General features: G+C 37.6%; 1 protein-coding gene across 1 annotated transcript; it reads right to left on the reverse strand.

Moving 5' to 3' along the window:
• Positions 1–35,289: 35,289 nt before the first annotated feature.
• Positions 35,290–42,388, reverse strand: LOC145615480 (peamaclein). Its single transcript, XM_081670555.1, has 2 exons — positions 42,225–42,388; positions 35,290–35,617 (listed from the first exon to the last, which is right to left on the reverse strand). Exons 1-2 carry the CDS (start codon positions 42,301–42,303, stop codon positions 35,433–35,435), a joined length of 264 nt encoding a protein of 87 aa, XP_081526681.1. The 5' UTR covers positions 42,304–42,388; the 3' UTR covers positions 35,290–35,432.
• Between the last annotated feature and the right edge of the window lie 29,701 nt (positions 42,389–72,089).

Below are 72,089 nucleotides of genomic sequence, written 5' to 3' on the forward strand. Positions count from 1 at the left end.
ATATATTATTTTTGTGCCTCATATTTTTTATCCAAATTATATATGGTTGGATAGATCTTGAAATTATCTTTCCAATGATATATTATAATATTAATTCCGAGCTATAACGAAAAAGATATGAAAGATATACGAAACTATATCCAAAACTGTCACCCTTCCACTATTTCGGCCATATCTTTTTATCTACAAAGGATTTTAATCTGATTCTAATTGCATTAGAAAGTAGACTTCAAGAGCTTTCCAACGACATATTATATGACTTATTTGGACTTCTAGATAAAAAGATATGATAAAAACAAAATTTGCAAAAACTGTCTTGTCGCGAAATCACAAGCCTGTCGCCTCGCGACAAGATAAATTTCTGGCGACAGGTCTAGTTTTCTGGCGATAGGGTGGAGTTTTATTCCTTATCAAATTCTATGATTTTTCGGACTATTTTCCTATAAATAGGGTCCTCGACCTCTGTTTTTATTCAATCAATTCTCATCTACAATCAACTCTCATCAAGAATTACTTAATTCTTACTCTCTCTCTCTCTTTCTAAACCAACCTTTTATAAAAAACAATATTCCGCATTCGCAAGACTTAGAATTACTTAGCCAAGTTCGAAGTTGCCTTCGCCCTAGACGTGCAAGGTTTGATATTTTCTGAGGGTTTGGTCCAAGTCTAGTCAGAACTTTATTTAATTTGATTTCAATTTAATTATTTAATTGTTCTTTATTATTTTCGTTGAAGTTTACTAACTTGTGTGTTTTGTTATTAGAAAGAGGTACGAGGCTTCAAAGTAAGTAGATTAGCTTACTCCCTATTATTTTCACAATGTAGAAAGCATGTTTATTATTGATTAATTCCTAGTATCATGTTAGGATGTTTTTTATGCTTTCTAGTGTCATGTTAGGATGTTTTTATTGCTTTCTAGTTTCATTCTTAGGGTGTCTTTACTCTCTCTAATATCATGTTAGTACCATGTTAGGTTTAAAGCTTTGATCTTTATTGTTTAGTGACATGCTAGGGATTGTTATTAATTTTGTTAGTATCATGCCTAGGATCTTGCTATTATTAAGCTTTATTATTAACATGATGATTATTATTATTATTATGATTATTATTATTAATATTGTCTATTATTATGTTGCTTGATATATTTTATTGTTATTGCTTGATCACACCTTTTATGCTTGTTAAAGGAAATTTGTACTTGAAATCACGCTTAATAAGATAATTAATAATTTGGTTTAGTCTAATGTGATTTTAACTCAAGTGATCGCCAACAATAGTTTTATTTATGCATTAATATTCAACCAACATAGATAAACAGGGTAGGTTTAACATAATGTTTGTATGTTATTCGAAAAGCGTGCATGAATACGAGCAGAACAAAGTAGAGGCCTATTTTATAGGGCGGGTCCTTTCTTTTGTAGATTGGATTCGTACCCTCATCCCCGAACCCTATTTGGTTCAAAACCTTATGGAGTTGATGGTCCTTTTGGATTGTCTTTTGGGTTTACAAGTTCCTAAAACTTGTTGGCGACTCTTTTGTTCTCTTTTCCTTCCCTTTGGAACGCCACCATACTTAAGTGTATGATCACAGCGGGGTTCAAGTTTGGGATCATAATGCTTGAAATATTCCCTACAGTTTTTGGCGACTCCACTGGAGAGGATTTCTATTTATATTCCTGAAATTTATTTTTGGCAATTATTTAGAATGAGCTGATGAGACTCGAAAAATTCTAAGTATTTCATGTGCGTAATTTGATTAACATTATTGTCATATGCATAAAAAGGTTCTCATTGGATAGACCAATGAGTCAAAAACATAGGATTTTTACACGTAGGAAATTTGAGAAATATCTTTCATGACTATAATCGAAAAAACGCTACGAAATCTGGAAAATTCTAAGAACACAGATACTTGCCAAGGCATGTAGGAACTAGCGTCTAGAAAACATGGCTTGTTGCCTGTAAAGAGCTTCTGTCGCCTGGCGACAGTTCTGTCGCTTGGCGACAGAGGTTCTTTTGCGGCGACAGTCCCTATAGTCTGGCGCCAAGTTCTTCCAATACCGAGCCAGGGATCTGCCTTCTTGTTTTGACCATTTCTAGTACTGTTGGCTCGATTCTACTTATTGATTGAGTCCTTTTCTCACTTTTCTGAACCCATATGTGTTCTACATATGGACATAACCCTCTGGGGGTTCCTGCTTCACCTGCCCAATTGAATATCCACTATGTGTGCAACAACGGGTACGTGCAAAGTTTGTGAATCCACCAAACCATGGAGTCGAGTTCGATTTCATCACGAACTCGCGGGGTCCCGTCCATTCGCACCAACCCTCACGGTAGGCTCGTGTGCAATGCATATGGACTCATAACCATGGACCTTTTTGACTTAACCCATATCCTTGAACTTTAGAGAATTAGAGCCATGGTTAGGTTGCAAACTCATTGCATCATTTTGTGACTATATGAACTACTTGTGCATCCTTGTTTGTGCATACTATATATGTGTTAACCGTTTGGTTTGACTTGTGTTTGTAAATAAGTTTTAATAAACTAACCAATGACTAAAGGACTTTGTTTAATTAATTAATTAATTAATTTGAACTAATTTGAACTAATAAAATTCCCTTAAGTCGAGTCATAGTTCCTTTAAGTCAACCCGGATTTTTATTCCCGTATACGGCACATGCGTCAACTTGTTTTGGTCATAGACGGAGTTCTAGGAAGAACCACGAGTCGTACAACTTATGGATCTGTATCCCTGGGTTTTATCTTTAATTAGGAGTTGGTTTCGTCCCAATCAGAGTCACAGATCAAAATTTATGACTAAAATACCACAGCATGTCCAGTTTAATGCACATACGTGAAGTCTTAACTTAGTCTTTACTTGAGTCTAGTCACATAGTCTAGCCACATGGTCATGACACAAGTCTTAACATGTCACCCACACTCATTAGTCTTAGTACACACTTCGTATATGTCACCATGACCATGTCTTAGGTTCATGCATGAGTCGTTTTTCCGTCATTTAAGTTGGGGGTCCATTTTATTCCTAATTCTTCCATATTTCTCCATCTCCATCATCTTCCCACTCACTACATTCTTTCCCCATGCATATCATACTTATCACTCTTCCATAATCTTTTCCCATCTATTGCATTTGAATAAAGCTTGAGTAAAAATAATTGGTATAAAACTTATCCCTAATTTCCCTTTCTACAATACTTGGTCAAGGAGAGAAGGGCGTTTAATCAAGGACAACACTTTTGTTCAAGTCTTACTTTTTGACAAACCAATCGGTAGGAAAAGGAAAGCTAAGAAGATAATGGCCAGTCAAGAAGAGCTTAATGTAGTCAAGGGAGAGGTAGCCAACTTGGCTGAGATGCTAAAAAACTTAACTCTGCAAATGAATGACCCTGCGAGACAACAACAAATGGACATAATCCAGGAAAGCTTGGGCAAGCTGTCCAACGACTTTAGATTCCAAAAGATTAGCTCACAAGGGGTCTCGGTGGATAAGGACCTTCTCCCACAGAAGTTCAATGCCAACGACATCCCGAAATTCAAACCTATGGACAACCCTTATTTTTATTTAAGAGCTTTTGAAACCATAATGAATATTAAGGGAATAGACAAGAAAGCCTTTCATTCTGTATTTCCTTTGTCTTTAGAAGTTGTGTGTCAACAATGGTACTTTTCTCTGGACAAAGAGAAGATCTCCAATTGGGAAGAAATAAAAAATGCTTTCATCGATAGATATAAATGTAACATTCAAGTTGAAACTGACCATAGACAGCTTGAGATGCTAAGACAAAAAGAAAATGAAAGTTTCACTTCCTTTTTCAACAAGTGGAGGGAAACTTCCGCTAATATGATTAAGGTCCCCACTGAGAAGGAGTCTGTGAGGTTGTTTATCAAGAATTTACAAGAAAAGTATTCAAAGCATTTGAGATATCAACACAACTTGAACAAGGCAGTCTATGACATAGGCATTGAGATTAAAGATGACCTTGCAAAACAAAAAGCTACTAACAATAGTAACCACAGTGGCTGGAAAGGAAAGAAGAACGACAATCCTTCTTCTTCTGAAAACACCCACTCTAGTAACAATGTTAGTACCTTTGACCTCAATGAAGTTTTAGCTATGAATAACCAAGAATCTAAGAAAGAATTAAGGAAAGAATTCACTCCTATGGGGATGAGCTATGATGTTGCCTTCGATCGACTCCATACTAAGGAGCTCATTACTCCCATTGGACCTATTCAAGATCCCGCACCTGAAAAAAGATTGCCTAGTTGGAATCCAGATGCACATTGTAAGTACCATCAAGGTAGGGGTCATACTACTGAGAGCTGTTGGAAGCTAAAGGAGGCCATCCAATATCTGATCGACAATAACAAGCTTCCTATACCTCCAGTCGGCAAGAAGACCGAGTGATGATAAAGCACAAGACAAGAGGCGAGCTCCAACGACAAGATTTCGTGACCTCTTTTTTCTATTTCTTTTTTTTATTTCTTTCCCCAATAAAGTCTAGCATAGACACCTTTCATTTTCCCCTAGTTTTTACTTTGTAGGACTTTCATTTACTTTTTTCCTTTTAATAAAATGAGCATTTTATTTTCTTGCATATGATCATTGCATTGCATTGCAAAAAAAAAAAAAAAAAAAAAAACCGCCGAATTAAGCACATGGTATACCAATGATTTGAGGCACCCTTTGTAGCCATGTCATATCATCTTCACCCTTCAAATATATAATCCTTTTTTGATAAACCACTTTGAGCCTCGTCTAACGATAGACCTTTCTTTCTTCAACGCACATTTACTTAACCTTGGGATGGGATGGTGTGTAACTTATGCAAGTTTTAAATATGAAAGCTTGAATGATCTCAAAATAAAAAATAATACAAAAAAATAAATAAAAGTGTACAAAAGGGCAAGTGTTCCAATGTCTATGATATGAAAATATCTTTGATAAGAACATGTCTCAGATTGCGTCTCTTATCGAGTGCTCGGTACCATGCCTGAGAAACATGAATGCCAAGTGAGTGATAGACCGCATGATCGGGATTGCCCACACTTATAAAAATATAAAAATGCAAAAGCAAAAGAGAGCAAAAAATAAACGAAAAAGAGAAAGAAAGCTCAAAAATGAGAAACCTCAACCATAAAAATACAAAGATTCAAAAGCAAGGTTGCACATCTTGGGGGCTTATCTAGGGTCTTGAGCCTTTATCCCCTTCTTCTCTAACCTATAGCCTAACCACGTTACAACCCTTAAAAGACCTTTTTGAGGTATACACACACTTGTGCGAGGTTCGGCTAGAGCTACGTTTGGCCTGATTCCTAACGGATACGTAGGCAACCTCATATTGATGTGCGGCCATAATGCAATCATTTTCACATTCACACACTTACACCATGATCATATCAAGGGATTTCCAATGCTCATCCCTATTCACTTAGAGCTAGACTTGGGGGCTTGATCCTTACATCATTAGCCTACCTAGCCTAAAAGTCATCATTATTTGACTCTTATCAAATAATACTTTTCCATACACTTAGCCTTTGCAGCTTAACCTTAGTGTCACTTTCACACACATCACGGATACATGACCAAATAGACTTCCAATTAGGAACCTTTTGCCATGAAATCTTAACATAACGTTGAAGCATGCTTTGTCATATCACACATCACTCATCACTTATAATCATCATTGCATCAAGAAGTATCAAGTACTTAGCATCCGCGCCTAAGTTACCTTAATACTTTCATAATCGAGTCAACTAAGATAGTTTAGGAGGAATTAATCCTTGCACCTTGAGGGATAGTATCAAATGCATATACTTGATTAAGCTCATTCAACATGCACCATTAAACACTTTGATTCTTTATCACGTCTTTCTTTTTCGGGAGAAAGTCGGTACCCTCCACAAAAATGACGGAAAATTTTTGCTTTTTTTGCACATCACACACAAGTCATGTCGTGACATATCACATCGAGTGGAGTCTAGCACATGCGTCAAACGCTTTGAGTCGAGTCATGTCGAATCAATGAGTCAAGCAACACTAAGCCTTAGGTTAACCCTAAGATAATAAAAGATTAGCAAAGTCCTATAGTCCAAAATATAGATGCAGGTACATTCCAGCGAGCAAGAATATTCCCGAATTTTTTCGAAAAAAACCGCGAATATAGATATATGAGATTCTTCCAAGGTAAGAGAAGTTTGAGCAAAATTATGAAGAGCTTTAATTTCCAAAAGATTTGAGCAGATTTGGTCGTAAGGAAATGACCAAATTGAAAGTTCGGAGCGAACCGAGCAATGAACAGCAGCAGCAGCGGTAGAAATGAAAAAGAAATCTGTCGCCAAACGACAAGGTTTGTCGCCTGGCGACAGAACGATATCGCGGCGACAGAAGGTTTTGGCTTGCGCTGGTGCGGCGATAGGTCACGTGGCTTCATGATGTTGTCATATAGACCTGGCTCAGCAATTTTGGGTTCCTTGGTACGCCAGTTAGCCCCTCTAAGCAAAATTGACATGATTTAGTCAGCTTGATTGCGATTTCAATAAGTGATCGACCTAACAAAAGATCGTCTCACTTAGCTTAAAGCGCCTAAGTATTGGCTCATCGCAAGCACCAAAGTAACGGTTCACAACGATTTCCTAGGATGGAAGAAGATTTGAAGATTCGAGATGACGAAGCCTTCAACAGGGGGCTTTAAGATTAAAAAGAGTCTATTACTTGGATTTAAGAAGGACGGTTTGAGATGAAGCGACATTCAATAGCTTTCACTATGATTGGGGAGGTTATTATTTGAGAAGAACTATTCAAGATGAAGCGGTCTTTGATAGCTTTCGCTAAGATTGTGAAGGTTATCACTTGATTTGAGAAGATAGCACGAGATGAGCAATCTTCGACAACGCCCGCTAAGATTGTGGAAGTTTTCACCAAGATTTGAGAAGATAGCACGAGATGGGCGATCTTCGACGACATTCACTAAGATTGTGGAAGTTGTCACCTATATTTGAGAAGAGCGGTTCGTGATGAGGCTGTCTTCGACAACATTCGCTAAGATTGTGGAGGTTGTCACCTAGATTTGAGAAGAGCAGTTCGTGATGAGGCGGTCTTCGACAATGCCCGCTAAGATTGTGGAAGTTGTCACCTATATTTGAGAAGAGTGGTTCGTGATGAGGCGGTCTTCGACGACATTCGCTAAGATTGTGAAAGTTGTCACCATGATTGAAGGAAAAGCTCGAGATGTAGCAGCAATGATAGACAGCGTTCCCTAGGATGTGGAGAGTTGTCACAAACCTTGGAGATGACGACGCAATGTTACCTTCAAAGATGGCGTTCTCTAGCTTGAAGAACGTCGTCAAGATAAAATGCAACAACAGAATGGTTACTTTCAGAGACGTGTGCTCGACGGTGCAAGATACGCGTTTCTTAACTCTTTTATCTGTTTTTTAATTAATGATTAGTTTGCAGGTATCGGTGTTATAAGAATGATTTGGAATCGCGGAACGTTCTGAATCATTCTCTGTCCCTATCGCTAATTTGACTTTTGTTTTCGAAACATAAGCTTCTCCAAACTCAGTCAAAGTGGGGGCTTCTGTAGCCACCCATTTGTGTCTCCCCAAAACCAACCCCAGTGATGAATGCCTTTCACGTCGAACCATAATCGAATGAGGTGAAAGTGTGAAAAGTCTAGTGTTGCGGTTAGTTTTTATTAAAAATCCTTCTTTCTGTTTTCGAAAACCCACTCTATTTTATGAAAACGTCCAATCCAGTTTAGTTTGGTCCATGATAAGGGTCCAATAATAGTGTAGTTCGATGGGGCTTGAAAAGACCTTTCCAATGATATATTATAAGCCCAATTCCGATGAATAATGAGGAAGTTATGGCCAAAATACTAAACTGGGCCCAAACCGGATTTTACCTACGACCCAATTATCATGAGGAGGGTCCAAAGGTTTAATCCTATTCCTAAACTAATTAGGATTGATTAGAATCTTCTATAAGTTTCTAAAATATCTTAATTATCCTTTTTTGAAAAGATAAGATCATGGAATTTGATTTAAATATAAATTTTCCTTTTTTAGAACTTTCTTAATTCTATTTAAATTTCAACATGTTCAAAGATAGTCAGATATTATTTTTGTGCCTCATATTTTTTATCCAAATTTTATATGTTTGGATAGATCTTGAAATTATCTTTCCAATGATATATTATAATATTAATTCCCAGCTATAACGAAAAAGATATGAAAGATATACGAAACTCTATCCAAAACTGTCACCCTTCCACTATTTCGGCCATATCTTTTTATCTACAAAGGATTTTAATCTGACTCTAATTGCATTAGAAAGTAGACTTCAAGAGCTTTCCAACGAAATATTATATGACTTATTTAGACTTCTAGATAAAAAGATATGATAAAAACAAAATTTGCAAAAACTGTCATGTCGCGAAATCACAAGCCTGTCGCCTCGCGACAAGATAAATTTCTGGCGACAGGTCTAGTTTTCTGGCGATAGGGTGGAGTTTTATTCCTTATCAAATTCTATGATTTTTCGGACTATTTTCCTATAAATAGGGTCCTCGACCTCTGTTTTTATTCAATCAATTCTCATCTACAATCAACTCTCATCAAGAATTACTTAATTCTTACTCTCTCTCTCTCTTTCTAAACCAACCTTTTATAAAACACAATATTCCGCATTCGCAAGACTTAGAATTACTTAGCCAAGTTCGAAGTTGCCTTCGCCCTAGACGTGCAAGGTTTGATATTTTCTGAGGGTTTGGTCCAAGTCTAGTCAAAACTTTATTTAATTTGATTTCAATTTAATTATTTAATTGTTCTTTATTATTTTCGTTAAAGTTTACTAACTTGTGTGTTTTGTTATTAGAAAGAGGTACGAGGCTTCAAAGTAAGTAAATTAGCTTACTCCCTATTATTTTCACAATGTAGAAAGCATGTTTATTATTGATTAATTCCTAGTATCATGTTAGGATGTTTTTTATGCTTTCTAGTGTCATGTTAGGATGTTTTTATTGCTTTCTAGTTTCATTCTTAGGGTGCCTTTACTCTTTCTAATATCATGTTAGTACCATGTTAGGTTTAAAGCTTTGATCTTTATTGTTTAGTGACATGCTAGGGATTGTTATTAATTTTGTTAGTATCATGCCTAGGATCTTGCTATTATTAAGCTTTATTATTAACATGATGATTATTATTATTATTATGATTATTATTATTTAATGTTGTCTATTATTATGTTGCTTGATATATTTTATTGTTATTGCTTGATCACACCTTTTATGCTTGTTAAAGGGAATTTGTACTTGAAATCACGCTTAATAAGATAATTAATAATTTGGTTTAGGCTAATGTGATTTTAACTCAAGTGATCGCCAACAATAGTTTTATTTGTGCATTAATATTCAACCAACATAGATAAACAGGGTAGGTTTAACATAATGTTTGTATGTTATTCGAAAAGCGTGCATGAATACGAGCAGAACAAAGTAGAGGCCTATTTTATAGGGCGGGTCCTTTCTTATGTAGATTGGATTCGTACCCTCATCCCCGAACCTTATTTGGTTCAAGACCTTATGGAGTTGATGGTCCTTTTGGATTGTCTTTTGGGTTTACAAGTTCCTAAAACTTGTTGGCGACTCTTTTGCTCTCTTTTCCTTCCCTTTGGAACGCCACCATACTTAAATGTATGATCACAGTGGGGTTCAAGTTTGGGATCATAATGCTTGAAATATTCCCTACAGGGGTATATCTTGACATAGACTTTATTCATAGCGCCTTAGAATACTGGGATTCTAATACTCATTGCTGTAGATTAGGCTATGATGAAATATGCCCTTTACTGGAAGAATTTGGTGCCAGTTTAGGCTTCCCTTCATTAAATCTTGAGGTAATGCCTAGGGTGAGTGATATCTTGATCTTAGGGGTAAAGATCTGAAAAACATAGTGCATGGTAATAATGTTGATTTAAAAGAATTTGCATGTTTTTATTTTGATAAACTCCGCTCCGAATCTTTACATGTTTATAGAAGAAGAGCTTTCCTCTTTTGCATGCTTAGCCAATATCTTCTTACTAATGGTAAAAATAATGAGGGCCAAGCAATTATAATATCTATATTAGAACAAATTGAATCTGGAAGAAATCCAATGCCATTAATTGTTGGAGAGACTATGCTTAGTCTTGATGAATTAAAAAGGAATCCAAAAGCACCTCTTCGAGGCTCTCCAATTTTATTACAGGCAGAAAAATAACATTCTTAATTACAAAAATTAAAAACTTATTTTTGTATATCAATACTAATTATGTGCATTGAATTTTTACAGATGTGGCTTATGGAGAGTCTAGAAATTATTAGTCCTCCTGATAACATTGACAAGTATACTCCCAACTGCTTTGTTCGGCGAAAGAAGCATTTCTCCTTGAAGATGGGTCGCCGTGAGTGGGGCAAAGTTTTTGCCTCTTGTGATTACTCTATTAAGTGGGTTGTTCCCTGGTGGAAGCTCGAAAAGATGATTGGTTGTAATACTTAACCTTTTTGTCGTTTTCCTAGCTTGTAAAAAATGACTTTTTATTATCCTTGTAGAGTAAAGAGACAATATGGGATTGTGCAAACTATTCCTACAGGAGATCTTCGTCGTCCTTATGAATTCCCTGTTTCACAAGAAGTTGAAAGATTTGTCAAGTATTGGTGTGCTAGGACCTTATGGGAGGTGATTACCCAAAAGGTTCCACCTTTTTTTTGTCCAACAATATGAAGCAATGGTTAGAGGGGAGATCTCAAAAGGACCAAATCAAGGTAGAGAAGACCAATGTGAAGACTCGTCTTGGTGACAAGAAAATTCCTGCTAAAGAACGCCTAGGTGAAAAGATTGAGTTTAAGACTCCTATGATGCCTAAGAAAAAGAGTGGTAGTAAAGATAAAGGAAAAAGAAAAGTTGACCCTACAGAAAATAAGATTTTGGTAGAGAAGAAGCACGGAGTTCTAGCCGAGGGAGAGACTAGCCATACTAAAATAGAATGTAGATCCTCTAATGGATGTCTCTTAGCAAAAGTGATGGATGAAGAAGAAGACTCAGACAAGAATTGGAAAAGAATTAAGAAAGAAAAGAAAGACTAGAGCATTGCTTTTCTTATGATTTATTAGACAATTTAAGTTGTTAACTTAATTTTAATTTCTTTAAGCTTTATTCAAATTCCATAAATATTGTAATTTTTATTTATTAATGCAATTTCAGCTTTTTAATTAAATTAACTTTACATTTGTTTTATTAAAGCAATGAAAACAACTTAAAATATTTTTTCCGAAAAAATTTCTTCGAGTACGGAAGTCGAAAAATTTCCATAATGCATCAAATTTGTCTAATAACCGCAGAAAGCTGGCGCTGCTCTTTCGAGTCTGTCGCCAGTGTTTTCGCCTGTCGCCTGGCGACAAACCTGACGTTTGGCGACAGGGTCTAATTTATGGCGACAAACTTGTTTTGTTGTGCTTATGCCTTTGTTGATGCTGGGACGAAAAAATTTCTTTATAATTAAAGTGGCCGCACCCTTTAAAGGGTTGCCTACGTATCCTTTCCTAAGGAATGAGGCCAAACGTAGCTCTCTTGAGTAACCTACTCGAGTAATTATGGGTAGTACTTCTTAAGTTGGTCAAGATTTGTCATGTTTGAAAATTCATTGCCATCCATGTCAGTTAATTTAGCCGCGCCTCCTGACAAGATTGTTTTGACAATGTATGGTCCGGACCAATTGGGCCTAAATTTGCCTCTTAGATCCAAAACATATTTCTTTAGTGCTTTTAGTACCAAGCCTCCAACCTCAATGTTTCTTGTCTTAACCCTTTTGTTGATGAAGTGTTTAGCCATAGGAGTTTGGTAGCATTGGGTATGATGTAGAGCTTCTAGTCGCTTTTTATCGAGTAGAATTAACTCTTCATACCGTGCTCTAGTCCATTCGACTTCATCGAGTTTAATTTCTAACGCAATGCGTAGATAAGGTATTTCTAGTTCCACAGGTTGTACGGCATCCATTCCATAGACTAGGGTTAAATGGCGTATTTCCTGTTGATGTTCGATTAGACGTGCGATAACCCCAAAGTGCAAAATGGAGTTTGTCAGGCCAATCCTTGTAATTTTCTGTCATTTTCTCGATGATAGTTTTTAAATTTTTATTAGCTGCCTCAACTGCTCCATTAGCTTGAGGTCTATAAGGGGAAGAATGGTGATGTTGGATACCATACTTTTGTAGCAATTCTTCACATTCGGCTTGAAAGTTAGTTCCATTGTCACTTATAATCTGATGTGGGACTTCATATCGACAAATTATGTTCCGTTTGATAAAGAGTGCTACATGCTTTGCACTGAGTTTAGCATATGATTGTGCTTCAACCCATTTTGTGAAATAATCAATTGCGACCATGATGTATTCGTGACCTCCTAATCTAGGAGGTGTGATTTTTCTGATTATATCAATTCCCCATGTTGAGAATGGCCATGGTGATGTGTATGTGTAAAGAAGAGATGGAGGAATATGCTGCAAATTTGCACAAATCTGGATTTGGGGCATTTTTTTACATATTGATGACAATCCCTATTTATGGTAGTCCAATAGTATCCTTCTTGCATTATCTTTTGGACTAGAATTTTACCGTTAACATGTGTTCCACATATTCCTTCATGGAATATTCTCATAGCCTTTTAAGCATCCTTTTTGCCTACACATAAGAGAGCTCGACCTTTAGGTACCCTTTTGTGTAACTCATTGTCTATGAGTACGTATTGGGAAGCCAAAAGTCTTAAAGCTCATTTTTCTCTTTTGTCAGCATGAGGAGGATATTCTCCTTTGGTGACATAATTGAGTATATCAGTATACCATGGTTCTTTTTCTTCTTCTTCTTCTTCTTCTTGAACTGTTTCATCATCCTCTATAGCTTGAATGTACGCTGGCTTGTGTCTTTTTTTTATAGTTAGAGGCATTTGCTCAATTTACTTAGGAATTCTAACCATTAAGGCTAGTCTTGCCAAGGCATCAACAAATTGGTTTTCTTCTCGAGGTAGATAGGTGTATTCTACCTTTTCCAGTTGATCAGTGAGAGTTTCCAAGTAAGTTTGGTAAGGAGCTAAGCTTTCGCTCCTAACTTTCTATCTCTTGGAGATTTGGTTGATGATCAAAGAGGAATCTCCGAATATTCGAAGTTTCATTACACCTAATGCTAAAGCTGTTTCGAGGCCTACCACGTATGCTTCGTATTTAACAGCGTTCTTGGTAACGTCGAAGTTTAGCTTTATTGAAATTGGAACATGTTCCTCTTTAGGTGATACTAATAGGACTCCTACGCAACATCCCTTTTGGTTTGAGGCTCCATCAAAGTATAGAGTCCAAGTATCATGTTCCGTGACCATCAAGTCTTCATCTGGAAATTCATTGTCATGTATTGGTGTCGGATCTTCTATTGGAAAGTCCGCTAAGAAGTCTGAGACCAAATATCCTTTAATATCCTTTTGAGGCATGAATCTTATATCAAACTGAGCTAGATTAACTATCCATCTTGAAATGCGTCCGTTAAGTGTAGATTTCTCGAAAAAGTATATGAGAGGATCCATTCATGACACGACAAAGACCGTGTGATCGAGCATGTAGTGTTTTAATTTGGTTGTGGCCCACACCAATACGAGGCAAAATTTCTCAAGTGGTGTATAGCGTGTTTCATATTCGAGCATCTTCTTGCTTAAATAGTAGATGGCGTTTTCTTTTCCTTCTACCTCTTGTGCGAGAATAGCTCCCATTGTTTCTTTGGTGACTGTTAAGTACAACCTTAGAGGGATTCTTGGAAGTGCTGGGGCTAATACGGGAAGATTGGCGAGATAGGCTTTGATCTTCTCAAAGGATTTTTGACACTCGTCGTCCCATATTATTGGTGCATTTTTCTTGAGCTTCTTAAATATTGGTTCACATATTGTTGTTAGCTTAGATATGAACCTACCTATATATTGCAACCGGCCAATAAACCCTCGAATTTGCTTCTCAGTTTTGGGCGGTGGCATTAACATGATTGCCTTGATCATGGTTGGGTCTATCTCTATTCCTCTAGAGCATATGACATATCCCAAGAGTTTGCCAGAGGTTACTCCAAAAGCGCATTTGGATGGATTCAACCTCATGTTGTATTTTCTTAGCCTCTCGAATAATTTTCTTAAGGCCACTTGGTGTCCTGGACTGTCCTTGGATTTCACAATCATGTCATCTACATATACTTCAACTTCTTTGTGCATCATGTCATGAAGTAGGGCAGTTGTTGCTCGTTGGTAAGTAGCACCCGCGTTTTTCAACCCGAATGGTATTACCGTGTAACAGTAAGTACCCCAAGGTGTTATAAATGTTGTTTTCTCCATGTCTTCTTCGGCCATGAGAATCTGGTTGTACCCAGCGTATCCATCCATAAAAGAGAGAAGTGCGTGATTCGCTGTATTATCTACCAAAATATCGATGTGTGGTAAAGGGAAGTCGTCCTTTGGACTTGCCGTATTTAGATCTCGATAGTCGACACATATTCCAACCCTACCATCCTTTTTCAGAACTGGGACCACATTTGCTACCCATTTGGGGTATTTGGATACCCTGATAAAAGCTGTAGTTATCTGTTTTTGTACTTCTTCTTTTATTTTAAGAGCTACGTCGGGTTTCATTCGACGTAACTTTTGTTTTACAGGTTTAATTCCTGGGATTAGTGGTATAGTGTATTAAGCTATTTCTCTATTAATGCCTGGCATATCTTCATATGAACACGCAAATACATTAATAAATTCTTTAAGTAGATTAATTAAATCGGTTCTTTCGTCTTTGTTTAGCGTGAGTCCGATTTTAACTTCTCTTTTAGTGGCTTCTTTTGAGATATCAACAGTTTTAGTATCCTCAGTTATTGGTGTCTTATTTTCAAGTGTTTCCATTGCTTTAATAATTTCTTTGTCATTTTCATCGTTCGTTAAGGAATGCTCGTCATCTTGAGTTATAGAAAAACACGAGGAGTAAGGGGAAGGTGACATATTATTAAACTCAGAAATCATTAAATCAAACAATGAAATGTCCGTTGGGACTTGATTGCTAACTATCCTAGGAATAGATGCTGAAATAGAAGAACTAGAGGGAGATGCTACAACTAAAGATTTAGAGGACTCGATAGGGGAACGCTCTGACTCAGACTCTGACTCGGACGATTCTTCGAATATTGGCCCTTGTCCTGTAGTTATATTGATCTTCTTTCTGTTTGCAGTAGTCACCTTCACTGTCTTGCGCCATCCTCGCACTAAATCTTCCGCTGGAGTGATGAGCTTCGAAGGATCAAAGTTCTCACTTTATAGGACCGTTTCAATGAGTGAAGCGTTATCTTCTACATATCTTGGCTCATTCTTTTCTCGCCCAAAGAGAAGTCTCATAACATTAAAGTCAAAGCATGGGGGTGCTTTCCCCTTATAGGTAGGAGTTGGGATCTCATCTAGAAAGCAACAATCCAGAAATATCTCGAACCCAGGTTGTCTTATGCCGTTTACAACAAAGGGTTCTGGAAATTCGTAGCATGGATAATCCTCTCCCTCTCTTATAAATAGTGCATTTAAGGTAAGAAAGTATTGATCCATTGGAATTACTTCCTTTTGCGTGTGAGCGTTCCTACGTGCCCTTGATTTTTTTTTGCCTCACTTTAGATCTTCGATTGTCGGTTCGAAACAAAGTCCGAAAGTATCTAATTTAGGGAGGCCAGGTAGTCTCATCTGTTTTGCTATCTCTTTCTTCTTTCCTAGAGTCATTCCAGGGAAGTGTCCTTGTTTTCTCAAGATAGCATTGGTTACCATGTTTGAGTGGAGGTCGTAGCGAAGAGGGGTCCTTTCATCTTCTTCTATCAAGGAGACCTCTTCATTAAAGCCCCACAAATATTCAACATTCTCATCATGCTCCACATTGATTAGTGGATTTTCTATCGTTTTGATCCTCATAGGTGAAGCATCGATTGTAATCGGTATTCCTCCAACTATGGCTTTTACTTGTTGATGAAGAGATGAAGGGACGGCCTTTAGGTCATGAAGCCAAGGGCGTCCCAATAGTAAGTTGAATGATGCCTTAATATGCTCCACTTTAAATGTAGGGAATATTTCAAGAATCATAACCCCAAGCTTGAACCCCACTGTGATCATACACTTAAGCATGGTGGCGTCCGAAGGGAAAGAAAAGAGAGCAAAAGAGTCGCTAAAAAGTTTTAGGAACTTGTAAACCATTCACGAGGTTAAGGTTACACCCTTAACAATCCATGAGATCGTCAACTCCATAAGATCTTGAACCAAATAGGGTTCGGGGATGAGGGTACGAATCCAATCTATAAAAGAAAGGACCCGCCCTATAAAATAGGCCTCTACTTTATTCTACTCGTATTCATGTGTGCTTTTTGACTAACATGCAAACATTAGGTTAACCCTAAACCTGTTTAATATATGTTGGTTGAATATTAATGCACAAATAAAACTATTATTGGCCATCACTTGAATTAAAATCATATTAGCCTAAATAAAATTATTATTTATCTTATTAAGCATGATTTCAAGTACAAATTCCCTTTAAACATATAAAAGGCGTGACCAAGCAATAACAATAAATATAAATCAAGCAACATAATAATAATAATCATAATAATCAAAATATTGTTAATAATAAAGCTTAAATATAATAGCAAGATCCTAGGCATGATACTAACAAGATTAATAACCAATCCTAGCATGTTACTAAACAATAAAGATCAAAGCTTTAAACCCAACATGGTACTAACATGCTATTCAAAAGCATAAAAGGCACCCTAAACATGATACTAGAAAACATTAAAAACATCCTAACATGATACTAGGAATTAAACAATATAAGCATGCTTTCTTCATTAAAATAGGGAGTAAGCTAATTACTTACTTTGAAACCTCGTACCTCTTTCTAATAACAAAATACATGCGTTAGTAAACTCAATGAAAATAATAAATCAAAGAATTAAATTAAATAATTGAAAGAACGAGTTAAAAAGGTTAGACTGGATTTGGGACCAAACCCTCAGGAAAGTATAAACCTTTCACGTCTAGGGCGAAGGCAACTTCGAACTTGGCTAGGTGTATGATGAGTGGCATTTATGCCACGATTTAGTGCTCATTTTACGGGTTTTCCCTCCCATTTGTAGCTTGTTTGCCCCCTTTTTCTCACCTTTTTATTCTCTTTTCTTTATTTGCCTTTCTCCTTGTTTTCTTTGTTTTCGTTTTGTAGGAATCAAGGCATTGGAAGAAGAGCAATTCACCCTCAAAATCCCCTGTGTGCGGGCGCGCAGCACTGTGAGAACCCGTGCAGGATTGCTTCAAGAACAGAACAGAAACAGAAGATTTTTTGCGCCTTGTGCGCGCTTTGTGTGCGGGCGCGCGCCTTTGAACTGTGCGGGCGCGCGCCTTTGAACTGTGCGGGCGCGCGGCCCTGGGAGAACCCGCACGAGATAGCAGCAGAAGCAAAGCCAAAACAGGGAGTTGTGCGCGCCTCTTGTGCGACATGTGTGCGGGAGCACACTCTTCACGCGCGAGCGCGCAGTATGCTGGGAGAAGGCGCGCATCCATGGGTCTAATTCCCCCAGTACCCACAGATCTGCGGGCGCACAAGATCTGAGAGGGCGCACGCAAAACATCTGCGCGGGCGCGCAGTGTATATGCGCGGGCGCGCACCGCTGAGTTTCAGTTTTTTTTATTTCGAATTTTTGTATCTTTTAGGGGACCTATATATATAGGTCGTAGGGTGGATTAGTCGATCATCTAGCCTTATCTTAGAAACAATTAAACCCTAATCTTAGAGAGAGAAAGTGTAGTATTACTCAAGTTATCTTCATGTATGCAACTTTGGTTCAACTTTCATTTCAATCCATCAAGAAACTTTGCAAGTTTTAATCTTTCTACTATTGCCTACTTAGTAATCTCTAATCCTTTCTCTTAGCTTTGTTTATTTGCATTCTAGTTGTTTATTTCTATCTATTTTGTGGATTAATATATTTTAGTATTTTCATTGTTTTTGATCATGTGTGCTTTCATGTTTATTTTGTTTTCATTTAGTTTTGTTATCATGTCTAATCCCCCTTTTCTAGGCTAGTTTCTTAGCTAGGGGAAGGTGGGGGGTGTAAAATATGTATTGAATGATGGATGAATGATGATTAGTGGATTGATTACATGCCTTAAATCAATGAAAGATATGATTTTTATTGACTTGAGATTATTGTAGCACTTTATTTAATTGCCTTCTAGTTTAAATGCATGAAAATGATTTTAACTAGATTTAGATCACCTCTATTTTAATGATTGCATGAGAATGAGTTGTTAAAATGGAGTTCCATGTATTGTGCCTCTTTATTCTTGGGTTAGTTTGTTCTTAATGGGATGCATGAAAATGATCCTAATTAGCTTAGACCACTTTCATTGGTTTGCCTAAACTATTGCATGAAAATGAAGTGTTTAGGTAGGATTTTATATTCTTTGGCATGTTAATCATGATGCTTATTATTGTTCTCCTTCATTTTAATCATATTTGAAACCCCCTAATCCTTAGCGTTGTTTTATCTTGATTTAATCACTCTTTTTACTTGTTTATTTATAGTTCTAGTGTCTACATTCCAATTTCCAACAAAATATACCCCTTTCTTACTCTTGCATGGTGATTTTGATATTAAATGAGAAAGCTTCCTCAGTGGATTGACCCTTGCTTGCCACTAACTAGTTTAGTGTAAAGTCTAGGTTTTATAAATAATTAATTTGATTAGGGTTAATAGTTTAACGACCTATCCTAGCCCGATTAGTGTATCAAAATCTTGTGTATGCGGAATTGTGTTTGTAAAAGCTAGTTTACAAAGAGAGAGAAAGAAAGCATGTATTGCTCAAGAGAGAATAGAGAGAATTAGGTGATTGTGAATGACAGTTGATGAGAGTTGATGATTGTGAATTATAGTTGATGATAGTTGATTGTAGATGTAGATGATTAAATAACGGAGATTCGGGACCTTATTTTTAATAAAAAATAGTCCGGAAAAGTATAGAATTTGATAAGGAATAAAACTACAAGCTGTCGCCGCAAAACCACTCTGTCCTTGGCGACATAGTCTGTCGCGTGGCGACAAGGCTTGTCGCGTAGCGACAGGACTGTCGTTTGGCGACATCCTGGTTTTCACGCGCTTTCCACGCAGAATCCAATTTTTAACGAAATCGATCTATTGATTCCGTGCAAAAGCTAAAATCGAATTTTAAATAATATTTTATTCCAAATGAAACTTATCAAAATGTAATTATTAATTCTAGCTCTATTAGGATATAAAAGAACTTCATCTTCTAGAGAATTCTAGAAGACTATAATTAATCCTAGTAATTTTAGGAATAATAATTAACATTGGGCCCTCCTCTAGATCATTGGGCCGCATGTAAAGATCAAACCAGGCCCAGTTTAGTATTTTATCCATAACTTCCTCATTATTCATCGGAATCGGGCTTATAATATATCGTTGGAAAGCTCTTTTCGAGCCCCATCCAACTAGACTATTATTGGACCCTTGTCACGGACCAAACTAAACTGGATTGGATATTTTCATAAAAGAGTGTTGTTTTCAAAAACAGAAAGAAAGAATTTAAATAAAAACTAACCGCAACACCTGACTTTTCACACTTTCACTTCATTTGATTATGGTTCGACGCGAAAGGTATTCATCATTGGGTTTGGTTTTGGGGAGGCACAAATGGGTGTCTAAACCTAGCAATTTGATCTAATTCTAAATTAAATTAATTATCACATGTAATAGTTATACGACACTTCTCGCCAAAAGTGTTGGTAGGTTGGAGGACCACCTTAACCTTCCCCATGTACCGATCAGTTGCCTAAGCTGGCGGCCTGGCCTTGGGTTATAAGGCATGCCTTGTTGGCAGCCTTGGTGCCCAAGGCTAGATCCTAACCAGCAAGCCTTGATATATATCTGGGCACACTAGCAAACACTAGTCAGGCCATTGCTTGCGGCGGCCCAGCGATGCTAACATCGCTTCCCAAGCAACCTTATAATAGTCCATCCAACATTCCACACGCAATCCTAGCAGTTTGCAGGTTCTTATGGGGCTGATAGGACTGCTACTTGGCATGTGCCTTGTGGCATGGCCTAGCAACCCGGTCCTCAGCTAAGCCTTGCCCAATGCACATGGTGCGGCAAGGCCTCCTTCCTAGCACGATGTGTCGCTTTACGATTTCTACTTTTATCCAATTCCTTGGATCGTCTTAACGTTCAAAACTCGATTTTGACGATCTAAGCTTTAAATCCGACGTTTGAGTTTGAAATATGTTTGAGTTTGAAATATATTTATCGACGTATTAGTGTCTTGCGCTTTATCCATCGCCGTAGTTTGGTTACATGAGTGGGTGTGACCCGTTGAGTTCAGTCAAGAGCAAAGTTTGAGATTAATTACATTAACCTCACTTATTAGAAGCGTCCTCTAGCTAGGCATTCCAATCACTTGACTTCACTGAATAATTAGCTTCCTAATTCTGAAGCTGCTATCAAAATAATACACTTGTTCGAAGGACACCATTTATTTCATGTATAACATATATCATATGTTTTTAAAAACAAAAAAAAAACAAAAAATAGAATACCATTGTTTAGGGGATTTTTTACCCTAGACAGCTGGACCAGTGAGGGGCTTCCACGTGTCAGAGGCTGGCAGGTCACCTCTGACCTATCCCCAGCTTACATGTGGCCTCCCAGATATGTCTTCAGAATTGCGGCATTCAGAGGCCCAATTCCCTAAAAAACCGCATTATTGCGGCGCAGCCCACCTGCCCTAGGTCAGATGACCTAAGGGAGGGCACTCTTCCCCATGACCCTATAAATAGGGAGATATTCCCCCATTTTGGGGGCATTCACAATCATTTATTACACCCTATTTTCTCTCACATCAGAGAACTCCTGAGCTTGGAATCCAAGCAGATCCCCACCTTAAATTCCGCACTTTTTACTCTCCTTCAAGTTACTAACTTGAGCGTTGGAGGCAGAGCACCACCCAACCGGTGTCTCCGTTAATTTTGTAGGTACAGAGCCAGCAGGACCAGTCTTCGAGCTATAACTCTCCCAAGGGACAAAAACACCCAAAACATTTGGCGCCGTCTGTGGAGAGAGTACCTCAAGATGGGTCAAGATTCTGTACCAATTTCTAACTCTACTTCTCTGCGTCCGGTTACTCAGGCGGGTAACCAAGAGGACATACAACCGGTTATACAACCGGCAGGCTTCGAAATTCCTCAACCGCAGCCTCAGCCTCAGCTAGAGATATTTACTGAGGAGGAGAAAGAAGAGGACAATGATGTGGAGACCTACATAACCAAAACGGCTCCCTCATCTCTAAATCCATTCGTTCTAGGGATCAACTGGAGCGAAATCAAGACCAGGCGGGTCCAAGCAGGCGGCCCCCTGGGAGGTCAGACGGGGAAACCCGGAAGACCAGAGGAGAAGCTCCGGTCACCCGGAATGAGCTCATGAAATTCATGAACTCCTTCAACGGTGAAATCAAGGAGATGATCAACAACAAGGCTGGCTCTAGCAAGAGTCCGCCGGCGAAAAAGACTCCCAATGATGGGAAGAAGAAGAAGCCGGTCAAGGACAGGCAGCCAACTCCTCATCCAAAGGAGAAGGCAGCCGCAAAACTAGACTGGACCAAGATTCTAATGCCCCAGAGGCAGCCCCGGCAACCCCAGCCGGAGGCCAACAAGGCGTCTGCCTTTGATGCTAGACATGTCATCAATCGAAGGAGACAGCAACAGTCTGAGTCCGCTTCTACCTCAAGCTTTCCAGACAGCTTTAAGGAAGCTTCTACAAGGAATTCTATGTCCTTGCGTGAGAGTCGGACATGCGGTAAATCCGTCAACACCGAACCTCAACTCATGATAGGGTCTATGTCATATGCACCTCAGGCGCAGTATGGGCAATATGGCCTCCAATTTATGCAGCCACCCCCATTCGGAGGTCAGGCGGCATACAGTAATGTCCAGCCACTGGACTGGCAGCTACGGCTGATGAGGCTAGGCGAACAGCCGTCTGCCTTTGCAGCAAATATAACCGAGGCGGCCTAGCCGGCCAAGGTTAAGAATGGGTTGGTTTGTGCCTATGATGGTACCACCAACCCGGAAGACCACCTGATGGCATATACCAACCTAATGTGCTTACAAGGTTGGGATGATGCCACCTGGTGTCGTTGTTTCCCGGCTACATTGAAGGGCATTGCCCAGCAATGGTTTGGCAACTTGCCAGCCGGATCTATTGATTGCTTCAAGAAGCTAGCCTTCTTGTTTGCCACCAACTTCTTAATGAACATCCCTGCTAAGAAAACAAGTCTAGACTTAAGCACCATTAAGCAGGGAGAGAGAGAAGGGCTACGCTCATATGTCAGGCGGTTCAACCTGGTCAGAATTCAGATCCAGGGGCTGTTTGACGAGGTAGCATTTACAGACTTCTTCAAGGGTCTGAGAGACGGGTCGACCTTTAAGTTCGACCTTGTCAAAAAAGGGGCATTTACGCTACAGGCGGCCCTGAGGGAGGCGGAAAGCTATATCCAAGCAACCGACCTCTACACGCCTGGTAGCCAGTCGAACTCCAAGAACTTCGACAAGCAAAAAGAGAGCCGGTCAACTCAGCCGGCAAAGAAAAAAGAAGAGAGCAAGAAAAGAAAAGAAGTCTGGGCGGTCAGTGATTCAGAGCAGCCGTCCTAGAAAAAGAAAAAAGAGTTTAAACCGTACGTACCCCGGTACGAGTTTAACAAAGACTGCAACTCCATCCTCATGGAGGTAAAGGATCGGCTGTCTATTGAGAAGCCAAATCCAATGAAAAGTTCCGTCCAGTCACGAAACAAGAGCAAGTACTGCCAGTTCCATGAGGAATTTGGCCATGACACCAACGACTGCTTCAGCCTTCAACGGGCGTTGGACCGTCTGGCTGACAAAGGGATGTTAAAGTCCTATATTTCTAAGTCCCCAGCCGGGGCAAAAAAGAAAAATAAGGGTCAGTCCTCCAAGACTACCCCCCAGCCTACTAGTAGTTCGGATACTGACAAGGATCCGGTCTACACTATAGCAGGAGGATTCTCTTGTGGTGGCCCTACCATCCGGGACACCAAAAGCCATCTTCGAAAGATGGATAAGGATGATGATGAGAAGGCGTCTGCCAGCTCAACCTTTCCGGATGTCCTCATTAATGAGAAGGACAGGGGCAGCGTTCGCCGTCCGCATGACGACCCGGTCGTCATTGAATGTAAGGTCGCCAACCAATTAGTTGGACGCATCCTTATTGACACCGGCAGCTCGTCGGACATCATCAGCCTTCGATGCTTGTAGAAGCTGAAATACAACACCAGTAGCATGCATTCGGTCACCAACCCCTTGGTTGGTTTTGGGGGTGGGATGGTCTACCCAGCCGGAAGAATTGACTTACCCATCCGGCTAGGAGAAAAGGGCCAGGGACGACATATTGTCGTCAGATTCTTGGTCGTTGAAGAGTTGACCGCGGATTCTTGGTGTTAGGGTTTGGTGAGTCCGACTCACCGTGGAAACAACCCCACCCGAGGAACCACTCGCATTAATTAAAATCATAAAGCATAAATAAATAATCACAAAGAAAAGATAATGAATCTTACCCTCGAAGCGAGCTTCGCCCAAAACCCGGGGCTCTTACTTGAAAGCTACGAGCACGTCAAGCGCCGCGCCTCCGACGGTATCCACCCACAAAAAGGCGAACACAACTTTAAGGTCTACTACCTTGGGGTTAGCAAGGTCCGACCAAAACCCGAGTGTATGTGAGTTTAAGAGTTTTTCCAAAAATTATGGAATGCTCTTTTTAACTCCCACTCAAGCACTTTACTCCAAATCCTAAGGTTGGTATTTATAAAGGATAGTATGAGTGGGAATTTCTATCCCATCAATGTGGGATCATGAAATTCCACAAATTAATTTAAAGCGAAATTAAATTAAAATTGCAAACTAATAATAAATCTACAAGTGGCATTACCATGTGAGATGGGTTGGTGAGGACCACATGGAGAGTAGGGGACCATACTTGCTCCCCACTCAATACTCTCCTTGTGCCACATGTCCTCACTCACTTACTCCCATTTTCCATACTTCCCCTTAACCCACGGCCCTATGGCCCAAGACAAGCATCGAGCCAAGCCCGAGCCCAGCCCGTACCCAGCCCGCACCCAGCCCGCACCTAGCTGCTGTTGTGGCGCGGTGGGGCTGCGGCTGTGGCGCGGTGCAGCTACTGTTGTGCCTAGCCGTGGCTGGCCGTGGCTGCTAGCACGGTGCGCTAGCTTGCACAAGTCAGCCATGGCTCGGCTTGGTGCTTGCTAGCCACCTTTGCTAGGACATTTTGCCCCTAGCATTCGGATGCTCGGGGCATTCCGATGCTAGGGGTATTTTTGGGAATATGGTCGATTTATTATTATTTTGCGCGTCTCGTCTTTTATTATTTTGACTCGACTTCTGACGATCGGTTTCGACGCACTAAGCTCGAATTACCGACGTCTAAATATTTAACACTCGGGCGACGAATTAATTTCTTACGAATTAATTCATCGAGTTGGTTCGTATATTTTGCTTGGGTGTGACCCGAAGGGTTCAGTCAAGATTAAGCTGTAATATTATATTAATATTACTGATCGGAAGTGGCCTCCACCCAGGCATTCCGATCACTTGACCTTACTGAATATATTAGCTTTCTAATAATTCTGAACCCGCTATCAGAATAATACAATTGTTCAAAGGACACCATTCCTTTCACTTGGGAGGCCAACCCTCAACGAAGCCAAGGCGGTGATCATCCCGTCTCTTATGCTCATCAAGTATGAGAGAGATGATGGCTCTGTTGGTTCCCTGAACGGGGATCAGAAGACGGCCTGGGAGTGCTATCTCTCAGCCGTCAAAGATACTGTGGCCGCAGACGGCCAAGGGAAGGAACCAATAGACCTTGACAATGTCAAGGATGCCTGTTCACCCCCACCAACAGCCGGAAAAAAGAGAAAAGCTGCAGAGCTGGTGGAGGTGAAAAAAAGAAAAGAAATAGCAATCACTGACCGGTGAACGGTCAGAGGAGCTCCGTCCCCCACCGGCTAGTGAAAGTATTGATCTTGTTGTGGACGACAGCGATCCAATGCGAACTGTTAAGGTTGGGACGGTTGCTAATGCTGTTCTGGGTGCAGACTTGCACCTTCTCCTGAAGGAATTCAAAGATGTGTTTGCCTTTGAAGTGGAAGAGATGCCAGGCATCAGCCCGAATCTCGTTGTCCACAAACTCGCCGTAGATCCAAAAATGAAGCCCTTCCGGCAAAAGAAAAGGAATCACGGTGAGGAGAGAAGTCAGGCGGCAGCTGCCGAAGTAAAAAAGCTACTGGATGCCAGGTTCGTTCGGCCTTGTAATTTCCCCGACTGGGTGGCAAACGTTGTGCTTGTAAAGAAGCCGAATGGTACCTTGGCGGTTGTGTGTAGACTACACAGACCTCAACAAGGCATGCCCAAAGGATAGTTATCCACTTCCAAAAATTGACAACTTGGTTGATTCAACAGCCGGTCATGCCTTGATGAGTTTCATGGATGCCTATTCCGGCTTCCATCAGATACCCCTGTGGAAAAAAGATCAAGAAAAGACGGCCTTCGTCACTGATCAGGGGTTATTATGTTATACTGTGATGCCGTTTGGCTTGAAGAATGCGCCGGCTACGTTCCAACGGATGATTAATACAGTCTTCATTAATCAAATTGGGAGGAACGTAGAGGCATATATTGATGACATGATAGTCAAATCCAAGCAGCAGGCGGATCACCTTGCTGATCTCCGAGAAACCTTCACCACACTCAGGCGGCATAAGGTTATGTTAAATCCTAAGAAATGCGTCTTTGGTGTTGAGTCTGGGAAGTTTCTCGAATTCCTGATTGATCAAAGGGGGATAGAGGCTAACCCTGAGAAGATACAGCCGGTAATTGACATAAAGTCATCCCGCACTGTTAAGGAAGTACAGAGACTCACCGGTTGCCTGGCCGCCTTGGGGAGACTCCTCAGCCGGTCTGGTGACAAATGCCTTTACTTCTTCCAAGCAATCAAGAAGAAGACTAGATTTGAATGGGGGGATGCTGAGGCGGCCTTCCAGAAATTGAAAGAACACTTACACTCTTTTCCAAGGCTTGTCAGTCCTTTGCCTAGAGAAAAGTTGTACATGTACTTAGCCGTCTCAGACCATGCCCTCGGTGCTGTTCTCCTTGCTGAACGAGACAGTACTCAGCTCCCGGTATATTTCATTATCCATGTGTTAGAAAATGCTGAACTCCGGTACCCCATGGTGGAAAAATTTGGTCTTGCTTTATATACGGCTTTCAAAAAGCTGAAGCAATACTTTTTGGCACATCCGGTTGTAATTTACACCGACTAGCCTCTCAAGCGGCCAATGTCTACTCTGGAGTCATCCGGAAGAATGTTAAAGTGGGCTATTGAAATGCAAAGTCTTGAAATCACTTACGAACCAAGGAAAGCAGTGAAAGGTCAGGCGTTCGCCGACTTCATTGTTGAAATGACTCGTTCGGTTCCTTCGGATAATATTTATCAGGTTTGGAAGGTGTATGTAGATGGGAGCTCTATAAAGAACGGCTGTGGTGCAGGCCTTGTTTGTGAATCTCCAGAAGGAGATAAGTATGAGTATGCACTACGGTTCAAGTATCAGGCCTCAAATAACAAGGCAGAGTATGAAGCCCTGCTAGCCGGAATCCGCATGTGTAAGGCGGTAGGGGCAACAAAGATTGACGCCCATTCTGATTCTCAGTTGGTTGTTAGCCAGTATGAGGGCACTTATGAAGCAACTCATCCGGCTATGATCAAATATCTTCAGGCTGTCAAAGATGAGGCTGGGACACTTGAGGAATTCCGATTGAATCAAGTGCCCCGGTCAGATAACCACCCGGCGGATGCATTGTCAAAATTGGCATCTTCCGCCTGCCATGATACGCCTTGGTCAGTCTTTTAGGAAGTTCTCGAAAAAAGAAGTATTTATGAAGAGCCCATTGGAATTCTGGATCGAAGTTCTACTTGGAAGGATGGCATCCGGGCGTATCTTGCAGACGGTACGCTCCCTGATTCACCTCAGGAGGTAGCCGTCATGAAAAAGAGAGCAGCTAACTTTGAGTTGAGAAACGGAGAACTCTTCAAGGCTGGATTTCTCAAGCCCTTGTTGAAGTGTGTTACCCCAGAGAAGGGGAAAGAAGTTCTCGAAGAGCTGCATGCGGGATTCTGTGCCTCCCATATAGGCGGCAAGTCCCTAGCCGTCAGAGCCAGGCGGCACTATATTTGGCCTACCCTTGAGGCAGATGCCAAAGAGTTTGTGAAGAACTGTGATAAATGCCAAAGGTTTGGCAAGCTAATACATCGCCCGGCTACTGATCTGACGGCAATCCACAGCCCAGTCCCGTTTGCTAAATGGGGCATGGACATTTTGGGTCCTTATACGCCTGCACCAGACGGAAAACGCTATATCTTGGTGGCTTTGGACTATTTCACCAAATGGGTGGAGGCGGAGGCAGTTAAGAATATCAAGACAAAGGATGTCATCTCTTTCATCTAGAAGAACATCATCACCCGGTTTGGGGTACCTATGTCTATGGTATTTGACAACGGCCCTCAGTTTGAAATGCCTCAGCTCAAGACTTGGTTGGGAGATCAAGGTATCTCAAGTTACTTTGCCGCAGTCGGCCGGCCTCAAGCAAACGGTCAGGTTGAGGCATTCAACAAACTCATCTCATACGGCATCAAAAAGAAAATTGAAAGAGCCGGTGGTTTATGGGCTGAAGAGTTAATTCATGTCCTATGGGCCATCCGGACAATTGCCAAGGGGTCAACCGGAGAAACCCCATTTCTCATGGTATACGGAGCGGAAGCCGTTTTTCCCATTGAACACTATGAGCCTACGCTCAGAGTGATGCTCTATGATGAAGAGGCAAATTGGGAGGCCATGCGGCTGGCATTGGACTCCCTCCCGGAATGCAGGGGCAATGCTGCCCTGCGACATGAGATATACCGTCTGAAAATGACAAGAGCCTACAACAAAAGAGTACACAAACGTCTTTTGAAAGTTGACGATTTTTTGTTACGAAAAATGGAGGCAACCGGTAGGGCCAATGAGCTTGGAAAGCTAACTCCTAATTGGGAAGGCCCCTACCGGATTTATGAAGAAGTTAGGGATGGCACGTACTGCCTGGAAACCCCAGACGGTAGACGCCTGCCTAGAACTTGGAATGTAGATAACCTGAAAAAGTACTACTTCTAAGTAGTGTAAAGTTTTTTGTAACAAGAAGTGTTAATGAGAAATGCTTTTGTTTCAATTATTGTCTTTTTCCGTCTGGGTTTACCCATACAAGTATTGTAAAGTTTAGTACCAAATTTAATATGTGAATAACTTGAGGCCAATGGCCAGATAAAAAACTAAGTTTAATACTTAGTGTTTAAAATTAAAATTCCATAGTAACACGAGGCCAATGGCCAGATCCTTAAGCTAGGCACAAAACCGCCTAGTGGCTATGCAGCCGGTCTCCAACTAGACCAGAGGCCAATGGCCAGATGGTTGTCTTTTTTTTTTTTTACAAATTCGTCTATCCCATCATGGATGTAGGCGTCCGGCGACACCCCTCCGGGTGCAATCGTCGCAGAGAACAGCCTACCTGCTCGTTCTATGTACCCATGCAGGCGGTTAAGATTGAACGGCTAAATTAGCCAACTCATAGCCGTCTGACTTAAATCTTTCCTAAGAATTTTTTGACTGTGGAACTCCGGATGTTCCAAGACATCAGCCGGAGTACTGTCATGAGCTTTTACTTAGGATTTTTTCACCTTTAAGTTGCGCACTCCCCCTATTGGGGCAAAGCTCTTTTGCGTAATGGCTATAATGGAATACCTAGGCGGTTTAATACCGACTGGGGCAGAGGTTGTATGCTTGCTATTTGACCGGCTGTGTACTTGGTTTGGGGCAATCACCATTGTGATTGATTGCCTTACAAACATCTCATACTCTTTTAAGTATGAGAATTTTCCAAGGCAATCAATCCTTTTTATGAGATTAAACCAACCACACAGCCGTCCAGGGGCAAGGACAGCTGGATTTGTACCTGCCGCATGCTTCTTATAAGTTAGGCAAAATCACAAGTATATATAGAGTATATATGCAAAAGCGAAAAAATTGAAAAAATTGAAAATTGTGCAAGTATAAGAAAAACCGACTAAGTCGGTATACTTCATAGATAGAAATTGGCTTAGAGGCCAAAATAATTGTTAACCGGAATTACATCCGGTGAAGAAATCATTGTTACCCGACCCCACGGTCGGTAAAAGATACACTGATTACTCGGCACACAGGCCGGAAAGGCAAAAGAAAAATAAAAAGAAATGTTGGTTGGTTGGCATACTGCCGCTGAATCCAAGAGGTTATTTACACTTGGGGAGTTTGCTGCTCCGGCTGCTTCTGCTCCGGCTGGCCTTGCATCGGGGGGAGGTTCTCTTCAGTGTTCACAGCCTCATTAGGCTGGTTCCCTTGACCCTCTTCCTGCTCCCCTGCCTGCTCTGCTTCATCATCAGAGACCTCATATCCCTACTCTTCAGCCCAGACCTTGAAGCGAGGCGGCGCTTCCTCTCCCAGAACTTAGGCATCATAGGCCACTGTGCCGTAATCATACCTCAACTTGTAATACTCAAAGTCCACTATTGGGTAGAGGAGGTTCCAAGCCATCCTCAGGCGGGCCTCAGTATCTTTTTCATTTTCAGTGACCAGCCGGTTCTGCTTCTTGGCGATTTCATCCCGATGCTGGTTCTTCAGGTTGACAATCTCCACCCCCAACCGGGTAACATCAGCCCGGAGTTGGGCATTTTCTTTGTCAGCATCTTCCAACGCCTTGAGATCAGATTCAGCATTCTTCAATTTTAGCTCAAGGTCGTTGGCCCGGTTGTTCGCAGCCTCATTAGCAGTCGTCAGAGTCTGAACCAGCTCCTCCTGTTTCAACTCCACTGCTTTAATTGCAAGATCAGACATATAATATGCATGTTCAGCAGAGTTGAGATTTTGAATTGCCCTTCTTTTGGCGTCAATTACCTCTTCCTGTTTCCGCCTGAAGGGAACCTGGAGCCCGTCCACTCTCAGCATAACCTAGATGAGTCAGCCGGGAAAGTTAGTACTCAATGCAATCAAATAAAAACACAAGTCTAGAAGTTAAAACAACTTACCTCCGCCTGTTGGCCCATTATCCGGTCAAAGTCCACTACCTGCAGATCAGGTACTGAATTTTTCTCTGTCCGGGTGAGGGTCCTCACCATCCGCTTGGCAAAAGCCGGGAAGTCAGGTGCCCTGGAGATAACATCTACACCAAAAGAAGTACTTGGTGAGACGGAAGCAGCATATGCAGCATTCATCCGTCCCCAACTACTCACTGAGCTTCCGGATGGGTCTACCTTAGTCTTGACTCTCATGAAGTCAAGTGGGTAAGGAATTTCAATGGTAGCCTTACCTTGAGTTCGGGGCTGTAGAGTTAAACCCTCCCCAGCCGCTGCAGTGCCGGCTGCAGCATTGAGTGGCACGCCACTCTTCGATGCCTCCTCTGAGGCATCCGGCATTTTGTCCCCCGTCTGCTTTGAGCTCTCGCTCAAAGTCTTCACTTTGGAAGGGGACTTGCCACCAGTCGTAGGATGATCTGGTTTGGCATATGAGGTTGTCTGGGAAGGGGTCCTTCTGGGGATCTTGGCAGCCGGAGTTTTATGAAGCTCCTCTCCAGTTCTTTTGATATGTTTGGAGAAAGAGCGAGGAATGATTTTGCCAGTGCCCTGCAAAGAGAAAAGTAAAACTTTAGCAGCCGACAAAAGTACTTAAAGAAAATTTATTGAAAAACTTTGGACGCTTTCTCTTCCATCAGCCTTTCTTCGCATCCTTTTCTTCTAAGGACGCTTTCTCTGCCATCAGCTTTTCTTTGCGCAGCTGGGCAGCAGGTTTAGCCAGCGTCTTTTCCGGGTCCACCATCTTTTTAGCTTCGGCTGGAAAAGTCAGACAGAACATCAGTCAAAGAAACATTAACAATTATTGAAAGCAAAGCAGATTCTTCAAGTATAGGGGATCTACCCTGAGGAAACATGGTGTCCACAGGCGGACAAGAACCTCTCATCCTTGAAAAAGTCCGGATGGGGGATCCAGTTTTTTGGTAAAATAATTTGAGTCCCATCCTCCATGGGCTCAGTCGTGGTTTTGAATAAACAAGGATCCATTATTTGCCGGCGGGCTCGTGCAGAAAGCTCCGGGAGGGCGCATTTTCTGCCAAGGAGAGCCGGCTCTTTATTATACCGGCGTAGTGTCCGGTTGTTGTCAAGGGAGGGGGAGGGGGAGGAAATCAAATAAAACCTTTCCCTGCACCCGGACCATTTGGACACCTTGTCCAAAGTTATCTGATATTGGGGCAAGGTAGTGAGAGTGTACCAAGCCCCATGACCACCTGGGGCCCTGCTCAAATAATGCGTATGAGCAAAGGCCGAAAAACTAGGCTCTATGTTCTGAAATTCACAGACGGCAATATAACTGAGTATATTCCCCCATGAATTTGGAGTTAACTGCCATACCCCCAGGTCATACCTTTGAGGATCTTCCTGATCCCAGTATGAAGGGGGAACCGGAGGCCGGCTTCAATGACCGCCTCGAAGCAGACGAAGTAATTGTCTGCATTCTCTATGTCGTCCTTCCAGGCCATGACGGCATCCGCAGGCGGAACTGTGATATACCACCCGTTTCCAAACGGGTGTTTCTGTTTGAAAGTTTTGAAGCTGCTTTTCAGCAAGGCTCTATCAGCCGGCAGCATCCTTATTTTTCTGGGGTCAGGCTTGTCCGAAGTCTTTGCCGGCACCTGATAGTCAGCCGCAAAGTTCTCTTGTTCAGAGCCAGAAGCTTCTGACCCTGCCCTCTCAGCAGCCTCATTACCGCCTGACCCCTCTTCCTTTTCTGAGGAAGAGGCAACTTCCTCACCGCTTGACTCCCTCATTTCTTCTTGGGAGGGGGCGCCACTCTCAGAACTCTCCTGCTCAACCGGACTTTTATAGTCCTCATCCCTAGTAACATCATCAGCACGCACTCTCCTCGCGCGGCGGTGCCTAGGCTTAATAGTCGTCTGCTTAACTCTGACCATTCTGTCCTGCACAGACATAGAGAGGGAGGGATTCGGGGATGAGCAAAGAAGATCTGATTGTCTGGAAAAGGCACCCCCGGTTCTAGACTCAGCCGTACTAGGAGAACGGCTGAGCGTCCTAGGCCGTGTCGTGTGTGTGGATGAAGAGTCCATTTATTTTATTTTGGAAAACGAATGTATACAGGCGGAAAAAAGAATGTATACAAGTTAAAAGAAAATTGAAGGAAGGAAACGGAAAGTTACCTTTCTTTAAAAAGTTCTGAAAAATCTGAAAACAGCTACAGCCGGTGACCGGGTGTTCTTGAACGTGCACACGGAAATCTTGAAAAGCAAGTACGCAACCGGGTTCAGAGCACCTCTCTCTAAAAACTCCTATTTCTCTCTCAAGAAAATGAAAATGATCACTAGTAGAATAAACAAAATGAGAAGCCCCAAATGGCAAGCGGTTATTGAATTCCGCTTCCAAAAACACCCAACAAAAAAAAAAAAAACTGATATAAACAAATGGCAAGCGGTTTTGAGTGAACCGCTTGCCAAAATGTAAATGGCAAGCGGTTCAAACAATAAACCGCTTGCCATTTGCTAAAAAGCCCTAGGAATTGTACTTGTCACATCCTTCTCTCTCCTCCCTCACCTCATTTTTCACGGGCCTCCTTCTCTCTCCTCTCCTATCCTCTCATCTCATCTCCTCTCTCCATTCTCCTCCATCTGATCTCCTCTCTCCATTCTCCTATCCTTCTCTCTCCTCTCGTCTCTCCATCCTCCATCTGATCTCCTTCCTTCTCTCCTCTCCTCTCCAGATTTTCGAACCCAAAACCCCTTATTTTCGAGCAAAAAAAACTCAAAAAACCCTAGAATTTTCAAACCCACAAGTCCCAGCAAATTCGAGCACAAATCCAAGCAAAAACTCAGCACAAATCCGAGCAAAACTGACCAAATCTGAGTGAAAATCCGACCAAATTCGAGCTAAGATCCGAGCAATAACAACACCGACACTCATGAGGTTGTGTAATTTCAGATGTAATTTAATTTAGGTAAGAATTTAGAGTTAGTTTCTTTTTTCTTTTCAAATTTCTGATTTTAATTACTTGTATTTCTCCATTGATTTTTCTGGGTATTGGTTTAATTTTTCTATTTTTGTTCAATTTAGTTGATATTAAATTGTTAATTACAGAGTTTTTTGGGTTTTGGGGTGGTATTGGACTATTGTTAATTACAGAGTTAATTTTTTAAGCTATTTTTTAAATTGTTCCAGATATAGTTGGCGTCGATTATGGTGGCGGTGGCGTCGATTGTGGTGGCCGTATATTACTGGCGGTGATTGCGGTGGGGAGCAGGGGATTGCTGAAATTGGTGGGCAGAGATGGTGGTTCAGGTGGTGCACCATGAGCTGCGTCAGTTGCGGCTGGGCAGTGACGAAATTCTGCTAACATGAGTTGTATTTTTTTTTTTTTATGAAATTGTAATATTATAACATTTAATTAATGAAAAAATTAATGTTTTTATATATATTTTGTTTGTTTGTCAATTATATTAAAAAAAAAAACCAAAATTTTTTTTTTTTAGCCATAATGGGCAGCGGTTTTGGTGCCAAACCGCTGCCCTTTCTCTACAAATGGAAAGCGGTTCAAAACCGCTTGCCATTTAAAAGGCTATTGGCAAGTCCCCCAAGAGCATGCGGTTCAAAACCGCTTGCCATTAGGGGGTTTGAACCGCTTGCCATTTAGTTTTTTCTACTAGTGGATGGGTGAAGTGAGGGGAGAGAAGGGGGGATAAACTTATATTTATAGGCAGGTTAAACGGAAAAAACTACCGTTAAACCTAGTCGTTTTACTGTTCACCTCTCATGGGCGGACACGTGTCACAGGCGCCACGTGGCCTGCCACGTGCCACCTGTGAGGGGCAAATGTTTAGGGGATTTTTTACCCTAAACACCTGGACCAATGAGGGGCTGCCACGTGTCAGAGGCTGGCAGGTCACCTCTGACCTATCCCCAGCTGACACGTGGCCTCCCTGATATGTCTTCAGAATTGCGGCATTCAGAGGCCCAATTCCCCAAAAAACCGCATTATTGCGGCGCAGCCCACCTGCCCTAGGTCAGATGACCTAAGGGAGGGCACTCTTCCCCATGACCCTATAAATAGGGAGATATTCCCCCATTTTGGGGCATTCACAATCATTTATTACACCCTATTTTCTCTCACATCAGAGAACTCCTGAGCTTGGAATCCAAGCAGATCCCCACCTTAAATTCCGCACTTTTTACTCTCCTTCAAGTTACTAACTTGAGCGTTGGAGGCGGAGCACCACCCAACCGGTGTCTCCGTTGATTTTGTAGGTACAGAGCCAGCAGGACTAGTCTTCGAGCTGTAACTCTCCCAAGAGACAAAAACACCCAAAACAACCATAGTAATACCAAAATGACCCTTAGTAAATTTATTGCTTGGTTTTTGTTTCCACTCCACATTTTCCCCCTTTCTTAAGCTCAATCCCTTTCTGTTTGTTAAACCAAACTGCCTTGATGAGTTTTTCTCGCTAAAGCTATTTCCCTCCATGATGGTATTCTCTTAGATAGGGAGCATTATGTAGTTACCCAAATTTTAATCGAAAGATTATTATTACTCCCTGTATCCCACAATTACTGACACAGTAAACTTTCATTCATGGTAATGTACAAGTTTGAACTTATTTTAATTTTAAAAAATCGTTATATTATAAAAATGTATATAATACCAATTTAACAACATAATCTATGGTAAAATATATTTTTATTGTGTTAGTATAAAATTATTGTCAAAGTTCATATATGATAGTGAGAAAAAGTCAAACGTCTTTTTTATTTTAAATTGATCTTAACATGGTATTAGAGCCCTTTTACTCTGAAATAATAGTATTTAATCACATACATGACATTTTCATGTAATAATGAGGTTACCAGTTGTTAGTATTAGTATTTGACCACGTACATGACATTTTCATTAAGAAATCAACACCATACATAAGGTAAGTATTATAGAAACATTTATTCATATAATTTCATGTCGTTTAGTCCATCCAGTTGAAAATATATACGAACAAGCATAAGTAAATAAATTAAAAAGCATGAATAAAAATATAAGTTGTAGTCTATGCTTTCAAGGCTTCAAGGACACTTTGGTTTTCCCTTGGAATTCTTCTTGTCTCTGTAGCAAGGGCACTCATCCTTATTCCCAGATGTTCCAGAAGGTACACAATGGCAATCCTCACAACATATTCCACAATATTTCAAGCATCTATCATTATACCCCGCTTTAGAGCATCTCACACTGCATTTCGAGTTGCAAAAATCTATATTGATGAAAAAGTTAGTAAAAATTTCACATAAGAAATCGCCATATATCAACTATATGAAGCATGCTTTAAACAACTGAGAATTTCATCATCAGACATGAAAACAATATGTACTCGTATGCAGTTAACATGTTTAACATTCTTGCAACTTATTAGAAATCGCAAATTTGGTCATGTGGAGGATCTATCTTAGTTGTATTAAAGTTTGTTGACTGTGAAATAAAAAAGTAAAAAACTTATTCATCGTTAAATTCTATACAAACTAACAAATATGATGTATCCATCGTTTAAAAATATGATACATTTCTTTTTTACGTTTGTCAATGCGTAAATTTAATCGCAAATATATTAAATTATTAATTAATAAAATTATTAAAACTTGATATATTAAAAATAATTATTAACAGAATTTCAACAAGATATTACATGTTTTTTTTAATTATCTATAATAATTCACGCTATTTAATTAAACTAAAATTTTTAAAAAGTATCAAAAGTTAAAACGTGTTAAATTTATTTGAAACGGAAGAACTATTGATTAAAGATACCTAGAGCGTTTTATAAGTGGTATGAGGACTGAGGAGCTATAGATAGTGTAAGAAAATAAGGAAGGTAATTTGTGCATTTGTTTTCAGACATGAGCTAAATACCACATTATATTTCAGAAAATTAATTGTCCTTCCTACTCCAACAAAAAAAATTCCTTAATTTTTGGATGCAATTTTAGGAGTGTTTTGATGGTAAGGTTGTTCTTCGCGTATAAGTGAACAAGAATTTTGTTTTTTTTTTTTTAATAGAAGTGAATAAGAATATTTGGTAGTGGAAAATGATAGCTTTTTTTTTTTTTTTTGACAAAATATGTAATTAATTTTTAATTCAGTTAGTGTTTCAAGGGATTAATTGAAATAACCCTAAAATTTTCTCTATTCTCTCTCTTCAAATCTAGCCACCATATTAAAACTTAGGGCTGCCATTGATTTTTATTGATGGTAAGTTCCAAATTCTTCTATAATTTAATGTTTTTAGTCAATAAAGATCACCATCAGTATGGGGATTAGTCAGTCCCTCCATGTAGGTTTATTCGGTCCTTCCATGTAGGGTTTAATATTATTTATTTATTTGTTTGTTTTCAATGCGTACAGGGATACAAATTTGGAAGATTCGTCTTGCAAATTTGGGGAATTGCGAGTATGTTGGTATATGGGTGCAGATTTAGAAGATTCATCTTACAAATTTGCTGATCTCGATGACCAATCAAGTTTTATCACTTTTGCGACTATACATCAATAGAGCTCTATCAAGAACGATGCAAAGAAATCTAAAATTATTCATGAGCAGCTCAGAAGAGATGCCATTAATTTAGGGGTGTTTAATTCTTGTATTGAAAATTTAGATCTCTTAAGGGATGATTGTAAGTGCCGAATGACTATGATTATTTAAAAAGAAAAAAAAAAGTGTTTCAAAGGATTACAATTAAATAAAAAGAAAAAAAAATCACCTTCCATTTTCATCCGTTTCTTTTCTTTTTTTTTTTTTATAAGTTTTAATCACTTTTATTATATTTCTTCTATGACAACTTATTATTTATTTCTTATCAACTACAACCCTGTTTTGTGGGACTTGATTTTATATGATAAATCTTCTACTCTCTATCGCTCTCATCTGTAATATAAAAGTATCCACAGGTTAGATTAGGCCCTATTTTTACTATCCTTTACGTAGTTACATTAACAGAGTAACACACTCCGCAAAACTAAGGTAGTACAATTTAGATCTTCTATTGAACACACAACAAATAGGTGACTAGATCTCTAATATATAAGTCAAGATGGAAGGTTGTGGTGCCCATTTAAAAACACATTTTAGCACCCCTCATAGCTTATCACACTATTATATTGAATAAAAAGGGTAAAAACTTATATTAAAAAATTAAAAAAAAAAAAAAAAAAAAAAAAAAAAACGCCATCATCTTCTATAAATATTCTGTAATTTTATAAATTTTTAATTACATACCTATGGTTTTAATAAATCAATCCTCCAATCAACTATATCAATAGTTTCCTAATTTAACGAGATTATATTTTTCGTTTATCAATCTTCAATTCTTCATAGCTATAAATCAATAACTAATTAATTCATTCCATAAAAGAATTTTATAAGGTGTTTGGTTCACAAAATTAAGTTATAAGGTATGGGTTTAGAATGGTTTAAACTCATACCTTATGTTTGTTTTATGATTTTAAGAGTTTCAAACCCATACCTCAAACTCCCAAGGTATAGGGTTTAGAAATCTTGAGGGGAGGTGGGTTTGGCTCATTCCTATACTTTTAGGTATTAAATAAAAGAAAAAAAATTGCATTTTATAGTTATACCAAACATATGGCATTAACAATCAAGTTCCAAGCCCATACATTTGTTTCACTCATTTGAGGTATAAAATACTTTACTTACACTACCTTACATATTCTTTCTATCATTCTCATATATATATAGCTATGTGATACATTAGTTTAATTAGAAATTCATCGAAAAATTATTGATTGTCTATTGATTGAATAGCTTATAATTACACATATAGATTTCATGATAATTGAATCTTATTGTATTCCATAACTAGCCCCATATGCATGCAATATATTATTGATATTATCCAAATAATTATTTCTGGTGACTTTTATGTATTTAATTTGTTGCTATTAATTTTGTGTGCTGTTATGATTCATTCCACAAATTATAGACTGAAATATCTATACTATATATTAAAAGGCGTTAATAAAACAGTCTATGTGTCACGAGGATCCTTTCATTGCGCCACATCATCCAATCAATGTCTTATTACGCCATGTCATCACCCACTCAATGCCACGTGGATCTCCTTTCTATATGTTTCTCATTGAATGTAATGCACTTATAACTAATAATAAAAAACAAGTCTCCACAAGATTTGAACTTGCAACCTCTTATTTTAGAATTAAACATCTTACCACCAAGCTATGTGATATTTATGTTATTTTTTGATACAAAATATTTAATATGTATAACAAAGTTAATTACAAGAAAATAAAGTAATGATTCGGGGCATCGCCCGGATCCAAATACTAGTTGTTATTAATAATCCGATAGTGGTGGTGATAAGAACAGTGTTGTAACTCCACCGACAGAAATGTACTTAATGAAGACCAAGACGATGATGGTGTCCCATTTATAGGATGGGTTTTTGAAAAGTTTTCCGGTGATCGAGAACTTCGATGGAGAAAGAGGGAAAGAGGGAAAGAGGAGAGAGATTTCTTTTTTACTGCATAGTAAATTCTAATGATATTACTATGAAAACATTGCACACAATTACATTTTTGCCCTTAATATGAGCCCAACCAGGTAGTGGTCTTTCACTCCTGGTTGAACTATCTTCTTGTTTGGATCGGACAAGGATTTCAGGGAGGAATGGGGAAGGAGGTAGGCCTGTTCACGGATCTTATATCCGATCCGAAATGTGATTTAAGATCGGATATCCAACCGAAGACTCGGATATCAAAAATTGATATCCAAATTCGATTTGAAAATTTCGGATACCCGATATTCAGATATTCAAAGTGTTTGGATCGGTTGCTTCGGATATCCATTATCCAATATTAAGTAAAATTGTTATGATTACTTTCTAAATTTTACTAATTTTACCGTTATTTTATCGCTAAGTAGTACAGCATATTTTAACAAAAATATTAGTCCTTTTACAATAAATATTATCATTAAATATATTAAGAATATTATAACAAGTTAATATACAAGGTTAGATTTATAAAACAATTTAAAAAATTTATATATATTTCACTATTTTAGGCTTTATATTTCGGATATCTTTCGGATGTCGAATATCCGAAATTTTAAAAATTAATATCCAAATCCGCATCCGATATCCGCTTTTTCGGAACAGATTTTTGATCCGAAATGAAAACTCGGATCGGATATCCAAAAATTCGAACCTGTTGCAGATCGGATTATCGGAATCTCGGATAGTTTTGTACAGGACTAGAAGGAGGGATTCCCTATTTTTTAAGTACTACTATGTTCTTTCTTAAATTCAACAATTATTCTTAGGAAGTCTAGCAATTATTACCATAGTTCTATTGGATAATACGTTCACACATTAAATAAGTTAGAAACAATATAAATTCTTGTATGCGGCTGGTCACCAGTGGGGGTTGATTGTAGGGTGTACTAGTTTGGTCAGGGGTTATTTGTTACTTGTTGGGCGTTACTGGTATGGTCAGGAGTTACTTGCAAGATATTGACTTAGGGCCTGTTCTCATACGATTATTTTAAGTTAAGTTCAGCTCACCTCCTAATGTCCTTCTCTTATAATATATTCAGTTCAGTTCAGTTCATTTTAGTTCAGCTCAGTTCAGTCAATGAGAACAGGCCCTTAGTTGCTAACTAGAGTTGGCAACAGATTTTTGTTGAATAGTAACAAATTTTAGTTGTTGCTATATTGACTTAATTTTACAGTGTAACACCCTGACCTTACCAGTAACACCCTACAAGTATTAAGTAACCCTTGACAAAACCAATAATACCATACAAGTAACCCTTGCCGCACCATATGGTCTGTCGAACTGAAAAACCACTGTAGAAGTAAACCCATGCCCACACTACTTATTTGTTAAACATATTATTTTTTCTTTTAAAAGTTGCTAAACACTTTTATAATGACAAGTAATGCCATGCATTTATTTACAAATGGAGGGTGTTTTAGACGGCTAGTTAATGGAAAAGGAATAAGACCAAGGTCTTGATAGGGATAATATCTCACTACATCGTTTGATTTATTTACATCTAATTCTATCTTCAATTTAATTTATTCATATTAATTATACACCTTTGTTTTGGTTTGGTATTTTTTATCAGAAACAACCTAATAAAATTAAGATTTTTTCAAAAACTCTCTAATAAAAAGAAATGTTGTACGAAACTGTCTCCTCCTTCCATGTTTTAATAAGTGTTATAGTTTGAGTTATTTCACTATTCACATAATGACATTGACTTGATTATTTTACTAATATATTAAAAATAATTATTATTGTATAAGACCTTATTGTTAGATTCGTTATAATGTATACTTTTATATTATAAAATTTTCTATAATTTTATTAACATATAATAAGATAAATTAATTGTTAAAATAGTTGTGTTTCGACATGCGTGTTTCATAAAACTATAACACTTATTAAAATATAGAGGGAGTAATAAAAAAATAAATCGTTTTAAAATACTACCTCAAGCCGGATTTTCACCATTCACTTAATTTTGCCGGTGTTGACCCACTTGAAAACACCCCCAAAACTAACATAACTCTCTTGAAACTGCCTCCATGCATCATAACCAAAACTACTCTCTAATCCCAAAACCATGAACACCCATAACCACTGGCTCGAAGCCAAAAACTAACACCACTAACTCGAAATATCACTCAACAACTCCAAAAATAGCCTTAATTACCACCTTAAATCAACCCTTGTCGTGGTTTCAGGGGTGTTTAATTTTGAGGTGGGTTAATGACAAAAAATTAGATTAACACGGCAATTAATTGTATATTACAATGTTTTACCATTCATTATATAGTTTCTTACAATTCTTTAAATTAGCTAGTGTCTCATAAAATATGGGTTTTAATAGGTAATTTATGACAAAAATACTCTTATTTTTAATTATAATGTTCACAGTTTAATGAATATACTTTGTAAGTACATATAAGAGTATTGAAACACAAAATTTAAAAGAACAACTTATACAACTTCATGAGGCAGGAATATGGTGGATATAATTTATACGTTATTTTAAATTGAGACTATATTAGGATGTCTCTAAAAGTCGAAAATACATCACTTTTCAACTTTAAGAGATACCATTACATCAGGGGTACTTTGGGGTATAGGAAAGAGAATCCCTTTATCCTAACTTCCCTAAACTACCTAGGTGCGTAAATTCAAGTTGGTTTGACCTGTGATGGATCGTAGTCCGGTAGCGGCCTTCATGTTACCCACCAAATAACAAATATCAGGATGTTAAACTATATAGGATTTTTGTGAAAAAATACCTTATATATATCAAAATCTGTGAAAAACGATCTTATTATAAATAAATTGTTGTAAAAAACTACCTTAAAAAAACTAAATGTTGTAAGTTTTTACCATTTGCTTAATTTAAAAATGAAACTGAAGGGGAATTAGGGGTTATAAAAGGGCTTATGGAGAAATTGGGTGGAAAAAGGAGGAAAAAAGCGATTGAAAATGGGTCATTAGACATCTATCTCTTATTACTTCATCATTGTTTGGGATACAAAGAGTTGGCACGATGTAGCTAACTATTATTTTTAGACATTATAACTAATACTAACTAATCGTATATATTTACGTGTATCAACATTTAAAAATATGATCAATAAACAAATTTGATACAAGGAGTTTTAAGCAGGGTGAAATTCATCTTATACATAAATATATTATAACAACAACAAAAAATAACAAATAGAAATTAAAACAAGACTATGGCATGCAGAACTACGTCAATATAGACATTAAAATGAATAAGTTTAGCTATAGTGTTTTACCAGAGCCCGCTATTGTAGTATCCACCAATGTGGCAGCAACAACAGTGAGAATCAGCAGAGTTGCTATAACAATCTTCATTGTTTTGTACACACAATTAATTTTGTAAAGCTTTGTGATTTGTTGGGAGCAATATATTTTGTGGAAGTATAATTTATATACAAGTAAGAAATACTTAGCTACGAGAAACGTAAGGGTCAGTCTCAAGCATCGGATGAATTTTTGTGTAACAGCAAATCCACAGCCTGTCTTTCGGCTTTTTTTTGGTATGATGACCCTACATTTATCGTTTAGGTTAGCAGCGTGTGGTAAATATTATTCCTATCATACAAGGAGATACCATTATTGTACTACTATTTATGTCTTGATTTTGACTAATTTCTAACTTATAACTTAATGGAAAGAGATAAATAACCTAACTAATGAAACATTTATAATTCTAGGATACAAAGTTTGATTCATGTATGTGTATGATTATGTGCACAATACAACAATATTCACAACAAAAGCGAGGGATGATAGCTCAAGTAGTTAGAGCCCCCCTCTCGATTTCAGGTGATCATGGGATCGATTCTCATTCACTCGCCCTTGTGACACTCAAAACACACACACTCACACACACAAAAAATAATAATAATAAATAAATAAAAGAAAAACCCTACCTCTTAACCAGAAAAAGGTTAAGGTAGGAAACTTGAAGATAGTTTTAACAACCTCACCACCATAAATATGTGATAGGCAACTGGTCTTTGCGGCAAGTGATTATGAATTGAAGGAAAAACATTATGAGAAAATTGTGAAAAAGGACCTTTTAAATGGTCGACTTTTTGAAAAAGGACATTTTAAGTGAAAACTTGTGAAAAATGACCTTTTAAGTTGTATTTTGTTTGTATGAGATACTTGGGTGAACTTTCGAGGTGGTCAATGTCGGAGCTCCGACGTTGACTATCATATGTTAGTCACGTGACTTATTTAAAAAAAAAATTAAAAAAATTCTACAAATTTCCTCCCTTTCCCGACCTCAGTGAGAATACTATATGAAAGGGTTAGGTCGAGAAATGAGGGGAATTTTTTGTTTTTTAAAAAATAAAAATCACACGTGACTAATATGTGAAAGTCAACTCCGAAGCTCCGGCGTTGACCACCATGCAAGCTCACCCAAGTACCCCATACAAACAAAATACAACTTAAAAGGTCATTTTTCACAAGTTTTCACTTAAAAGGTCCTTTTTCAAAAAGTCTACCACTTAAAAGGTCTTTTTTCACAATTTTCTCAAACATTATTGTTGAATAGTTTACCTCGAGTAAAAGTAATGCAACTAATGTGCCCTAACTTTAAGCTTTCGGAAATGATTCTTGTTTGACACCAATTAATGAAGCAAGTAACATTTGCCAAGGATGGAATGGGACGTTTCCTGGTTGGTACTGGCTTCCACCCCTCCATGCAACTCAGGCACGATCCCCAGCTTTCTCAACCTGAATTCCCCACCACAGCAAACATCACCACCCCCTTAAGTGATTTACCAAATCCAGAACTCAGCTTTTACGAGGGAATGGACATACAAACCTCAATCATCTCCCCCATCAACACTACCTCTATTTCCCCTAGTCCCTCGCCCAATTTGCACAACAACTCGAATTCCAGCATCCCAATCTCTTCAGACAGCCTCTGCTATGATAGCTCTGGATGCTATTAGAAGGAAGGAGGAGATAATGCCTCCCCATGCAAGGATGAGTCTATCACTCAGCTGGCCGTCTACGAGAGGTTACTCCAATTCAGACGCATGCACGAAAAGCTACCAATCATTCCCTTGCGTTGCGAAACAGAAGGTCAAGACATGGCTCTTCAGGGTCCCCCTATGGAGATCTATCAGACTCAAGGGGAGGTGCTAGGGATTCAAATGCAACTGTTTTGTCAGGAGGAGAATTACAGGATGATTCCAGCGCTCAGGACTTACATATCACCAATCAAGGTGGAGGATGTGCATGGTCTGGGTCATTGGCAACACTGGAGGGATTGGGAGGAATTCTTCCTACCAATCAATCATCAACCAGGTGATACTCCAAGGTTATCTCCCCAAAAACCACTTCCTAATTTAAAAATGAAGTTGATTATTTGGAATGTTAGGGGTGTTAATATTGATGATTTCATTTCACATGCATGGGACTTAGTTAGGATGCATAGACCTGATATTTTGATTTTGCTTGAAACAAAGTGTGATGCTGGGAAAGCATCTGATCTCATGAAGCATTTAGGGTTTCATGAGAAAAGAGTAATTCCTGCTAAAGGGTTGAAGGGTGGAATTTGCCTCTTTTTCAAAGCAACTGTTGATCTATTCTTGTATGATAATGACCATCACAAGTTTCACTCTCTGTTTAAGTTTCATAATCATACTCCTGAGGTGTTGATTACTGGTATGCATGCTCCTAGTGTGGCTAGGGAGAGGCATGCTTTTTGGAATGAGCTACAAAGCAACATACCCCCCCCCCCCCAGCTACTCCTTAGTTGGTTGTAGGAGACATGAATGAAGTTACTTCCCAAGGAGAGAAGCAAGGGGGTAGACCTTTCAGAACTTCTCAATGTAGGGATTACACAAATTTCACTAATGATGCTGGGTTGATGGATCTTCATACAATTGGTAATCCTTATACTTGGGAGAATGCAAGACATGGAAGGGCTCTTATTAGAGAGAAATTAGACAGAGCAATTGTCAATACTGCCTTTATGGAAGTTTTCCCTCAGGTATCTGTTACTAATCTTGTTAAAACATATTCTGATCATTGTCCTATTTTGATTATTTTATGCTCACAAAAAAATAAAGGCCCCTTTCCTTTTAGGTGTAAAGAGGTTTGGCTTCAACATAAAGATTTTAAGGACTTTTTCACCTCAAATTGGACTTCTAATGATTCTCATTTTCCTTTTTTAGAAGGAAGATCCAATTTCATAAAAAATGTCCCTATTTGGAATGAAAATATTTTTGGCAATTTGAATAAAAAGAAAAAGATTTTGTTGGCTAGAATTAATGGCATTCAGCTTGCTTTATCAAAAAAATACTCTTCTTTTCTAGTCAATCTTGAGAAATCTCTTCTTTTTGATTTAAATGGAATTTATAAAATGGAAAGAGTTATTTGGGCTCAGAAAGCAGGTATTAATTGGAGAAAATTTGGTGATTTTAATACCAAATATTTCCATATCCTTGCTAAAGTTAAGAAGAACAGAAGCAAGATTGTTGCTTTGACTAATTCTTCTGGTATTTTGATAGAGGACCAGTTGATTTTGAAGTATCTAACTAGGAGTCATTTCATTTCTCTATTCACTAGTTCTGTGACTAGCCATGCTACTCTCCCCTGTGTCTCTATCACACCCTTAAATATATCAGACAAAGAGCTCCTTTCTGCTCCTCCTTCTTTGGATGAAATCAAATCTAATCTCTTCAAAATGGACCCCATCAAAAGTCCTGGTCCAGATGGTATTCAGCCACTTTTCTTTCAACAATTCTGGAATGATTTACAGGTTTCCATACATGAGTTCATAGTCTCCATCTTCAAAGAGTCAGCCATTCCAGCAGACTTGAACCATTCTTATATCTGCCTCATCCCTAAAAAAGATCACCCCAGCACTATGAATGATTTTAGGCCAATAGGCCTTTGCAATACTATATATAAATTGGTCACTAAAATCATTTCTTCAAGGCTGAAGTCTATTTTACACAGAGTGATTAGCCCTTTTCAAGCTAGTTTCATTGAAAATAGATGTATGGAAGATAATATCATCCTTATTAAGGAGATTGCTCATATCTTCCATAAGAGCAAAAAGAATAAAAATATCATGGCTATGAAACTTGATCTAGCTAAGGCTTATGATTGTCTTGAGTGGTCTTTCATTGCAGATACCCTTTCTTGTTTTGAATTCCCAGAGTCCACCATTAAGCTGATTATGCACTGTGTGTCTTCTACTAGTATTTCAGTGTTATGGAATGGGGTGATTACAGAGAGTTTTACACCTTCCAGGGGTATTAGACAGGGAGATCCCCTCTCTTCTTACCTTTTTGTTTTATGCATGGAGAGACTTTCTTTACTCATTGAGGATAAGGTTAGAAGTGGTGAGTGGAAGCCCCTAAAAATCACAAAGAACTACAGTCTTTCCCACCTTTTCTATGCAGATGATGTTTTCTTGTTTGGAACTGCTAACACCCAAAATCTAGATACCATGCTCTCCACCTTAGAAGATTTTCGTGCCTTTTCTGGTTTAAAAGTCAATGATTTCAAATCCAGCATTATTTTCCCATCTAAGATGGATTATAATGTTAGACACCATCCTGCTTCTATAAGTAATTTCAAATCTAGTTCTTCTTTTGGGTAATATTTTGGCATTAACATCAGCCCAAATAAATTGAAGAAAGGAGACTATTGGGATTTACTGTCCAAATCTTTAGATAGGATTAGAGGGTGGCAAGCTAAGCTTCTGAATATGGCAAGAAGATGTACTCTTATCAAGTCAGTTCTCAATTCCTATCCAGTTCATGATATGCAAACCAGCCTTCTCCATATTTCTATTCTTTCTGACCTAGAAAAGCAATGCAAAAGGTTTCTTTGGAATAGAACATAAGCTGTTAGATACACACCCAGAACCAAGTGGGGCAATGTTACTATTCCTATAGCCTTGGGGGGGTTAGGTCTAAGATCTTTGAGAGATTGGAACTTGTCCTTTATGGCAAAGTTGGGCTGGATTTTCTTAACTCAACCAGATAAACTTTGGGTTAAGATCTTGAAGGATAAGTATGTAAGAAGAAGTAACTTACATGACTGTATTCCTAACTCTTCTCAGTCTACTATTTGGAAGGATATTCTTAAGGGGAGGGATCTACTTTTCAAAGGAATCATTATTAGGATAGGTAATGGTGAGGATACTTCTTTATGGTATCATCATTGGGTTGGTGAAGCTCCTCTTTATCAACTAATTGAGTCTGACGTTCCACAGTCAAAATGTCACTGGAGAGTCTCTAATATTATTAGAAATGGACAGTGGTACATTGATGATATCAAATACCTTCTTCCTTCTGAATTGATCCCACTCATTTTAAGCACTCCTCTCTCCATCATTGATCCTGTTTCCTCTCCAGATAACATTAGATGGAAATTCCATTTTTCAGGGATGTTTACAGTCAAGTTTGCCTATTTCACTTCCACTAACCCTCTCAAAATCCCTCTTCCTTTCAACTTTAATTGGAAATCTTTCTGGAAAATCAGAGTTCCATATAAGTATAAAATGTTTATGTGGAATTGTGTTCTTTCAATCATTCCCACTGCTTCTCTCTTATCTTCTAGAATCCCAGGTTTTGATGCAATCTGTGTTAGATGTGAGTGTCATGCTGAAACATTTATCAATCTATTTAGAGATTGCACTTCTTCCATTGTTCTTTGGAAGATGATTCTTATGAAATTAAAACCACCTCCAGGATTCAATTATCATCTTTTTATGAATAGTGATTGGACAGAATGGATTGCTTACAATTTCAAACAAAGTCCAAAATGGAAATGTATTTTCATCATGGGCATGTGGCAAATCTGAAAGCTTCGAAATGGAGTCATTTTCAATGCAGAAATCTATAATTGTAACTCTGTTTTTAACAGATTTATTATAGATTATCAGATTAACTCCTTTGTCTTACAGGGAGTTTGGAAAGGGAAAGAAAAAATAGGAGATGCAGCAGGTCCTTTTGTACCTAAGATTGCCAGTTGGAAGCCACCTAAGCCTGGTTTTTTGAAGCACAATACAGATGGTGCATGGGTTTCTACAGAGTTGGGTGGAGGAGGTGGTGTCTTCAGAACAACAACAGGTGAATGGCATTTTAGATACTCCAGTAAGTATAATGCTCCGAATGCGCTTGGTGCAGAGCTTTATGCTTTGAGGGAGGGACTGAATTATGCTAGAGCTATGCCTCTTCAATTTCTTGAAGTTGAATCTGATGTAGAAAGACTCAGAACTCTTCTCAACAGGGAGGGTGATCATATGAACAATGAGCTAGCTGCTGTTCTTATTGATGTTGCTCGTCTACTGAACAACAGGGAGATGACCATCATTTTCAACACCATTCAAAGAGAGCTTAACTGTGTTGCTCACTACCTGGCAAAGTATGCAATGGATATGAGCCTTGGACATATTGACCACTTTGTTTGTCCTGTTAGTGCTTCAGCAGCTTTTGATGCAGATCTCAAGGCTATCACTCCAGCCACTTAGTGTTTTTTCTTTATGGGTATATGTCTTTTGTGAAGTTTTAAAAAACAATGTTTGTAATAAGTTAGTAAGGGCTACTATAAAGACTTTGTTTAAAGACTGCATTTTTCACATAAGCAGTTCTTTAAATTTAGGATGTAATGTTTTAATAGGGTAATCCCCAAGTAATGTATGCTACTGTTTTCACTAAAAAAAAGTAACATTTGCCAACCTTAATATTCACAAAGTCACGAAGTATACTTTCTCATAAGAATTTTTTTTTTTTTTTTTTTTTTTTTTTTTTTTTTTTTTTTTTTTTTTTTTTTTTTTATAGTTGGATATTTCTATAGTGTCATTTTTCACCATAATATGATGATATGTTAAGTTATAATTGATCAATTTTTGATTTATTTTAAAAGGCTAAATTTTCTATACATGTATGTATGCTTGTGCGGATTCAATCCCCACTAGTGACAATTTGGGGGAGTGGGATTCCCTTACCTTCCCCCCACTCTTCCAAATTGTCTAGCCCGCTAACCTGAAGCGGGAGGACCTGTGAGAGGTTCCGGGCCGGTAGGGCCCTTCTCCTTACCAACCCAAAAAAATGTATATATGTATGCTTGTAAATATATGTATTTTCATTAAGAATACATCAATATAATTTTTTTTAAGAAAATCAATTCTAAAAATTAAATTATAATTAAAACTTAAGAAACCAAACTTTCAGGGAAAAAAAAAAAGTTTGCAAGCCAAATGTTCAGTGTTCTTCATCATTATTAATGGCCTAAATACCTAATGGGCATTATTTTTATGATCTCTCTCCTGGCCAATTAGGGTGCAGCAATTAGGTTGCAGGTTCCGGAGACTCTTCCGTCGCACGTAGATCCGGTGATGGTTTGTTGAAGCATAAAGGTTTTGATGAAGATGAACTTAAACTAAAGCAAACTCGACTAATAAAGGTTTTCAAGTGTTTGATTAATTTAGGTGAAGTTGATCATGGTGATGGAAGAAGTAGCTGGAACTAAAAAGACAAGAAGAGATCGTTATCAAAGAAGTTAAACAAATCAGAAGAAGAGTTCTCTAACAAGAACTAGTTCTCTAACAAGAAATGAGTTCCCTACCAGGAATGTTCCCTAACAGGAACTTGAAGACAACAAGCTTAAGTTCTTTGGTGGAGCTTAATAAGCTTGGAGCCCAAGTAATCTACCTGAACAAAGGCGCGGCGCAGCAATTAATTTAGTTAAGGTTTTTATCTTCTAGATTATTGTTAATATGTTAAGTAGGTTATTGCACAAAATTTATTAGAAGCGTGACAATTTGGCTTCGTAAATAAAATAATATGGAAAGTAATAAAAGATAGATTTTAGGAAAAGATTTTCTAAAAGTTTTATTTCCTTTAAATCGGTTTGTTAATATATTTTTTTTTTAAATAAAATATCTTTTTATCTTAATTTTCCGAAAAAGATTTTATTTCACTTGATTTACATAAAACCAACCTTGTTTTAAAAATAAGTTAAGTTAACTTATTTATCTTTTAGAAAACCTACTTTCTATACAAGTGTTACTTGTATAAATAGTAGAGAGCAAAATGGTTTTAGGTTTTTGTGAATTTATGCGTGGAGAAATCATTGTGATATAATTTTGTAAGTTTACCAAGCTTCTAATTTGTCATATTAGTTTCGGATTTCGTGCATTGCTTACCTATCATACTAGGTGTCGTACACTTGTATTGGGTTGGGTTATTTGGGTGAGTTTATTATTTGCTTAACATACAGTTTTGTAAGATTCTTGGTGAGGCTGAGAGTTTTGTACTTAGGTGGTACGAGCTGTTTGTACTTTGGCAGTACGTGTAGTACTTTGGTGGTACGAGTGAATCTAAGTGTGGTGCTTAGGTTGGGTAGGATAGGGTCCTATCAATTAGCAAGTTCAGTGAGGATCTTGTGAAACTAAAGGTCCGTGTCTAATAGGTTGTAACTTGGTGTTTGCCCTATTATAGTGGAGTTTGAGTGTTTGAAATCCCTAAGGCAGGGTCGAGGTTTTACTTCCAGTTGGGCCCTGGAAGGTTTCCTCGTAAAATCTATGCGTTCTAGCAAGTTCCTATATGCATTGTTTCTTAATCCGCAAAAAGTAGTCATTAGGAACTCAATACAATTCACCCTCCCCTCTTGTATTAATCATCTCAACTAACAGTTGGTACCAGAGCGAGGTTCTATCGTGTAAGCAGATAACTTTGCTGAGTAAGTTCCTGGAGAGATGAATTACAAGGAGAAACTTGAAGAAGGGTGTTCTACCCAACGTCCACTCATGTTCAATGGTAAGTTTTACACCTACTGGAAGAACAGGATGGAGATCTTTATTAAGGCTGAAAATTACCAGGTTTGGCGTGTTATTGAAACTGGTGATTTTGAAATAACTGCAACCAATGACAATAACGAGGTAGTTCCTAAACTTATTTCTGATTATGATAAGGAATATTATCAAAAACTTTGAATTAAATGCTTTAGCTATAAAGTATTTGCACTGTGGACTTGGACCTCATGAACATAATCGTATCATGGGATGCAAGTTTGCTAAACAGATTTGGGATCTACTAGAGGTAACTCATGAAGGTACTAATGAGGTAAAACGTTCTAAAATTGATTTATTGATGTCTAGATATGAAAGGTTTGAAATGCAATCAAAGGAATCTATAGAGGAAATGTTTACTAGGTTCAATGATTATTAATGAATGGAACTCCCTTGGCAGACACATTCCTATTGATGAACATGCTAGAAAGATCTTAAGGAGCCTACCACAAGATGAACGATGGAGATCCAAGGTTACTGCCATGCAAGAAGCCAAGGACTTCACGAAGTTTAACATGGAACAACTAGCTGGATCATTGATGACTCATGAACTTCACCTGAATTCCAACACGGAAAGTTCCAAGAACAGGAGTCTTGCTCTTAAGGCTCAAGACTTAGAGGAATCGGAAGCTGATGAGGAAGAAATGGCAATGCTAGTTAGAAAGTTCAAAAGGATGATGAACTACAAGAAGTTTGATAGGAACAAGAAGTATGCAAGTTCTAGAAACACAACTTGTTTCAAATGTGGGTCTAAAGATCACTTCGTCAAAGATTGTCCACTACCAGATAGTGAGAAAGGAAAGACAAAGGGCAAGGAGCAATCCAAAGAGTCATGAGTCTATAAGCCTTACTTCACCAAGGACAATGTGAAGAAAGCCATGCTAGCTGCTTGGGGAGATTCAGATTTAGAGGAAGAGGAAGATCAACCGTCAGAAGAAACTGCACATCTATGCTTGATGGCAAAAACTGATGAAAAAGCAAAACTAAAGGAACTAGAATCTGAGGTATGGTTTTCTCAAAAAGAAATTAGACATTTCTCAAAGAAAACTTACTATTTGTTGTTTTAGAAATTCAAGAAGAATTGAAAGAATTGCATAGAGCTAAACATCAAAGTGATGAAGCTTTGGTGACTTTTAAAGAAAACAGTAAGTGGGTTGATAATATGAAATTTGACATTCAATATAGATTATTTAGTCTGTTTGATGATAATAATTATTTGAAAGAAACTATAGACAGGTTGAAACATGATAACATAATGTTAAATGTGGAACTATCCTTGATTAAACTTTGTCTTGAAACTCCTGATTCTGAAGTTCCTCCAATTGCTCAATATCCAAATTTTGAAAAACTAAAATCTGATTTGGAAGATATAAAAGCGGATAGGGCAAGACTTGAGGGGGAACTTGAGAAAGCCAGGAAAGGGAAACAACCTATAGACTACAGAGTTCTAGATTGGATCACTAAAGCCCAAACTAAGAGAACAGAAGGTTTGGGTTCAAAAAGAAGTTCCAAAAGGAAAAGAAGTATGTTGACCTACCTAGTAGTATTATTCATTATTTCTGTGGCAATACTGGACACAAACAGGTTAAGTGCCCTAAGAAAGAAAAAAGTACACAGAAAAATGAAAAACATGTTGAACAGATTTGGATCAAGAAGAATGATGAACCTGCTGCTGTTACACAGGAACCCAAGGAAACTTGGGTTCCTGAAACTAACGTTTGATTTCTCATGCAGGTTCCAGTGAAGGGGAACAACACTTGGTACCTCGACAGTGGTTGTTCTAAGCACATGACTAGAGACAAATCTAGATTTCTCTCACTAGATGCCTACTATGAAGGAACTGTGACCTTTGGTGATAACATGACAGGAGATATAGTTGCGATTGGCAAAGTAGGAAGGTCAAGTTCCCATGCTATTGATAATTTATTTTTTGTCAAGGGCCTCAAGCACACCTTGTTAAGTATTTCACAATTTTTTGACAAAGGTAACTCTGTAAGCTTTACTTCCAATGAGTGCAGAATCATTCACAATGACACTGGGAACATTATTTTAGAAGGAACTCGTAAAGGGAACACATATGTTGTGGATCTTAACGAGGTTCCTAACAGCATTCTAACATGTTTTAGTGTCATTGAGGATGATCCTCTATTATGGCACAAGAGATTTGGCCATGCAAGCTTTACTTTACTTGATAAATTGAGATCCAAGGAACTAGGGGAAGGACTTCCTTGCATTAAGTTTCTGTATGACAAAGTGTGTGATGCTTGTGTTAGAGGAAAACAATCTCGTGTTTCTTTTAAGTCCAAGAAGATGGCAAGTACCAAAAGACCTTTGGAACTCATTCATATGGATCTATGTGGTCCTATGAGAATCCAAAGCAGAAGTGGTAAGAGATATGTTGTGGTTATTGTTCATGACTTTTCAAGGTTTACTTGGGTTTTCCTTCTTGTCAGTAAAGATGAAACGTTTGTGAATTTGTAGCTTTTGTAAAGAAAGAACAGAGAAGAACAGGTAATTTACTGATTCTCCTCAGATCAAATCATGGAACTGAATTTGAAAATTCGAAATTTAATGATTTTTGTACTGAGCACGAAATGGATCACAACTTCTCTGCCCCAAGAACTCCCAACAAAATGGAGTAGTGGAACGCAAGAACAGAAGCGTTGAAGACATGGCTAGAAGATGCTGATCTCAAGTGGTCTGCCTAGGAACTTCTGGGCAGAAGCACTGAATATAACATGTTATATTTTGAATAGAGTATCAGTTAGAGCCATCACCAGCAAAACTCCAAGGGAGAAAGCCTAATATTTCTTACTTTAGATCTTTTGGTTGCAAATGTTTTGTTCATAACAATGGTAAAAGGAACTTAGGAAAGTTTGATGAACGTAGTGATGAGGCTGTATTCTTAGGATATGCCTCTAATAGTAAAGAATATAGAGTTTATAATAAAAGGAAAATGTGTGTTGAGGAATCTGTACATATTATATTTGATGAAACTGAACAATTAAATGATGTACAAGATTGTGATGATAATTTTAAAATAGGACTTGTACGCAAGACACATCTAGATGAAGAATCAACATCATTGCAAAAGCAGCAAGTTGAAATTGCTAAGCAAACGAATCCTGAAGCAAATGAAGGTCAAGAAATGGAGAATGCACCAGGAACTCCCCCTCAAGAACAGTATCAAAATCAGAATGAGGTAGATCCTGTTGAAGTTCCAACTAAGACTCAAGAACGAGTTCCTACAGAATAACCAGTCAACAATGATAAGGAAAGATTGTATCCAGTCAAGGACTTTACACCTAAGCGATGGAAATATCAGAAGTCTCATCCTATAGATGCAATTATGAGTGACATCTCAAAAGGAACTCAGACCAGATCTCAGCTTAGAAACTTCTGTGCATTCTATGCATTCCTCTCTTCTATGGAACCTAAGAACTATGTTGAAGCTTTAAATGACGCAGAATGGATTAATGCTATGCAAGCTGAACTTAATGAGTTTGAAAGAAATAAAGTTTGGCATCTAGAACCTAGACTATAGAATTAAAGTAGGTGTTTAGAAACAAGCTAGATGAGCATGGTATTATTGTCAAAAATAAAGCAAGACTTGTTGTACAAGGTTTCAATCAACAAGAAGGAATAGACTATGAAGAAACATTTGCTCCAGTAGCCAGGTTAGAGGATATTCGTTTACTTATTGCTTTTGCTGCTTATATGGGATTCACGTTGCAGATGGATTTTAAATGTGCATTTTTAAATGGATTTCTAAATGAAGAGGTTTATGTGGAACAACCTCTTGGATTTGAAAGTCAGGAATTCCCAAACAATGTCTATAAGCTTGACAAAGCACTTTATAGGTTGAAGCAAGCTCCTAGAGCATGGTATGAAAGACTATCAAAGTTCCTTTTGAAAAACGATTTTAAACGAGGCAAAATTGATAAAACTTTGTTTTTAAAGTCAAATGGAACTGATATCCTAGTTGTACAAATTTATGTAGATGATATTTTATTTGGTGCAACTAACGAATCTTTGTGTAAGTATTTTGCCGACCTTATGAGTGGAGAGTTTAAAATGAGTATGATGGGAGAATTAAATTTCTTCCTCGGATTGCAAATCAAGCAAACTAAAGAAGGAATCATGATCCATCAAAAAATGTATATCAAGGAACTGATCAAGAAGTACAAGCTTGAAAATGCTAAGACCAATGATACTCCAATGGGTTTAGCAACTCGATTGGATGAAGATCTAACTGGAACTTGTGTTGATCAACCTATGTATCGAGGTATGATAGGATCTATACTTTACCTAACAGCTAGTAGACCTGACATATTTTTAAGTGTAGGTTTGTGTGCCGGGTTTCAAGAAAATCCAAAGGAGTCTCACCTGAAAGCAGTTTAGAGAATCATTAGATACTTGAAAGGAACTGATGACTTGTGTCTCTTCTATCCTAGAAGTGACTCATTTGATTTAAATGGCTTTACTGATGCTGACTATGCAGGTGATTTGGTTAATAGAAAAAGCACTTAAGGTATGGTACAGTTTTTAGGACCTTGTTTAGTTTCTTGGGGTTCCAAGAAGCAAAACACAGTTGCATTGTCTATAGCTGAATTGAAGCTGAGTATGTGGCAGCAACAGCATGTTGTTCACAACTACTTTGGATAAAGCAACAGGTTATAGATTTTGGTTTTATTTTTGAATGTGTGCCTATTTATTGTGAAAACACAATAGCTATATGTATTTCTAAGGATCCAGTTCAGCACTCTAAGGTAAAACACATCCACATTAGGCATAACTTTCTAAAAGATAATGTGGAGCAAGAGAATATTAAATTGGAATTTTGTAATACGGAATATCAACATGTAGATATTTTGACCAAACCCTTTAACAGAGAAAGATTTGAGAGATTGAGACTTGAACTTCGGATGATCAAGCTGAATTGATTGCTTCTGAAGTTCCAAGATATGGCAAAGTCGAAAATAATGTAAATAGAGCAAAAAGAGCATTTAGCACAATCTTGGTGTGCTAAACATAGCTGAAGTGTCACCGTTATTGATCACTGGAGGTTAGTTCATTAAACGCTTAATTAAATTTGCTAATAGTAATGTACATTACATGTGTGTAGAAAGCGTGTTCCAATTGCGTGTTTTATTTTCAGAAAGTTCTTTTTGAAAATTAAATGAATTTGGAAAGAAAAGGTTTTTTTGGTAAATTCATCCTGCCTAAATGATTTTGAGAAATTAATTGAATGTGTTTAATTAAATGACTGAATAGTGACCCATTAACTCCATCACACCGCTTCATTAATTATAAAAGCATCTTTCACCCACTACTTTCACCTCACTGTCAAATCAATTTAATCCACCTTCAGTAAAATCATCAAAGCTCAAAACCACCTTCAAAAACCATGGTTATCATTGCTGAAATCATTTCCTCAGAGAACTCCCAGAATTCTGAAAGAACCATCCAAGAAGAAACCTCTCCCCTAGCCATGGTGAACTACAAAGCCTCTCCTTCAACCATCAATGAATCTGAAAATCCTAAACCCTCGTTGTCTGAACCTAAACCATCAATGCCAAAACCCTAAACTCGATGATGAAGCAGAAAGCAAGAATGAACAAGTGGAAGCCTCTGTTTTTGAAAGAATTAAAGAGTGGAAGGAAAAGAGATTGAGAGGTAAGACGTTCGAGGAGAAGATGGCAAAGGTGGATGCTTTTGATAGAGGAGTTAAGTCAGACGAAGAAGAAGAAGAGGGTGAAGAGGAACAAAACAAATCAGAAAATAGAGAGGAGGTTGAGGAAGAAGAGGATGGTGAGCTATCGGAACTTAGTGCTGATGCTAAGAGGTATGTAGTTGGACATAGACTCGATTTAGCTTGGTGCAAGAAAACTAGGTTTTTGGAATTTCTTAATTTGATTAAATATCAAGGGTGGGAGTATTTGTTAACAACTGCTTCAAACAATGTTATGTATCCTGCTGCAATGACTGAATTTTGTTCAAAGTTTCAAGTAGAACAAGGTAGAACAAGGAAAATTTTCTAGTGTGGTTAAAAAAAAGAAAATTGAGTTTGATGTTGCAAAATTGGGTAAGTACCAACTGATGGGTACGAGATGTAATTGAAAGGAAAGGGAACTATGAAAGTAGGGCACTATCTAGGTGGTGATATTGTTGAAGCCCTAGGAGGAAAAAGGGGGAAGAATGTCATGAGCCACAATGATTTAAGTCCTTTGAACAAGTTGCTGTTCAACTTGGTTAGAAAAACAATTTTTCCTAGGACACAAAAGAAGGGGGAAGCCTGTTTGATGGATATGGCTATTATCTTCTGTCTTTCTCAGAAAATTAAAGTGAACTTTCCTTTACTATTTTATCAACATCTAGCACACTATCTTCCAGGGAAAAACAAAGTGGGCTATGGATCTGTCCTATCTACTGTTTTTGAGTCACTGGGTGTAAAATTAAAAGGAGTCTATGAGGGTTTGGAAGAGAAACCTAAGAATGTGATAGATGGTGAGACATTGCAGGGCATCAGTCTAGAGGTTGTGAATGGAAAAGTCAAAAGAGTAGAAGAGAAAAAGAGTGCATGAGGAAATTGAAAAGGGAAAGAAGTTCTAGAGCAACTGTGAGGAAGAGCAAGAGACTATCTGCTTATTTTGCTCCTAAGACAAGTATGGATGAACCTCTGGAACTAGATGTTGAAAAAGACGAGGTTCTAGCTGGGCAAATTGTAGAGCTGATTGATGGGGTTGAAGTTGTTGAGAAGCAGCTCAAAGGAGCCTTGGGAGAGATCAAAGCTGTAACTGGAAAGGTGCAGCAGTTCGAGAAAACTGTGCATAAACTTGAGAGTAGTCTCAGGTCTCAAAAGCTGGAGTTCCAGATGGCTGTTAAACGTATGGAAGATAAACTGGAAGCTTCTGCACAGCAAACCAAGGAGGACAACCAGAGAATCATAGAGCTCCTTCAGACCTGATTCCCCTACAATCCTAGCCTAACCTATTTTAGCCTTTTCTTATTTCAGGCTTGAACATTTCAATTTCTTTTTTTGAACAAATTTATTTTGATTTGTAAAAATTTGTTCAGCAGGATGTTAATCTTTTGGTTTTTAATGAATGCTTTTGGAACTGCCTATACATGTGTGTATGTGTATATTATGAATGCTTATGCAGGAAAGTGGAACTAACTAAAAGGAATTTAGCAGCGCTGCCTTCAGTTTCCCACACTCGATGAATTGCTTGTGGGGCTGTGGCTAGATGCTTAATAAACTTGAAAAAGCAAGACTTTTTGATAATGCCAAAAGGGGGAAAAGAAGAAGCAAACTTGGAGGCTGAAATTGTTCTGGGTTCCAGTTGAGAAAGTATCAGATTTTTCTCTGATATGATGCTATAGTAGTTTAGTTTTATTTCTGTTTAGTTTACTTTGTTTATTTTTGTTCTGTTGGTTTCTGTTTTATTTTCAGTGTGTATTTACTTTATGTCAATAAACCAAAAACACAAATATACAACATTCTATTTTGTTTAACTTGTTTCTAGAGTTTTCTTAAGTTTGTCATCATCAAAAAGGGGGAAATTTTTGAAGCATAAAGGTTTTGATGATGAGGAACTTAAACTAAAGCAAACTCGACTAATATAGGTTTTCAAGTGTTTGATTAGTTTAGGTGAAGTTGATCATGGTGATGGAAGAAGTAGCTGGAACTAAGAAGACATGAAGAGATCTTTATCAAAGAATTTAAACAAATCAAAAGAAGAATTCTCTAATAAGAACTGAGTTCCCTAACAGGAACTTGAAGACAGCAAGCTTAAGTTCTTTGGTGGAACTTAATAAGCTTGGAGCCCAAGTAATCTAACTGAACAAAGGCGCGGCGCAACAATTAATTTAGTTAAGGTTTTTATCTTCTAGATTATTGTTAATATGTTAAGTAGGTTATTGCACGAAATTTATTAGAAGCGTGACAAGTTGGCTTGGTAAATAAAATAATATGGAACGTAATAAAAGATAGAGTTTAGGAAAAGATGTTCTAAAAGTTTTATTTCCTTTAAATCGGTTTGTTAAAAAGATAATTTTTTTTTCTTTTTTTAACAAAATATCTTTTTATCTTTATTTTTCGGAAAAGATTTTATTCCAATTGATTTACATAAAACCGTGTTTTAAAGATAAGTTAAGTTAACTTATTTATCTTTTAGAAAACATACTTTCTATACGAGTGTTACTTGTATAAATAGTAGAGAGAAAAATGGTTTTAGGTTTTTGTGAGTTTATGCGTGGAGAAATCATTGTGATATAATTGTGTAAGTTTACCAAGCTTCTAACTTGTCATATTAGTTTCGGATTTCGTGCATTGCTTACCTATCATACTAGGTGTCGTACACTTGTATTGGGTTGGGTTATTTGGGTGAGTTTATTATTTGCTTAACATATAGTTTTGTAAGATTCTTGGTGAGGCTGAGAGTTTTGTACTTAGGTGGTACAAGCAGTTTGTACTTTGGCAGTACGTGTTGTACTTTGGTGGTACGAGTGAATTTAAATGTGGTGTTAAGGTTGGGTAGGATAGGGTCCTATCAAGTAGCAAGTCTAGTGAGGATCTTGTGAAACTAAAGGTCCGTGTCTAATAGGTTGTAACTTGGTGTTTGTCCTATTATAGTGGAGTTTGAGTGTTTGAAATCCCTAAGGCAGGGTCGAGGTTTTACTTCCAGTTGGGCCCTGGAAGGTTTCCTCGTAAAATCTGTGTGTTCTAGCAAGTTCCTATATGCATTGTTTATTAATCCGCAAAAAGTAATCATTAGGAACTCAATACAATTCACCCCACCTATTGTATTAATCGTCTCAACTAACAAGGTTCAAGGCGGCGGCTCAAGGTTATGACGAATTTGCAAGTGGTTTTAGGCGTATTTGGGTGCGTGTTTGGTGTTTTTTTAGGGGTCATTCTGGGTGGGTTTCTTGATTAGTTTTGGGTTGTGTTTCTGTTGTGAATTTCAAGCGACAACATAGGTATTCCGGTATGGCAGTTCTTGGACTATTTGGCACCGATTTTAAGATCGGTTGTGGTTAATTTCAGAAACATTTCAGGCGATTTCTCGAGAAGAAAATGGTCAGTTTTCTGGCGATTTTCAGGCAATACTTCTAACAGTCATTCTTCTTCTCCGGCAGCATATCCATGATCCTGATTTTTAAATATAAGTAATTTCAAAAATTTATGAATGTTATGAAATAGATTTTTCATAATTTATGAAATGACTGATGAACAATGAACGATGAACGACGAACGATGATTCGCGATGAACGATAAACGATATGATGAACAACGATGAACAATTTTGACGTATATGATGAAGGAATTTAATTTTATGATTTCTAATTATAATCATAAAATCGAAAACTATTTTTTATTATAAAACTAGATTTTCATAATTTATAATTATGTAGTTCTAAAAAAAATTACATGTATTAAAAAGAATAAAACAAAATATGATTTCAACACATTATAGACATTAAAAATAATTCAAAATAAAAATAAAAATTCAAAATACATGCCAATCGGATTTCGCCATGTCAGCAAGTTGTGGTGTTAATTTTAAAGAATGACATTGTAGAATTTTTATAGTTGATGCATTTATATTATCTTATTTGTCTTAGGTACTACCATAACTATAATTGTAATCACAAAACTAAGTCTAACTAAATTATTTAGAATACTGTTTAAAGTCAAAAAGTATCAGCCAAAAATAGTCGAGCAAAATATTTAAAGTGGAGTAATGTTTGTCTATTGTCCAACTAGTGGCGATTCCAGGAATTTGTTGTTATGGGTTCAGAATCTTCAAACGCATACAATGATATCTAATATTATAATTCAAAATAATAAAATTTTAAAATGATAAATCTCCAAACGCATACAATGATATCAGAATCTCCAAACGCATACATTGTCGATTTGAGGTATTGGAGGTTTATTTAATATTAAGGCGACTCATTAATTAGAATTGAAACTGGGGAGGAATAAGCAAATGGATTTTATGATATTGACAAACAATATTTTCCAAAATACTCTAAACTTTTCATCTCCAAATAGTAAAAAAAAAGCCAAAATATATTCACATTAACATTTACTATTTCACATGATTTACTCAATACCTATTAACAATATTGCAACTCCAATAAAACATTTCACAAATTAAATTATTAAATCAACAAATTGTCTACTTTAATCAATAAATTAACAACTTTTTATAAGGTAATACCCACCCATAGTAGACAATAAATTAACAACTTCAATCAACAATATTAAAGCAATTTTACAACTTTAAAATTTGAAAATCAAACCTCCTAAGGCCCTGTTTTCTTCACCTTACAAAAATAATATTAAGTAAAAATAATTTCAGTTCAGTAAAACTAAGTTTAGTTTAGTAAAATTCATTTCAGTTCAGTAAAAATAATTTCAGTTCAGTAAAAATAATTTAAGTTCAGTAAAATTCAGTTTTCTTAAAGAAGAATTGTAATAGAAAATTAGATAAAATAATTTCATTTCAGCAAAAATAATTCTAGTTCAGTAAAGTTAATTTAAGTTCAGTAAAAATAATTTAACTTCAGCAAAAATAATTTGAGTTCTGTAAAAATAATTTTAGTTCAGCAAAATTATGGTGAAGAGAACGGGGCCTTACTCCATATTAATGAGGATTAAAAATTAAAGGAAAAAAGGTGTTGCTGCCTCCCCGGGTTTCGAACCCATGACCTGTTTCTAACTAAGCTAAGCTTTTACCACTAAACCAGTTGAGCGCATAATTATATATGTTGCATTGTTTATTATTTAACCCTGTTTTTTTAATTTTTTTTCATTTCAAAAACCATTCGTTTTTTTTCCGGATTCAGTATGGATTCAGCTGCACCCATCTTTCCTCCTTTCTCTTTCTATCTCCTTTTTCTCTTCCGTTCTTTATCTAATTCCTCAGCTCCTCTTTTTTCAAGATCGAAATCAAAATCAGAATCAGAAATTCACATCAATTGCACAGAACCTTCAAAAATAATCCAAAGGGGGTATTTGTTTAAAAAATTGCTAATTAATCAAAAGGGGGGCACGTCGGAGGAAGAGGTGGCACGACGGCGGAGGAAAGAATTGCGATCCCTGGTGGTGTAGTAGGAGGCGGCGGCGACGGCAGAGGAAAGATTTGCAAACCTTGGTGGTGTCGTAGGAGGTAGTGGCGACGGATCCCTGGTGGTGGTTTGATGGTGGTTGGGTGCTGCTGTTGTTGGAGTTCAATGCTAGTGGTGGTTTAATGGTGGCTGGGTGCTCAATTCCGGGCTATGAGGGAGTCTATGAGATGGAGTGAGGGGTGGCGTAGTTGGTGGAGGGGTAGGAGATGGAGTGAGGGGTGGCGTGGCTGCTGATGTTGTTGGAGTTCGGCACTAGTGGTGGTTTTGATGGTTGTTTGTAGTATGAGATGGAGTGAGGGGTGGTGTGAGGAGCAGTAGAAGGAGTGAGGATGGCGTGTGGATCTATTAACATAAGAGATAGGAAGAGGGGGGAAAGAGGGGAGAGAAATTAATACTTTGTACTTGTATATACTTTGTATATAAGCCAATAAAAGTAACATATTAGCGAATTAATGTTTGATATCAGTTAACATTAGGGACATATCCGACATCAATAAAATGTATCGGTCAACAAAAGATATATATATATCAGCCAACAAGAGGAATACATCAGCCAACAAGATAAATATATCAACCAACAAAAGATAATTATCAGCCAACAGAAGAAACATATCAACCAACAAATGAAGCATATCAACCAACAACAGGATGAAAACAGCAAACAAAAGCAATAGCTAAGCCAAAAAAATAAAATATCAACCAACAAAATGTAAAACATAAGCCAACAATAAATATATACATACTCCCTTCGTGTTTTAATAAGTGTTACAGTTTGACTATCACATAGTTTTAGGAAACTTTATTTGGCTTAAATTAATAAGAGGAATAGGGTAGTTGGAGTATTAAAAAATTGTAAAAGAAAGATAGTAGGGTTAATAGTTTATTGATAAGTAATGGATGTAGATAGGAAAGATATAATAAAAAAAGTAGTAGTGGGTTTGGGTAGGAACCATGAGAGGAGAGAGATATAATATTAAAATGTAATTTTTGCCAAAAACAGAAGTATAACACTTATTAAAACACGGTCGGATTAATAAGTGTAACACTTATTAAAACACGGAGGGAGTATCAGCCAACTAAAGAAACTGATAAGCCAAATAATGTCTGAAATCACATATCATCCAACAAAAGATCAGAATATATTAGCCAATAAAAAAACATATCAGCCAACAAATGAAACATATCAGCCAACACATGAAACATATCAGCCAACAAGTAAAATATATCAGCCAAGTCTCCCGCACGAACTGTTACATGCAAATGTCCGCAACCAATACCTTCTCTCAATGTATTAACCATTCTGTGAACTCTAAGGTTTTAACTTTTAAGCATTACCATCTCACTAATGCTAGTGGTTTGGTTTTTTTTTTTTTTTTTTTTTTTATTATCTATTCTATGACGTCAATTTAGGTATTCAAGTTGGGTCCAGATTAGGTCAAATAAGGTTTTGGGTCAAACATAGATTAGGTCATGTTGAATAAATTGTACTTCTAGACCAGGATAGTTAAAGTCGTGTCAAGTTTTGTTTGGGTTAAGTTAGGTCATTATTTATCGTTTTGGCTATATGTAGAGTTTGTTTCTAATACATTTTTAGGTTTGAGTTGTATGAAATGGTGTTGGGGGTGATATAAAGGGGCAAAACTATTCTGAAAGGATTCTTAGAATCCTACAAATTAGGAAAAGATAAGTGATCAAAGGTTTAATTAAATTATACGAAATGTGACTTCACTTACATATAGTAAGAATACTTTTTCTTAGTCTCATGTAAAGAGAGGATATTTTCTTACCATCATCTCGCTAGATTACTTCCTTTCAAGGTTGAAAAAGTTTAAATTAACCATTGTCCGGAAGAAGTTTCGCCCTATGTACTCTCAGAAACTATTTTCCTTAATTAATCTATTTGCTTGGTGTGTTTTACCTAAGAAAAAGGAAACTATCTGAAAAAGGAAATATTCATGGCCTTTTCAAAGATATTACAGAATATTCAATCATAATTCATTAATCAAGGATTTAATTGGTCCAATGAAGATATGAACCGAATCAATTAAAGATCTTATGAAATCAATCAAGACTAAATCAAGCAAAGCTAATTGATGAGTGACATATATGCTGTTCATACGCGTAAGTATTTAACTTGTTTTGTGTTTATTTTCCCTTTTAATCCTATCTCTTTTTTTTTTCTCATGCATCACTCCAATTGATAGACAAGCACTTATCTCACTACTGTAGCAGTGCAATTGCTCAGCTCCAATTTGCACACCATCATGCCGGAATTTCAGCCACTCAACAACATCAGTAAGCTAAAGGATTTATGTCTTTGTCAAGTGCAATCCTAGATATATAAATGGATCAAATTATGGAGATAATTAAGTTCGTACATTTGGATTGGTAAAATAGTTCAATGTCCAATTGGACATATCCTATATAAGGTCAAAAAAATGGCCTAGATCGAGCATTAGAGGACGAGGCCCTTGATGGGCCTCATCCCCTAAGTGGCCAGCCATAAGGAGGGATTTAGAGGGTTTGGGCTTTACTCCTATTCTAATTATAATATGATTATTATTGACTAGGTGCCCAGGGTTGAAGACAATAATTCATGATCAATGAGATCAAACCCTAATTAGCAAACACGAAGCCAACCCCTCTTAAACTCCGTCTCCCACTCACGGCTCTCTCTTCCTCCTTAGGCACCAGTTGTGTGCTTGTGGTGGTGGTGTTTGTGGTGGTGTCTGGTTGTCCATTTAAAGTGATGATCGTGGTTTTCCCCTTCACTCGACCAATCTAGTATTGGTGGACGACTCGTTCGAAGCCCGTATGCTAAGTAGAGGAGATACGCTTAAGGCTCTATTCTCTTCCTGATTTGCCGATCAAATACCTACATGGGGATCACGCTTCAAAGGTAAAATTATGTGTCTTGTGTGTTAGGCATGTGATCTTGGTTTTAGGTGCTAATGAATATGATTCATGAAATTCCGGTTATAGTACCTATAATCTCCTACAGTGGTATCAATTAGCGTCTTGCATGAACATGCTTGATTATAATAATACGATTCTTTAAAGTCCATGTTCATATAATTTTATAATTGATTATGAGGGCAAAATTAATTTAACTATGGTTCAATTATTATATTAAATGTGATTCAACTCTTATAATTGATTAAATGCGATTTAATTATGCTCAAAATAGCAATGAAGAGGACCTAAATTTAACCCTAAATTGCTCGAATTTTTCGAACCCTAAATCGTAATTTTTGGATTATTCGAAAACCCTAGCCTTAAATTTTGATTTTTTGCTTGAGTTTTTGATTTAATTCAAAATGATTCATGTCACTTAAGTTTAATAAGATTGATTAATGCATAAAAATGTTTTGCGTATGTTTTTAAATTTAATTTTAAAATTTAGAATTAATTGGGATTAATTTTATGATGAACCCTATTTTTATAATTGAATGGAGATCAATTTTTAATTTTTGACAGATTTAATTTGATTTTAAATTGTGTTATTTTAATATAATTAAAAATCAAAATAAATAATTAATTTAGAGGCAGCAGCCGCGGTGGCTACCGCCGCTGCTAGTCCAAGAGGGAGGGGAAGGGAGGGCAAGGGTGGTCCAATTGGTGGCTGGCAGCAGCGTGCAAGCGTTGCACGACTGCTGCCGCGGTTACCGCTGTGCTTTTGTTGTTTCCTTGCACGGTAGTGGCTGATGTAAAGCAGCCAGCCACCGTGGCTAGCCTTGGCTTGCCACGCATGGTGGTTGCAGCCACATCAGTCTTGCTTCTCGCTGCTGCCCTTGCGGCAATGGCTGCATACAGCAACCAGCCACTCTGGCTGGCTTCAGTTAGCCAACCACGGTGGCCGGCAGTGGCATACAATTTTCAAATAAAAAATTATTTTGTTTTAAAAAATATTTCAATATAAATTCAGATTTATTTTGAGATAAAATCTTTTATTTTAGGATAAAATCAAATTTTCAAAAGTTGGTTAATTTGATATTATCCATGTTTAAGTTGTTAAATTAGTAATTATATATAATTAAAGTGTTTAATTTTTTATGGGTTTTGTTAGGATATTCAAACCATATTCCAAAAGGGTAATAATTTATTTAAATAATGTAATTATCCCATAATTAGATTCGAATATAATTGATTCTAAAATAATTTGATTGACTAGAAATTAGTATAGAATCACTTAAATTAGTTAGGATAATCATGGAAAATAAATATGATTTAATTATCTTCCAAGATTAAAATAAGATTTGATTCTATCTCATGCCTAAATTAAAATATATGATATTTAATTATTGGTCATGAATGATATATGATATTATCTTATTATTATGATTTAAAAATATGAGATATTTTAGGAATTGCGTTGACTTAATTATGAGCATTCGATGTTGAAGTTTAGACAAGCATGTTGATTGATTTATTATATGGCACTTTTATATAATATATGATATTATGTTTCTATATATAGACTAGTATGACCCATAGATTCTAAATACGATCTGCGCATCATAATGTATTTTTGTAATCTATATACGGTATGCTTACAGTTAATTATTTTTTTTAACTTTTATTTAAAATAAATAGATTAGTTATTTAAATAATGTTAGTCCGAAGAAGCCCATGAAGTGAAAGCCTAAAGGAGCTAGGTGGATGGAGATCCATGAAGGTTCAATCAGGAGCTTTTCCATTATATTTTTCTTATAACTAAGGGGCCATACTATGTCATGCTTTATTTTATGCATTAGTTGATTATGCATGTTAGATTTTATTTATGTTCATTGATGATGCGCTAGAGTTCACTAAATAATCACAACATAATAAATCTATGTCCCAGTAATATTGAGATTGCTTTTCAAATTAGATGCCTAACAATGCTTCGATCGTAAGTGACGGGTCGGCCTCAGCAAAGTGTCACTTGTTATCTTGGGTAATTTGGGGTAGATCACGTTCTACGCATTTAATTCGTTATGCTCAACAAGGTTACCTAAAGAGTTTAGAACCTTGAAGCAAGGGTAATAATTAAATTGTGATGGTTAATTATTCAAGCAAGAGTTATAAGAGTTGTAATCAGTAAAGAGTTTACTCACCATGAAAATGCAAATACTTGATGGTAGGGCGTTAGTCCGATCAACTATTACACAAATAATAGATCTTCTATTCACTTAAAATTTTATTGGGATCAATTAATGTTGAATAAAGTGCTTTAAAGTTACCTACTTAATTATTTTATGGTACTTTAATATTAAGAAACATAATTATTAAACTTAGCCTTATTTTAACATAGATGGGCGGTAGTCGTAACAATAATGACAACAACATTTAAAATCTTCTACCATTCCTTGAGAATGATAGGTTCGTTGTCAGGGGATAACTTTTCCAAATGGGAAAGAATGCTGAGACTTGTTCAAAATCCTTAAGGTAGAGAGGATGTCATTGACACCCCCTAGCTTCGACCATTGCCAGAAAATGCTATTGTGGCAGAGATCTGTAAGCACAAGGATACACATGAGAAGGTTGTGCCTATCACTTGCTTGATGATTGCTACCATGGAGCTTAGTCTTCAAAAGTGTTTTGAAGATCAAGAACTCAAAGCTTTATTTAAGAAATAAGCAAGAGTTGAAAGGTTTGTACGAGCTCCATCGAGAGATTTTGGTTTGTAAGATGGAGAAGGGTACCGCAGTTCATGATTATGTTTTCAAAATGATCATCCTTATTCAAAATATGTAGAAATTAGGGAACCTATAAAGTGCTGAGATGGCAACAGACATCATTCTCCACTCACTTCTAAAGACTTTTTACCAGTTTATCATGAACTTTAATATGTCTAATGTTGCAAAGACTATGAATGAGTTGCATGCTATGTTGGTTAGTGCAGAAAAGCATCCCTAAGGATTTCACTAAAGAGATTCTTATCATCAAAAAGGGAAAGGGGTTCAAGATGAAGGGGCAAACCGTTAGTGCCAAGAGCAAGGGCAAGAAAGTTGCCCTGGCTCCTGAAAAGCCCAAGGCGACTCCAAAGTCCAAGGTTTCAAGTGAAAGTGAATGCTTTTACCGCAAGAAGAAAGGGCGTTGGAAGCGCAACTGCTAGAAGTACCTTTACTTCCTTAAGAAGAATGGAGCATCAACCTTAGGTATTATGGTATAAACACTTTAACTTTCACTTAGATATGTGATACCAAGTTGTAGTGCCTAATATTATTCATGTTGTGTAGAAACTGCAAAGAAGTGAGGCTAGCATGGAGATGGAGCTTGAAGGTGCACGAGAAATTTTAAAGTGGCCAGGACAAGCTTCATAGTTTTAATTTCTGATTAGTTTTATCATGATTTTAGACAATTTCCAGATTTTCTGGGACAATATATAAGTTTTGTTTAAATACTGATTTGATTTACTTAGCTTGGACAAGTGTTGATCCATGACCAAGGTAATTGTAGAATACCTGATTGTGTCTCCCTAAAAACCAAACTCAGTGATGAACACCTTTCACGTCATTGATTATCGAACAAAGTGAAATGTGAAAAAGTCTCGTGATGCTCCTGTTTTAATAAAAATGTTTCTTTCTGTTTTCGAAAATATTTTTTTTCACACTATATTTATGGAAAATATCCAGTCTAGCTTAGTTTGGTCCATAATAAGGGTCCAATAATAGTGTAGTTGGATGGGGTTCGAAAAGAGCTTTTCAACGATATATTATAAACCCAATTTCGATGAATATTGAGGAAGTTATGGCCAAAATATTAAACTGGGCCTAAAACGAATTTTATATACGGCCCAATGATCAAGTGGAGGGCCCATTAATTATTATTCCTAAAGTTATTAGGATTGACTTTAGTCTTCTATAATAATCTAGAAGGTTCCTTTTAAGTTCTAATGAAATTAGGATTAATAATTATATTTTTAGAGAAGTTAAAGGAATTTAATTTGGAATAAAACAAGTGTTTTAAAGGATAAATCGGATTTTAAAAGATAAGTATGGACTTTAATTCATCTAATTAAATTAGATCAAGGATTACGTATGGATTTTAGATAACGCGTTCTCAATCGCAAAATGACAGGACCTATCGCGCCGCGATGGACCCTGTCGCGCCGTGATGGGAGCAGTTTTACTCCGAATTGAATTTGATCTTATTCTGATCGTTTCGGGACTATTTTTTATATAAATAAGGGTGTTCTTCCCCGTTTTTAATCACCAAGAAACCAACAATCATATATCTTCTCTCTCTAAGCTAAAGCTTATTCTCTCTCTATTCTTTTTCTAAGCCTAGCCTTTTTCAAAATACACCATACCGCATTCACAAGACTTAGACTCACCTAGCCAATTTCGAAGTTGCCTTCGCCCTCGACATGAAAGGTTGTTAATTTATGAGGGTTTGAACCCAAATCTCTAATCCTAACTTCAACTCTTTAATTTAATTATTTGATTTATATTTTTCCTTGATGTTACTAACTGTAGACACCTTAAAATATCTCCCCAAAACCAAATTAAACCCGATGATGAACAACCTTTCACCGCCATTATTGGTCGGGTTGAGTATTTAATCTTGGAGCGCTTAAATCTATATTTTCATTTCTTAAACTAACCCAATTACTAGCCCATGAAGAGCTTTTATTCCTCGATGAACGACGATTAAGAGCTTTGCATCATGTACAAGTCTACCAACGGCGCATTGCGTGTCATTTCAATAAAAGGGTAAAACCTAGAAAAATAAAAGAAGGTGACTTTGTACTAAGGAGGTTAAGGGTCCACCAACTTATCCAAGAGGAAAATTCAAGCCTAATTTGATAGGTCCCTATCGCGTAACTGAAATCCTATCAGGAGGAGCCGTCAGATTAATGGATATTGGAGGTGATGAAATTTGCCAATTAATAAACATTTATCGACTTAAGAAATATTACATATGAAATCCGGATAAACTCGTTCATTCATACAACCAATTTTCATTAGCATTCAATTGAAAGATTTTAAGTGTTATGCATTTTACCGAATAACACGGTCAAATACATAACACTTTGGGGGGTAATAATTTAGAAATAATAGACCATTCTATGTGTTTAGATTTTTTCGAACATCACAAAAATCTCTTCACACTTGGGGGGGTAATAATGCTGAAAAATAAAAAAATTCTAAAGATACTCGTAATACAGATGTCGCGCACAAGTGGAATAGTTGCGCGCGGATGTCACGCGCAACAAATTAAACTGATGACGCGCAAGCGGAACGGTGGAATATAGGCTCGCGCAACCTCATGTGTTGCGCGCGCCACCTGATGACGAACTGCGAACCCGAATTTTTACGCTTGAATGAAGTTGCGTCTTCTACTTGCGACAAAAGAGGGTGTTTCTTGAGTATCACATGTACTCGGAAAATAAAAATTAAACTTTGATTTAAATTTTTTTAACAAGGTTTGATTAATTTTTTATTTAATATCTACCCTAGAGATTAAAGAAAAATAAAAAAAAAATAATAATAAACATTAGAACTACGCAAAAACCTGATTTCGTAATACGAATACGTAGGCAATCTTTATGATTCGATCATTTCAAAATATAAAAATATAAAGTTCATTTTATTCAATTTCAAAAAAAAAGAGACATTGTTGAACTAGATTAGAAACGGAAAAAAAAAACATAGTAGTGATTACACTTTATTCAAATTAAAACTAATAACAAAATTGTGTAACACTCTAAGGTTTTACTATGTCCTCAATTGTCATGGATGATGGAGAAGTAGTTTCTATTGCAGTATTTTCAGAAACCTTAGAGCTTTCTCCTACACTCTTCTTCTTAACCCACACATTGTTCTTCAATTTGGGAATTGGGGTCTTTTCAACCTTTTTTCCCTTTTCCATAGTTTTCGTTAGAGTCCTTTTGCGAGTGTGTTGAGAAGGTTCCTTGATTATGACGCCTTGTTGCGCAAGTTCGGAGGGAGCTTTCCTTTTTGTTTCCTTTGATTGAGCCTTAGGAGAAGAGAAGTCTAATTTTCTTCTCACTCCTTTGTTTTCGCCACTAGGAGGAGTAGTGGTGGCCGAATGCATCAAAGGCTTAGGTGGATTGCGAGCCGTGGCGGCTTGATGTTGTGATTGAGCCTTATTCAACACCTTTATCCGCCGCATACATTGAAGCTTCGTAAAAGGAAGATAATATAATACTCGCGGTAGTATTTTGTACTACCCATCTAGGAAGACTTGACCAATATTCCATCCAACGGAAAACTCGTTCAGGATTAAAATCACATCTTTAGTGGCATCATAATCTTGCGGGGGAATAATGTGTTTCATCCCGTACTGTCTTATTACCCTGCAAGGAAAAATATATGTAGCACTAGATAGACCTAGAAGCCTAATGTAAGGGCAATTGAGACTATTCCCAACCATACTACTTATGTTCCACCAAGGAATCACAAAGCGTATGTTAGGAACCTCGTCACAGAAAAACGACGTCCATTCTTCTTCGTTCTTATACTTGTAAAGGATTCGACGTCCAGGGAATGTCCTTAATCCATTAGCCTCAAGGTTTTGTGGCTGATCAACAATTAGCAAACGCTCCATGAGCCAAATGTAAAAAAAAAAGAAAAAAAAATAGTTTTGTGATTTTGACACGAGCAGGTGGCACGCGCATAAAAAGCAGTTGTGCGCGCCATCCGCGCGCAGCGTAGTAGATTGTGCTAGTCATGCCAGCGCAACTTCGTAACTTGCGTTGATAAATGGCGAAAAAAAAAGTACGTGTAATTGGAGTGGACTTCACGTGAAACCGTTTTCGTTAGGGTCTCCTCTAAGGTGATTCAAGCATAGAACGGTTTCCGCCAAAGCCAAAGGAGCGGGTGAATGACATCCCTCTATTTGCTCTACTATGGGCACCATGGAATAATCTCCATACTGTTTTTATGTCCTACGTAAACAATTAACAACAAGACAATAACATAAAGCACGAATTTTAAAGCATTGTGTAGTCATGTTGTCACGAGGGGCGACGAAACGTTCAATAAATTGAATCAAGTTCATGCCTTCTTCAGTTCCAATATTAATCGTATCATTGTTGGACAAGCCAAAAAATCATTGGAATATAGGTTTGGGATCCGACAAGGTTGGCGAATAAGCACAGGGAGAGTATTTGCAGGGAAGCCTAGCAAGGCCTCGAACTCACCGGGTAGTGGGACAA

This window comes from Chenopodium album, chromosome 25 (assembly GCF_948465745.1).
Source record: "Chenopodium album chromosome 25, dcCheAlbu1.1, whole genome shotgun sequence".
Taxonomy (NCBI): Eukaryota; Viridiplantae; Streptophyta; class Magnoliopsida; order Caryophyllales; family Amaranthaceae; genus Chenopodium; species Chenopodium album.

What these genes read in the sequence shown, in the direction of transcription:
- LOC145615480 (XM_081670555.1), bottom strand. Translation starts at nt 42,303, where the DNA reads ATGAAGATTGTTATAGCAACTCTGCTGATTCTCACTGTTGTTGCTGCC. An exon ending in TACTACAATAGCGGGCTCTG is followed by an intron (nt 35,618 to 42,224) that starts GTAAAACACTAT and finishes TCATCAATATAG; the next exon opens with ATTTTTGCAACTCGAAATGC.